The 72089-nt window shown below is 39.1% G+C and overlaps 4 protein-coding genes across 4 annotated transcripts; all 4 read left to right on the top strand.

Annotated features, from left to right (window-relative positions):
- Positions 1 to 24556: 24556 nt before the first annotated feature.
- LOC111949210 (alpha-tectorin-like) lies at positions 24557 to 31557 on the top strand. The gene is made up of 12 exons (XM_023965786.1): positions 24557 to 24636; positions 24927 to 25164; positions 25277 to 25512; positions 25615 to 25677; positions 27205 to 27404; positions 27483 to 27608; positions 27689 to 27873; positions 29914 to 30065; positions 30144 to 30389; positions 30471 to 30636; positions 30728 to 30814; positions 30918 to 31557. Exons 2-11 carry the CDS (start codon positions 24988 to 24990, stop codon positions 30812 to 30814), a joined length of 1638 nt encoding a protein of 545 aa, XP_023821554.1. The 5' UTR covers positions 24557 to 24636; positions 24927 to 24987; the 3' UTR covers positions 30918 to 31557.
- A 910-nt stretch (positions 31558 to 32467) lies between these two features.
- Positions 32468 to 46822, top strand: LOC111946343 (L-selectin-like). Its single transcript, XM_023948994.1, has 4 exons — positions 32468 to 32472; positions 42469 to 42689; positions 45806 to 45905; positions 46813 to 46822. Exons 1-4 carry the CDS (start codon positions 32468 to 32470, stop codon positions 46820 to 46822), a joined length of 336 nt encoding a protein of 111 aa, XP_023804762.1.
- A 133-nt stretch (positions 46823 to 46955) lies between these two features.
- On the top strand, positions 46956 to 51790 carry LOC110017059 (tenascin-R-like). The gene is made up of 5 exons (XM_020711551.2): positions 46956 to 47315; positions 48566 to 48823; positions 50971 to 50976; positions 51126 to 51205; positions 51297 to 51790. The coding sequence occupies exons 1-5, from the start codon at positions 47000 to 47002 to the stop codon at positions 51375 to 51377; spliced, it is 741 nt and encodes a 246-aa protein (XP_020567210.1). The 5' UTR covers positions 46956 to 46999; the 3' UTR covers positions 51378 to 51790.
- A 3239-nt stretch (positions 51791 to 55029) lies between these two features.
- LOC101162871 (secretory phospholipase A2 receptor) lies at positions 55030 to 71411 on the top strand. The gene is made up of 10 exons (XM_020711549.1): positions 55030 to 55069; positions 57828 to 57998; positions 62815 to 63039; positions 63541 to 63640; positions 64466 to 64698; positions 64833 to 65087; positions 67165 to 67422; positions 69026 to 69031; positions 69156 to 69235; positions 69375 to 71411. The coding sequence occupies exons 1-10, from the start codon at positions 55036 to 55038 to the stop codon at positions 69438 to 69440; spliced, it is 1428 nt and encodes a 475-aa protein (XP_020567208.1). The 5' UTR covers positions 55030 to 55035; the 3' UTR covers positions 69441 to 71411.
- The last annotated feature ends 678 nt before the right edge of the window (positions 71412 to 72089 follow it).

Raw genomic sequence — 72089 nt, 5'->3', positions numbered from 1 at the left:
TTCCCATGGAGGTCTTTCAGCCTGGTGTACAGCTCCTTTGGTGTTTCATCTGGCTTCACGTGGAGGGAGCGAAATCTCTGACGATAGGTTTCACAGTTTATGTCATATTTCTGGACAATAGCACACTTAACTTCGTCAAAATTCATTGAATCATCAACATCCATATGAGCACATGCGCTTCTGGCCTTGCCGGTCAGTAATGGGATGAGATGGAATGCCCACTCTGACTTTGACCATCTGCAAGCTGTTGCTATTCTCTCAAAAGTTATCAGGAAGTGCTCAATGTCATCATCTTCATTTAAAGGATGTAACTTTGGTTGTTGCTTAAAATTTGAATGAAGAGTAAACACATCACCTGAGCCAAGGTCCCTTTGCGGGGATGAAGCCTCTGAGTGAGAGCCACCAGAAGCATTAGTTGTTTGACATACTGGTGATGTAGTGGATTCTTGGTCTGCAGTGTGTGATTGGACCTCAGGTTGAAGAAGGCTGAACTGGTGTTGAAGAGCCTTAAACCTCTGATCTTGTCTGGCAACTTCTTTATCCCACATGGTTTGTTGTGCCCTTTGCTGTCCAATGAGGGTTTGCAGAATGCTTGCAAGGTCAGATAAGCTGGGCTCCTTACCTTCTTCAGCTGCAGTGCCACCTACAGCTCCACTCTCCTCAGCGTCAGAGTCCTTTTGTGCATCTTTGTCTGATGACAGGTTTGAAGCTTTGGCTCTGGCTCCTCGCATGATTTAAACTAATGTCCAATTGACTATCCCACTTCTGACACCAATTGTGAAGGTTCACAATTAGTCAATGGACAAAAAGAGGTGTTTTCTTGCAAGATCTTTTAATATATTTTTTTTTGTAGTTTTTTCTTTGTAAAGGAAGATAAAAAATGTACAAAAACAGTATAGTTTCAAAACTAAAGTAATTTGGGCCCAACTGAAAACATAACTAAAAAAAAACAAACCACGTGGGACTAAACTGAACAGGCCTGACCAGACTAAGCCATTACACTGACACACTGGGGAAGCTTTATAGACAGGGACAAACCATACTAGACACATGAGGGAGGGGAAACTAACTAATTAAACATTCAAACTAATTAATCTGATTACAAAACAGAGAAACAGAAGCCAAACAAAATTCATATGATACAAAAGTTTTCTTCAAACAGAAAGTGGACTAAATCATTTCATTTAAATAAGCAAAAATAAAGTCCATGAGGAGAGTTGGCAACCCCTGCAGTTCCCCAGAGGAATTTCCCAATCTCCTCTGCTCATTACTGTGGATGGCTCACCTGAGATGGAAACTCAGAAAACAAACAAAAGTGAATAAACTACTTTTTCTCACTTAAAACAAATTAATCAAATGTGTGCACCCATTGTTAATTTATTTTAAGTAAACAAAGTAAAAATGAATGTTTTGAATTTAAAGAAAAATAAAGAAATACTAACGCCTATGTGGTGCTTTGAGGTTGAACCACCACAAGCGGTCTCCCATACTCTCCTGGTCTGGCTGGTTGGGCTATAAGGATCTGGTTCCCCTTACGATCACATGGTTCACTTTGGCAGCGTGCATGTATCTACATCATCCCGTGCACGTGCAAACTGCCACACTGCTCCCTGTCTGCTTCATCCCTCCTCCTAACCCACGGTGGACAGATGTCTTCCGTTCATCTTAGTGTCACGTTTGGATGTAATATTTGTCTTTCTGCAGATCTTGTTTCACAGTTTAAAATAATAACCTATTCAAAGTAGCAACTCTGTGCTTGTATCCCTACTTTCTCCTTCCCCCTTTTTTGTATTTTTCTTCTACACCCACACACAACACACATTCCCCCTCTCTCTCCCCTTTAATAAAAATAATATGTATATATCCGTAAACAAAAAATATAACAAATAAATAAAAAATGATAAAAAAACAAATAAGGGGTTCGTACAAATGTACAATCTGGTTATCCGAACATTCACAACCTCTTTTTGTAACAATAAACCTGTCTAACACAAAAGGCCTTCAGCTCTCATCTGTTTGCTCAGTTGTTGGACAGAACAAGTAAAATAAATAAATAAATAAAAGTATGTGAAATTCCGGCAGTCATAAACTGCTATTGGGCAGTCTCCTGTATTTTGGGTCCTACACAAGTAGAATCTGACCTCATCAGACACACATCAAGACACTGAACTACTGACAGAGTTTGTGACGAACCCAGGAGTGGAGCCTCGCCAGTCACAGACCGCAACGATGACCAGTACATGAGGACTCAGATATCCCCCACGGCACACCCCCAACCTTCTGTTCATGGATCATAATGCTCCACTGCATCATGCCAGAGGTGTCACAACTGAAGTTCAGGACGTTGGAATGCCTCATACAGTATGGTATGGCCAGCATTTTCCAGTGACCTGAACCTCATAGAAAACATCTGGGACCAGGTGAACCAAAGACAACTGAAGACTGGATGATGGTATCCTACCCCCACGTAAACTGGCAGAACAGCATGTAGCACTTGTGGATGAATGGAACGAATTGCCTCACAACAACATCATGAGTCTGGACCATGAGACGTCATTGTCAGGCTGTCATTGCGACAAATGGTGGAAATACTTGCAATTGACATGATCAGTTTTTATTTTATTTATATAATGTTATCCCTAACTTATTGTGAGTAATGAGGAACATACTGGTGAGGTGAGCATAGGAATTAGAGCCAGATACAGAGAGCAATTATCGAGTGAAGAGCAGCTTAGCTCTGACAACAACAGCATCATTTCTGTCAGAATGACATGATCAGTGTGTTCAATAGGAACACATTTGTTTGACAGCAAAAAGAAAAAGAAAACTGCTTTGGGCAAGCATCAACATGTGAACATTATCTGCACCCATCAATCATATTCAGGCACCTGGGTGTGGATGGTGATTTAACCTTTGTGATTCCATTTCATTTTCCTTTTGCTTTAAGGGTTTAGGCACCATGCCAAACAGGAAAAAAAACCCTGTATGAAAAGGGTGCACTGACTTGGAAAACTTCTGTAATTTTTTAACTGGTGCTACCTTGTTCAAAATGTGAGCGACTGGGAGGGGTAACAAGAACAATAAGTTAGTTAAAATACATTAAAATATTAAGCTCCTGAAAGAAGTTAACAAATCAAAACCAATTCAGGCAACTCCAGCTAACAATAGAATAATGAAAACATTTCCTGTAGATTTTCATCAGGTTTGCACACACTGTACATGCTATTTATTTAAAATTATTCTATGGTTAAATATAAAGTGTGGATTTTAAACTGATTTCTTAAAAGTATTCATTATTTTTAGTCTCTGAAAAGAATCTGATGCAATTATTATTATTTTTTTTGTACTTTTCTTTTAGTGAGTTTTTGTGGTTGTTAATTGAAAAGTATCTTCCATGAACTGCTATCCTATTGTGGGGAGAGATTAGATGCTTGAGTGGAGCGATGTTGTCTGCGTCTACCGTGGCGGACACGTCAGAGGGTAAAAAACCAGACCAAGAGCGGTTTAAACGTCCTTTATGGAAAAGCTAAAAATGACGTTGCCATGATGGAAATCGCCTATTTCCTACTCATGACGTGTCTGGTGGAATAAACCCATTTGTCAGAGATTTAACGTCCATGACTGTGTTCTGAAACAACCAAAAACATGATTCTACTACTCATGGATGGGTGAGATGACCAGAGGTTTAAAAAAGCTTTTTCCTGTTCATCTCTGTAATAAACGGTAAGGCGCATGGTGATAAAACCTCCAACCTATTCTCTTTCAGTGTGTTTAAGTTCCCAAAGAGCTCTGCTGATGCCTCACAATAACATGCAGGAAAAAACAATCTATTCTCTTTAGAAATGCATTCATAGTTCACTCTCTGTAGCTGGATTTATTGGTATAGGTATTATTGGTATAGGTAATTTTATTGGTATTATCAATAAAAAAAAGTCAGATTAATCACACTAGGGTTTTGATTGGAGACCTGTTCCGATGGAAATCTTGTTGTTGTTTTTAACGTGTTCTCAATGCATTTTTCTCATAATGGAGGACATACAAACATACTTAATCTTAAGATTTTTAAATTGTTTTTCATCCAAATCATTGTTAATCAAAAGCAGTCGAAAGGCCATTAGAAAAAGCAAGTGTGATAGAGTTACTGGGGCAAGCTCCCTGCTCTGCTCCATTCTGATGTACATCTTGGTTTTTGCTGTGAGAGCTAGCTCGATTAGAAATATGTTTTTTGAGAGAATGTTGACGTGTTCAATACTTATTTTCCCCGCTGTAGCTACTCTTCGTGCAATTCTAAACCCACTTTATTCCTGTTGATTCCACCTACCCAGCTCCTAAAGGGCAAAGTGCACCAGACTATTGAAGGGCAACACAGTGACAAACAAATAAGCGCACTTAAGATAGCTACGATTTATTTTCTTGAGAATCTGCGCAGCAGCAATGCATCTCTGTTTTCCCACACTAGGAATTACACTGTAAAAAATCCCGAGTTGACTCAACTTAAAATAATTTGTAACCTGGCTGCCTTAAGATTTTGATTAAAGCTAGCAAATTATTTCAAGTAACTTCAACCTATCAATTTGTTTCCCAAACTTAAAAGATCAAGTTTATATCACTTGCTTTGTTTAATGAAATGTTTTTTACGTTAAATAAACAAATATTTTTATTACATCAACAAAATATAGTTATAACTACATATTTCACAGCTCATTGCCACATCAACAGTCTTTTCAGAGCTTTGTATACGTAACTCTGATCCATCATTTCACTGAACTAAATTCTTTTACTGTGAAGTACAGCAGAACTGTCACTCGCTTCACCTTCAGCATTTTGACTGAAGCTCTGCGCAGCACGTCTGCACGGCCTCACTTGTTCTTCTGAACCTGCCATGAAGCACCAAAATCTGCTTTTTTTACATGTTAGCTGGACACAACTTTCACAGAATACCAATTCCTAGTTAACACTAAGTTGTGTATGTATCACTGAGTGCAGTAACAACAACAACAACCATAAAGCTGAGAGTATAAATCTACCACAAGGTTTTCCTGAGATCTTATCGTCCTTTTGGGGTGGAACTGCTAAAAGAGGCTCGGTGTGGTGGGCTGTCGACCAGTGGTCAGGGGTTTTAGTGGAAAACAAAAGTAAGACGCTGAGCTACATGTTTGCTCATGAATGCTGTTCACTTCAAATATTCCTTCATGGGTCGCCACATTGAATCATCTTTCACTGATCAGCTTTTCACATTTGGTTTGGCAGATTGGAGATTTTTACGCCAGATGTCCTTCTTGACGCAAACCTATATTTTATCTGAACTGGGGACCGGTATTCAAGCAATCTACTCACCTGTAGAAAAGATCTGCAATGTATTTTGAACTGAACACCATGAGCGTAATGCAGAGTACGAATTTTAGGGCTGTCAACGATTAGTTGACGATTTTGAATGATGACTGATGAAGTCACAAAAATAAATTTAAAAAAAACAGCGTATATTAACCACAAGATTAAAGATGTAGCACAGACTTATGGACAGTCTGAAAATGTAACTGAAAATTAGGATAGTAGTAGTAGTAGTAGTAGTCTTTTTTATTTTGGACTAGTGAAACAAATGTAAAATAACAGAATAAGACAAGAACGAGACAAAACTTACAAAAACAAGAAAAAGACGAGTAAATTATACAAAACAAAACAAAATGATATAAACACCAGTCCAAAAGGGAGTGAGAAGAAGAAAAATCTTATAAACTCTCACCCCCCTTTACCCTAAGCCCTTACTTTCCCACCATCAGAGTCCAGTGCCCTACCCAAGTGTATATGTACATATATACATGTAATTTTCATTTCCAAACAACATACAAATGAATAACAAAACGTATTGTCAAAGTATGCAGATTTATAAATGCTGACATTCTGTATTTTTTTGTATTTGCACATATTTGTCCATGATCATCTTCCTGTATCTATATTTAAATTCTTTTATGTTTGGACATTGTTTCAAGCATTTACTGGTTCTGTTCCACAACTTCACTCCACAAATTGAAACACAGAATCTCTTTTTATTTGTACGTGCTTTATGTATGACAAATTTATCTTTTTCCCTAAAATTGTATTTTTCCTCTCTTGTGATAAATAACCTTTGGATATTTGTGGGTAATAAGTTGTTTTTGGCCTTGAATATTATTTGAGCGGTACAATACTCTACTAGATCGTAAAATTTGAGTAATTTTGATTCTATGAATAATTTATTTGTGTGCTCAAGGTAACTGACTTTGTGTATGATTCGTATTGCTCTCTTCTGAAGTATTGAAAGTGAATGTAACGTTGTTTTATAGTTGTTCCCCCAAACCTCTACACAATAAGAAAAATATGGTAAAACTAATGTACAGTATAACATGTGGAGGGATTTGTGGTCCAGAACCAGTTTAGCTTTATTTAAGACAGAAATACTTCTGGATAGTTTAGCTTGTATGTAGCTAATATGTGCTTTCCAAGTAAGTTTGTCATCAATTATGACCCCAAGAAATTTATTTTCATAAATTCTTTCAAGTTTCACCCCATTTATGTGCATGTCAATGTCAATATTTTTACCCTTATGGTGACCAAATAACATCATTTTTGTTTTACTTAAATTTAGTGAAAGCTTATTTACATCAAACCACAGCTTCAGTTTTTCCATCTCCTTCTTAACAATTTCAATGAGTTGCTGCAAATCATCCCCATCACAAAACACATTAGTATCATCAGCAAATAGAACTAGCCGTAATTTGTTAGAAACCTGAAATAAATCATTTATATATAAAATAAACAATATTGGTCCCAGAACCGACCCCTGAGGGACACCACAAACAATGTCCAAACATTGGGAACAAGCACCATCAACCTTTACAAACTGCTTTCTATTGCTCAAATAGCTTCTGATCCAGTCTAGCACTAACCCCCTAATGCCATACCGATCCAATTTATGAATTAATATACAGTGGTTAATTGTGTCGAAAGCTTTTTTTAAGTCAATAAATACCCCGATTACATGTTTTTTATTATCAATAGCATTTGTTATATTTTCTATTACATTCATCAGGGCCAGTGATGTTGATCGATTTGACCTGAACCCATACTGTCCTTCGTCCAGTATCTTGTGCTTTTCGATGAAAGAGTTTAATCGGGTTATGAACATTTTTTCCAAAATCTTTGATAACTGCGGTAACATAGAAACTGGCCTATAGTTTGTGAAGTGATGCTTGTTCCCGGTTTTGTACAATGGTATAACTTTTGCAATTTTCATTTGATTAGGAAATGAACCTGTTTGGAATGATAAATTGAAGATATATTCTAACGGTTTCAGAATTCCACTGATTACTGTTTTCACCAAGGCCATATCAATGCCATTAACATCAGTAGAGAGTTTACCCTTCATTCCTCTCACGGTCTTTAATATTTCATTTTCAGTTACTGGGTTAAGAAACATGCTACTGGGATTTCTGTCAAGTAACATTTGCACATCCTTTCCAAATGTTCCTGGATCCGGGATTTGCTTTTCTAACTCAGGTCCCACGTTTACAAAGAAATCATTAAATCTTTTAGCAATCTCTTCCCTTTGATCTATTTCTTCACTCTTACTAATAAAATACTTTGGATAGGAGTCTTCCTTGTTACCCTTTCTTAGAATAGTATTAAGTATGCCCCATGTTTTTTTGATATTACTTTTGTTTTCCTCTAAAAGTTTTCCATAATATTCCTTCTTGCATGTTCTTATGATCTGCGTTAGCTTATTTTTGTATTTTTTATATTTAATTTCGGCCTCTTTTGTTCTCTTTTTTAAGTAGTTTTTATAAAGAGTATTCTTTTTCTTACATGCATTCTGTAGTCCTTTTGTAATCCAAGGACAATGGAAATACTTAATTTTTTCCTTGAATTTTTTAACTGGACAATGTTTATCATACATCGAACCAAATATCCGCAAAAAATAATCATAAGCCTCATCAACAGTTTCTTTTTGATAAATCACATCCCAATTATGCTCAAGTAGCTCAGTTTTAAATGCATTGATGGAGGTTTCTGTTTTAATTCGTCTGTATCCCATTGAGAAATGCAACTTGTGGTTGACATAACTATTGTCATATACTGTGAAAACTGGAAGATGGTCACTGATTTCATTAATTAGCAACCCATTAACTGTTTTATTTTCAGTGTCATTGGAGAATATGTTATCAATTAATGTTGCACAACTTGCAGTTATCCTACTTGGTTTTGTAATTCTTGGAAATAAGCAAATGCTGTACATGGTGTTAATAAATTCTTCAACTGCTTTAATCTTATGAGGATTTAATAGGTCAATGTTAAAATCCCCACATACAAAAATTACTTTATTTTTATCCACAAACATTTTCTCCATCCAGCCTGTAAACATTTCCATATTTGAGCCTGGTGTTCTGTAAATACAACTAACAACTATATTTTTTTGATTTTCTTGAGAGATTTCGATTGTTAAACATTCAAGCATATTGTCAACAACAGCTGTCATGCTATTCACTACTCTGAAATGCAGAGTTTTATCCACATATAGAGCAACTCCTCCACCACCTTTGTTTAGTCTGTTACAGTATCTGAGTTCATAACCCTCCAAAATAAAGTTTTCAACTCCCTTCTCTGCATTGAACCACGTTTCTGAGATTGCTATCACACTAAAGCGTTGTGAAAAATTGCACAAGTATTCCTTAATGTTATCAAAATTTGCATACATGCTCCTGCTATTGAAATGAACAAGTGAAAACTTATCTTTACATTTAATGTTGACGTTATAATGCTCTTCAGTGTAATAACTGCAATTATCTGTGATGGCAGAGAAGAAATGGTTGATTGGGTCAATGTCATATTCCATGTCCTGTAAATTGTGATCAATGTAATCCAATGATTCCATCCTTAATTGGTCAGAATAAGAATTTATGTTTTGTGTTCCTGGTGTTGACGGTTGAGGTTGTATTGACATTTGATCTGAGGAAAAGTGTAGTGTAAGTGTATTACCTCAATTTCCAGAAGGCTCATAAATATCAGAAGATATTTAGTATTTGTCCAGATCCTTGATGTCCCTAATCAACACCACCTTAGCTTCCTCGGGGCTCCCGTTGAGCTTGATGAACACTTTACAGTTAGTTGTCCAGGTGCTTTGTATTTTTCCTCTTTTCTTTAGGTAACGTGCTTGTTTTGCTATATCAGCATTGTGTTTTGTAAGATGCTCGTTTATATAAACATCTGTTCCTCTCAGCTTTCTGCCCTGTTTCAGCAGAGCAGCCTTTTGCTTTCTATTGACAAACCTCATAACAATGGCTGGTTTATCCTTCACATTTTTCCTAGGCAAAGTATGGCAAGCCTCGATGCCGTCACAGTCCAGCTGGATTCCTTTTTCCCTTAGAAAACCCAAAACTTGTTGCTCCACAGAGCTGATGTCTTGTTCATCTGGCTCTCCGTCTCTGTTGGTGGTCACAGCTCTGGCGTATGATCTGGGTTTGACGCTCAGGCCTGTGATTACCACATCATTCATCCGTGTATACTGTTCAAGCTCCATCACCCTTCTTTCCAGAAAGGCAATCTTCTGGTCCTGCTCTTGCTTCTGGACCCGCCAAACCTTCACCTCCTCAATGAAGTCCAGAATGCCTTTTTGTTGTGACCTGACAGCAGAAATCTCTTCCGCAAGGAAATCTCTCAAAACTTTCATCTCCTCAGTGAAGTCCAGAATGCTCTTTTGTTGCATCTTGATAGCAGAAATTTCCTCTGCAAGGAAATCAAGCGATTTCTTGAGGTCACAGCCTTCTTCAGCTGCCTGGGGTTTTCTGGGACCCATTTGCGTCTGCCTGTGGCTGTCGCCACGCCGGACTAAGGTGGTCGCCGCGCCGGGCTGAGGTGGTCGCCGCGCCGGGCTGAGGTGAACGCCGCTCCGGGCTCAGGTGAACGCCGCGCCGGGTTGTGGTGAACGCCGCTCCGGCCTGTGGTGGATGCCGCGCCGGGCTGAGGTGAACGCCGCTCAGGGCTGAGGTGATCGCCGCGCCGGGCTGTGGTGGATGCCGCGCCGGGCTGAGGTGAACGCCGCTCAGGGCTGAGGTGATCGCCGCGCCGGGCTGAGGTGAACGCCGCTCCGGGCTCAGGTGAACGCCGCGCCGGGTTGTGGTGATCGCCGCTCCGGCCTGTGGTGGATGCCGCGCCGGGCTGAGGTGAACGCCGCTCCGGGCTCAGGTGATCGCCCCTCCGGGCTGAGGTGAACGCCGCTCCGGCCTGTGGTGGATGCCGCTCCGGGCTGAGGTGAACGCCGCTCCGGGCTGAGGTGAACGCCGCGCCGGGCTGAGGTGGTCGCCGCGCCGGGCTGAGGTGAACGCCGCTCCGGGCTCAGGTGAACGCCGCGCCGGGTTGTGGTGAACGCCGCTCCGGCCTGTGGTGGATGCCGCGCCGGGCTGAGGTGAACGCCGCTCAGGGCTGAGGTGATCGCCGCGCCGGGCTGAGGTGAACGCCGCTCCGGGCTCAGGTGAACGCCGCGCCGGGTTGTGGTGATCGCCGCTCCGGCCTGTGGTGGATGCCGCGCCGGGCTGAGGTGAACGCCGCTCCGGGCTCAGGTGATCGCCCCTCCGGGCTGAGGTGAACGCCGCTCCGGCCTGTGGTGGATGCCGCTCCGGGCTGAGGTGAACGCCGCTCCGGGCTGAGGTGAACGCCGCGCCGGGCTGAGGTGGTCGCCGCGCCGGGCTGAGGTGAACGCCGCTCCGGGCTCAGGTGAACGCCGCGCCGGGTTGTGGTGAACGCCGCTCCGGCCTGTGGTGGATGCCGCGCCGGGCTGAGGTGAACGCCGCTCAGGGCTGAGGTGATCGCCGCGCCGGGCTGAGGTGAACGCCACACCGGCCTGTGGTGGATGCCGCTCCGGGCTCAGGTGAACGCCCCTCCGGGCTGAGGTGAACGCCGCTCCGGCCTGTGGTGGATGCCGCTCCGGGCTCAGGTGAACGCCCCTCCGGGCTGAGGTGAACGCCGCTCCGGCCTGTGGTGGATGCCGCTCCGGGCTCAGGTGAACGCCCCTCCGGGCTGAGGTGAACGCCGCTCCGGCCTGTGGTGGATGCCGCGCCGGGCTGAGGTGATCGCCGCGCCGGGCTGAGGTGAACGCCGCTCCGGCCTGTGGTGGATGCCGCTCCGGGCTCAGGTGAACGCCCCTCCGGGCTGAGGTGAACGCCGCTCCGGCCTGTGGTGGATGCCGCTCCGGGCTCAGGTGAACGCCGCTCCGGCCTGTGGTGGATGCCGCTCCGGGCTCAGGTGAACGCCCCTCCGGGCTGAGGTGAACGCCGCTCCGGCCTGTGGTGGATGCCGCGCCGGGCTGAGGTGAACGCCGCTCCGGCCTGTGGTGGATGCCGCTCCGGGCTCAGGTGAACGCCCCTCCGGGCTGAGGTGAACGCCGCTCCGGCCTGTGGTGGATGCCGCTCCGGGCTCAGGTGAACGCCCCTCCGGGCTGAGGTGAACGCCGCTCCGGCCTGTGGTGGATGCCGCGCCGGGCTGAGGTGATCGCCGCGCCGGGCGAGGCGCAACAGGAGGAGCCGCCAGTTCTTCTTGCAGATGATTGCAGTCTGCACATGCGCAGTGGAGTGTGGGTAGGAAAATTTCACGGGTAGGATAGATTTGTAGAGCCCCGGCACAGGGAGACCCAGACTTGGGCCCCCCTGTGGCTACATAGTTATGCAATAGTGTGAAGGGTCTTGCCGAAGGACCCACACTGGATTAAGCCCATCATACCTCCTTGGAAACGAATTCTGGTTTCCCATGCAGCAATCACATGCAGTCAACTGAGCCATCCAGCCGCATTTTGGTAACCTTTAAAATCTATACAAGTTTCGCAAAATGAAATGTCACACAGAATAATTATTTTCTTATACCACAAATTATTTGTAATATTGAAGTAAACTTTTACATATTTCTTAAAGTTCAGATCACATAGAAAAAGCACTTATGTAATAATAATAATAATACTAATAATAATAATAGATTTTATTTAAAGCGCCTTTCATGAAACTCAAGGACACTGTACAGTGTAATAACAATATCTTTCATTTTTTGTGAATTGTATATATGCAATGTACACCAAATGCAGTTGTTGGGGTTACAAGCAGTTGACAGTATAATGTGGCAGCAGCACATGGAGCCATCACTGTAAACTTGCAATATTGTAAACACTCTGATAACATTTAATTACAAACAAGAAGACACAGAGGTGCTAAGAATGATTGTAGCAATCTGAATTAATCTTAAATCTGTTAACCCGTTGAGCATGTGCACAGAATATTAAGTTCTAAAAGCTGAAATATTTTATTTCCTGTTTGTTAGTAAAATTAGACAATCTTATTCATTTTTAATCATTAGTTAGAAGTAATGGGCAACTGCCCCTAAACCACATCCCAGATGAATAAATCAAAGGTTACTTATGAAGAGCAACTAATGAATCTAATGCCTTATTTATTATTTCCATTTTTGGAATTGGAATCTTTTAAAGAGGGAGTTTTCCACGGTAAAGTGTTCCAGTACTACTGCATTCCTGGACTGCTGGAAGAGGAGGAGTTTTTCTGATATATTGGAGGAGAAAAGACAAAGCATACAAGGACTAGCAAGCAGGAACGCAAATTCAAAAGAACTTGATGAAGATCATGATATCTAGTGAGATGTATTACTGGCAAATGGCTTATTGTCATGCGGTATGCACTGTTGCAAGAAAGGAACATTAATGACTTATGGTTTTCTTTTACAGGTTTAACTCATGGATTTTAAAGTGATCATCCTCATTTTTGCAGGTCAGTACCTTTAATAAGAATATCCAGGATTTTTTTTTGATTAACATTTTATTTAGTACATGCATTTGTATATACTTTATTAATAAACTGATTAAATATCCTGTTAGCCTTCATTTAAGTCCCACTCGATATATATATATATATATATATATATATATATATTAGTTTTAATTTTAAAATAGTTCCCAGTGGAATTTCATTTATGATTATGCAGTTTTGAGCCAAAACTCTAAAAATTGGAGCGCAAACGGGATACTTTGTCCCAACCATGACAACTGCTTTGTCAGAAACCCGAGCTTTCTCAAATCGTGGGTTTTCATCAGATCAATCATGGTTTGAAATATTCACAAACGCAGTTATAATCTTAAATTATTTTGTACATGTCCTCCGTTATGAGAAAAATGGTATAAGAACATGTTAAAAACACCAAAAACACGATTTTCATTGGAGTAGGTATTTAAAACCTTAGTCACATGCACCCGTACGGGATGTTGAGCCGTATGGGTGCTGCTGTGTTTTGGGGCCCTGAAGAGGTTGTGGAGAGGAACAGCAACACCTTAAGGGAAGTGCAGGTGTGCGTTGCATTGTATCTAGGGGATTGGATGACCAGCTCAAGAGATGTAAGGAAAATGGAACGTACCATTGTAATGCATTTGGTAACTGTATTGTGATGCTTCCACTAATGACATATGAGTGATGCCATTGTTCGATGTCCTTACACCACATTCTAGTCATCAGTAAGGGGCGACTTCTGGCCCCATGACCAAGCCCAAATACTGCGCATGCAGGCTGTGCAGGTGAAACATAGACATAGAATAAATTAAGCTTTTGTCTAATTTTATCATCTAATTATTGTCTAATCTAATCTTCTAACCTATTTCACCTTTACTAACCCTTGTGTATTATATAAGTGTTACTCACAGAATGCCCATTGAAAAATGTGCATAAACATTTTCCATCTATGGGATCATCAAATGGTCTACCACCTTGCTGTTTCATGCAGGCCACCTTTGTGCCCTGTACCGGTTTGCCCCTTTTTTACCTGCAGATGGCCTTTATTCACCTTTAAGGACATTTGGATTTAGGATGTTTGGTGTACAGCATTGTACCCTCTACAAATAATGACAAATCACATGCTGTTGTCTTTTCCAGCTCTATCTTATTATTTTTAAAGGACATTTTTCACAAATTTTACTACAATATCTTGACCTGAGAAAATTGTAACTGGTAGATTGAGTAGAGGTGTGTCTGTCTTTTTAGGTATTTTTTATAGATATTTAGTTTCTACTAAATTTGATTTCAAAAGTGATGCTAATTATGTTTTTTAAGTTAATCATTAAAGTTCTGAAAGCCACATTTTAAAGTGTTGATTTGTGACTATGCGGAAAAACCAGAAAATCCAACCCATCCCATTTTTGACATTCAAGAAACTTCATCAGACACGCTTGATTAAAGATGTGATGGCAGGACCTGAGACATTGAGCTAATGTCAAGACTGTGTACCTCAGCTTCCTCTGGCATTTTCAGTCCGTAGTGTAATGTAACCCAGCAGGAATAAATTGGAAAAAAATGAAAAATATTTTTCTATTTGCTTTTTTCAGGAGCACTTCTCAGTGTTTCGTTTGCACAGACTCGTCAGTTCTACTTTGTGAACACTCCTTTAAACTGGAGAGATGCTCAGAGTGTCTGCAGACAGAACTACACTGACCTGGCCACCATAGAGAATACAGCTGATGTTGATGCAGCTATTGTTGCATTATCAAGTTATACAGGTGAGTATTTCAAGTTGGACAGAATATCCAAGTTGGATTATTTTTAACCACTGTGTGGTTCAGTGTGTACAAACACTCCCAAAAGCCCCCGTGGAGCAGTGTATCTCAGCTTGAGCTTAAAGCAATACACCAATAGGTATAGCTGGTATGACAGCTAACAGGGAATGTGTGATGACCCTAGATGAGCTCAGATGTTATATTTCCTTATTTTCTAATAATATCCACATGCATAAATGCATTTTTCAAAAGTCAGCCTGATTATACTAGCCTAGGATTGTACTACTCCTGTCGTGGTTCAAGACATACAGTGGGGCAAAAAAAGTAATTAGTCAGCCACCAACTGTGCAGGTTGCCCCACTTAAAAAGATGAGTGAGGCTTGTAATTTTAATCAGAGCCATATCTCATCAAGACAGACAATATGAGAAAAAATAATACAGAAAAAAAAACATTGTCTGATTTTTAAAGGATGTATTTGTAAATTATGGTGGAAAATAAGTATTTGGTCAATTATAAGTTAAACTCTTTGTTGGCAATGACAACAGTCAAACACTTTCTGTACGTCTTCACAAGGTTTTCACAAACTGTTGCTGGTATTTTGGCTCATTCATCCTTGCAGATCTCTAGAGCAGTGATGTTTTGGGGCTGTCGCTGCACTTTCAACTCCCTCCCTCCCTGGGGTTCAGATCTGGGGACAAGCTAGGCCACTCCAGGATCTTGAAGTGCTTCTTACGAAGCATTCTTGAAAACACTGGAAACAAATTATTATTTCGTAAAATTCAGAGATTAACAGTAGTTTTTTTTTAAAGTTTAAATACTAAAAATAATTAAATTATACTGATGTGATTTAACATAGGGAAAAAAAGCAAATGGAGTGTTTGCAGGTCCTCACATTTGGAACTGACCTTTGCTTTTGGAACAGCTTTATCTAAATTTTTACATTATTTCACTGACTGAATTAATTCCTTATTTTAAAGGGAAAGCCTGGATTGGTCTTCATGATGACATGGTAAAAAGTTGGGGGTGGTCTTTGAGTGACAGCAGCTTTTATGGTGTTGGAGAGTCAACATATCGGAACTGGTACTCTGGCGAGCCCAACAATTACAATGGACGACAGTTATGTGGCCGCTTTTATGGTAACAACGGTTTATGGGATGACGATGATTGCTCTGTGGCACTGTCTTTTGTTTGCTATCGAGGTGAGTTACCTTTCAGATTTCTTTGACTTCAAATGTGCATTCTTCTAGACATGTTCCTGTTCATTTGAAAGGTTTATTTAGTCTCCCATTTCAAGAAGTTTGAGTTTCAGCTCCATTCATTGTAGGTTGTTCCTGAAGCTGAAGTTCAACAGCTTTACTTCAAAACTTTCATAGTTATCTGTCAGATTGTTAAAATGAAGGAAAACATTTCTTTGAAATCTACTAATTGATCTCAAGATCATTTATTCATTTCAAGTGTCTGCTGAGCTTATACTGAACTTGACAAACATAGAAGTGTTGACACTAGAAACTGTTATTGATCTTTAATTCTGCTGCACCAAAATCCAGCCGGTGTTCCTCTTTTTGCAAAAAACACCTCTGATTTATTAAGCATTGCATGTGACTCTTGTTTAAACTGAGAAAAATCTTCAATAACAACAATTTTAAACCAATAAGATGTTTCTTTTTTTAATGTGTGTTGTTCTTTTACGTATTTGCAGGCACGTTTTCTGGCACACCCAGTTACATTCTCATTACCACCCCATTGAACTGGCAAGACGCACAGGAATACTGTAGGCAGAATTATGTGGATTTAGCAAGGTACAGTCGCACTAATCTTTGCTTCACCTTAGATCTGCTTTCCAGACAAACCTCTCCTCTAAAGAAAAAAAAAAAACACATAAGTTGATGTAAACTTAGGATGCACTGACAGTTTTTCTTGGCCCCTATTTGTACACCTTTTTTTAATTGCATAAAAAACTAATATCACAATGTAATCCTACTGCAGTATTACTTTTAAAATTGTAACATAGTTACAGTAATTAATTCTAGTGTAGAAAATCTGCCAGGCAGGAGCTGTAAAGAAAGACACAAGAGTAAGTTCATTGATCCAGTGAAAGATGCTCAGTGATGTTAATGATAGGGTTGAATGGAGGTGGATAACCTGTTGTGATGACCTCTAAAGGCTGCAACCAAAAACTAGAAAGGAGTTAAACATTTATAGAGATGATTTTTGTCCTCATAATGAGAGGTCGCTAGAAGATACCAAAAAAGTAACATTGTACATCATTATAAAGAATTTGCCATTTAAGCTTTCTCATTTTTTTTCTGTAATGGAAATATTTTCTTTTTACAGCATACGGAATATTGCAGAAAATAACATAATTAAAGCTCAAGTAGGAGTTCGTACAGTCTGGATTGGCCTTTATCGCCAGAAAGTGTGGTCTGATGGGAGCCAATCTGTGTTTCAGTACAACATAGTCAGTCAACAAGGCTCTACTGGAGAAAAATGTGTTACTGTAGAGAAGCCGGGACAATGGTCAAATAATTACTGCTCTTCTCAATTTCCATTTATTTGTTACAAAACAGGTATGTATGTTCACTGCACTGATTATAATTCAGCATTTTACTGTCAGCTTAAAAAAGGAGACATGATGTTATTGATACTTATAATACAAACAAATATTCTATTTTGTGTTTCATTCTCAGTTCCTCTGAATGTGAATAATTTGACTTTATTGAGAAGAACAGAGACTACTGTCACTCTGCAGTGGAGTAAGGTCATCAATGCCAGCTATGTGCTCCAGTTTAATGGTACAGAGAGGATGATTGCAGCCCCTGATGGTGATGGACCAGTAACTTTCACAGTCTCATCTCTCAGTGCTGGAACAACATACACATTCAATCTTTACTCTGTTTATGGAAACAACAGAAGCACCGGAGTACAACTGACCGTAACAACTGGTAAAATGATCTTGATTTGTGATTATTTTTCTTAAAAGAATTCAGTTTTAATGTTTTTGAATGTTAGAGCAGCCACTTATTTGAGACAAGGGTGTGAGAAGTTGTGTTGTTGATTCCAGCACATGGCCAGAAACTGATAAAGCAGAAAAATCAAAACAAACAGTACTACTTTTAGGGTGCCTTCTTATTTCTGGCAGTGATGATAGTTATAATCCATAGTCAGGCTGTTATTCACCTAGTTATTCTAGGTTATTCTAGGGGACGAGGAGACATTAAAAAAGCAAAAATAGACAGTAATGATGATAAACCTCCAGCAACTTGTTTTTTGATTCTGCCCCCTTATCCCACCACTTCTGTAACCCTTGTGCTATCCTAAGCACTTTAACATTGGGAGTTGGGTCATCTAGACCCACTAGACAGTGCTCTGAACCTTTTTTCTTCAATGATTTGTGATCTTCACTGGTGTCCATGAATTACATGAAATCCTCTTCACCTTTATCCAACTTTGTCATGGTAGGGATATACGTCAATGTAAGGGTGGGGTCATAGGATAGCACAAGGGTTAATCATCCTCCAGCTTCCTTAACCCTCCCCTTTTTTCCTTCTCTTTTATCCTCTGTCTCCAATATCCCACTGTCGACATTTTTATCACGCCTGATCGTGATAAAAATGTGTCATGTAAACACGCGGTTCGGAATAGTCTGCCACAATCAGACACGTTTGGATCAAAATTTCTTTCCAATTGAGATAGGTAGGTTGTGCCGATTGTTGATCTGACCATGTTGCATGTAAACAGTTTTTTTCCGATTGTGGGTCAATACTGCTCTGGTTTTACGTCATGCACAGACAGTGTTTCGCTCCAGAGAAGTCTTTGGAACTCGAACAGGACTGACTGGCTGCTCCACAGACGCCTGGTGTGACACACGGTAGCTTCTGCACTCCGCCCTCGCCCAGCGGGCTTCTCTCCTCTCCCAAGGGAGAGGGCGCTGGGGAGGATTGCTTCGTTCCCCCCAATGACGTCCAGACCCTGTGCGGTCTGGGCAAAGCTGCTGGTGGACCGAGCGAACCGTGTCTCTGAGCAAAGCAGCCGGACTTATAGCTTTGTGTTTGAGGGGAAGGCAGGATGCTTTGTTACGTGTGGGAGGCTTCGGACTGCCATCCGTCCCGGCGCTCTAGGCGAAGGAGCTGCCGAATCAGGAGAACCGTGTCTCCCTGTAGAACTGAGTCCCCCAGCAAAGGAGCAGCTTTGGGGTGGTGTGTCAGCTTTTTAAAGCAGAAATGCCACTCAGTCCTTAGAAACTGTTCAAACAGTCACATGGATTAGTGTTTCCAGTCGTGTCCCCACAAAACAAAGGCTGCTGTTATTCCCACATATTTACGTGCAGCCAAAATGTTGATTGTAGCATTTCCCGCATGAATTTTATGTTCATCCAAGGCACAATGTTGTTGGGACGTGTTAGACTAGTCCTAACCATTCTTCCGGTTCCGTTCCCCCACAAAATAGCACTGACTACACGAATAAAAAATAAAATGATGAGCGAACAGGTGCTTCACAAGTCATAAAAGTAATAGAAGCATGTTTAGAAGATTATGTCGTATATTACAGAGCTGCCACATATCTTTGTATGTGCAGCTCGGCTTGTTTACAGCGGGGCTTATTTCCTATTCCCGTATTTTAGAGAGTTGTGCGCATGCCCAAAGGGTTTATTCCAACCGAAAGTGTGGCGCGTGTGAACGTTTGTTACAATCGGAAAAAGTTTTTCAGGGCCCAAGTACACAGTTGAATTTTAATAGCATCTCTGATCCAATCAAATCATTTTGCGAATCTAACCGCATCTAAGGTCAGCATTTAATGTAAATTCAAATTTATGCAATTCAATATTAACATTGTATTGTGTCTGGTATTGTTTTATCTGCAGCTCCCCATAATGCAGCAAATGTCACATCAACTGGACAAAATGAGACAAGCATCAATCTGCAGTGGGCTAAAGTAGACAACAATGTTAGCTTTGTTCTGCAGTTTGATGGCAGACAGGAAAATATTACTTCACCAGATGGAAATGGACCAATATCTTACACTGTGACCAACCTTCATCCTCAAACAAAATACACATTTACCCTCATCTCTGTGTTTGAGAACGTCACAAGCACTGGAGTCATCTTTTCTGCAGTAACTGGTAAGAAAAGACCCTCATGTAATTTATAAAGGCCATTTCAAACCAGTCAGCAATGAACCTTAATTCAAAAAGCACACAATTCAGCATTAACCTTGCCTTGTGCCTGGTGTTGTTTTGTCTTCAGTTCCCCAAAATGTAGAAAATGTCACATCAACTGGACAAAACGAGACAAGCATCAATCTGCAGTGGGCCAAAGTAGACAACAATGTTAGCTTTGTTCTTCAGTTTGATGGCAGACAGGAAAATATTACTTCACCAGTAGGAAATGGACCAATATCCTACACTGTGACCAACCTTCATCCTCAAACAAAATACACATTTACCCTCATCTCTGTGTTTGAGAACATCACAAGCACTGGAGTCATCTTTTCTGCAGTAACTGGTAAGATAAGACCCTCACGTAATTGATAAAAGCGATATCAAACCAATGTCGGCAATCAACGTCAATTCAAAAAGCCCACAATTTTGTATTAACCTCGCCTTGTGCCTGGTATTATTTCATCTTTAGCTCCCCAAAATGCAGAAAATTTCACATCAACTGGACAAAACGAGACAAGCATCAATCTGCAGCGGGCAAAAGTAGACAACAATATTAGCTTTGTTTTGCAGTTTGATGGGGGGCAATCATCAGTTATACATTCGTACAATAACTAATCAAGCTTTGGATAATTAGACATATTAATAAATATTGCTTGAAAGGGAGTGGAAGGAAGTGAACTTATATAATCCCACCCCGTTATACCGTTAACATTTTTCAACTAAGAATCTTTCAATATCAATAAAGCCCATGACTACGATGGAGTATTAGGGCCACCCAAAAAAAACAGATCTATACGTTTGTGTGACGGAAGCGTCACACAAACGTATAGATCTGGTCTTTGGTGGAGGAAGAAAGGATTCAAGCGGATAGCTGCAGGGAGACTGACGATGGCTTCATCGGGCTGCAGAGATCCTGCAAACCGACCATCAATAAATAAAACTTTAATGAATCGTAAATCAAACAAATGAGCTTCCACACATTTGGAACGTTATCAATAAACATTCAGCTCATCTGTTCAACAAAGTTTAGTCGGTCTGCTCTGCGGCTGCGCGGCTTTCACCTGCTGCTCTGCATGCTCACTTCCACTTTAATCTCGTAAATTTACTAGTTTTTTTTCTCCTAAATTTACGAGTTTTTATCTCCTAAATTTACGAGTTTTAATCTCCTAAATTTACGAGATTTTATATCCTAAATTTACGAGATAAAATTTCGTAATTTTACTTTTTTTTTTTTTTTGGTGGCCCTTAAACTCCGTCGTACATGACAAAGATGAATTACTTAAATTATTTTGTAAAAAATAACTTTTAGAAATCAACATGGCAATGAAGTATCCAAATATATGAAGATTATGTTACTTATAAAAGTCATTGATAATACTATATCAGTAAAAAAGACATAACACTGTTTCAGGAATATTCATAGCAAAATTTGGTCAAGTGTCAAAAGTTAAAAATATGTGCAAAATTATGCTACATTAGGAATAATCATGAATCAATTTATCGATTTTTTTTGGAGCAAGTGAAGTAATGTCATTAAAAGTCAATCAATTTAACCATTTTCAATAATTTATTAATCATTTGTTTTATTATTTTTTTGTATTTTTTTCTTCATTTTTTTTATGATAAAGTAATGCTGTGAAGTAAAATAAGAAGGGTCCATATTATGTCGAATGACCAAGGTTGGCATTTCTTCTGCTGATTAACAGCCGTTTTTCTTGGTTTAAACAGAGTTTATAGTTCTCTTCCATGTTATGTCTGCAGGCATTAAATAAAGGTCCATATCATTCTTCAGCTGATATCAGTGGCGCCCAAGAGTTGAGGTCAAGTTGTCTGCATGTCAGAGCTTGTCATGGTTTCACTTTGTTGTGTCTTGTTTTTCGTTTTAGGTCTTGTCTTGTTTGGTTCTGTTTCCTGTTTTATTTTGAAAAGTTTCCTGTCTTGTCTTGTTTCTTGAGTTTTACTTCCTTTGGTCCCCATCTGCCCTGATCGTGTTCACCTGTGTCTTGTCTGCCCTGTCTGTATTTAAGTCTTGTCTCTGCCTTCCTCCTGTGTTGGTCCATTACCCCTGTTATGGTGTTCATGCCTTGTTTCTTGTCCCTCGCCATGCCACAGTAAGTTTTAGTTTTGTTTTGTCTTCCTGCTCTGCAGCGCCTTTTGTTTGTTGGACATTAAACCCACTTGCCCTGAACCCGTTTGACTCCCGTCTCTGTGCCTGGGTCCTACCGGCTCTCGGGCCTACCCCTCCATCGTGACAGAGCTTAGCTCTTAATTAGGTCACTTCAGACTTTTGGAGAAAATAATGAATCTAGGCGTCATATTTCTTGAAATTATTTGGCTCTTTGATTTATTACTGCATGTTGTTTCAGACGTCCGTGATCAAACACATCTCAAAGTCCTTCATGGTGTTCACAACCAGAACCTTGGCCCGGTCCGGTGAACCGAGTGGTTTGACGTAAATCATGCAGCCTTTAACCCAAGTGTTCTCAATCTGCTTACGCTTCCTCAGGAGCCTGGCATATTTGGCGATTTCAGCATTCCTTCTGGTCAGATGGTCATTCAGATAAGCAGCTGATCCTTTCAGATTCCTCAGAGCTAGCTTGTATTTTTGATTCACAAACCTGATGAGGATCGCTGGTTTATCCGTCTCTTTTCTCCTGGGGAGCGGTTTGCATGTCTCGGTGTTTAGATACAGGGAAGTCCCTTTAGACGTGAGAAATGATTCCACTTGATGTTCCAGAGACTCTCCACCGCTCTCCGTTTCAGGACTGCTAGCGCTATTAGCATTAGCAATGCTAACTCCAGCTGCATTTAGCTTTGCCCGAGGTTTGATCGGTACTCCAGTGAGAATGACATTTTTCATCCTTACTTGTTGTTCCACATCGTCCATGTTTTTTCTCCAGAATGTCGACCCGATTTTCTCGTTGCTCGTTTTGAGCCCAGAATCTTCGGAAGTCTTCCAATTAGATCCAAGATCGGAGTTAGCTTAGCATTCACTTGTTCCATAAAGGGATACAAAGCAGCTTGGAGATCATCAAAAGACTTTTTAAGGTCCATGTTGACTTCTGAAAGTTATTTTCAGTTATTTTTTACATGATAATTAAGTAATTCATCTTTGTCATGTGATTTATTGATACTTTATGATTCTTAATTCTGTTAGATTAAAGCTAGGAACCAGATAATGATAAATCATGTAATAAAATGGTAACGGTATAACGGGGTGGGATTATATAAGTTCGCTTCCTTCCACTCCCTTTCAAGCAATATTTATTAATATGTCTAATTATCCTAAGTCTGATTCGTCATTGTATGAATGTATAGCTGATGATTGTATTGCTTTGCGTATTCTAATTTGATTGCTTGAAATATACCATATCAAATCAAAATTATGATTCCCCTCAACACAACGTAAGTTTTAAATGAATGAGTGTTTTTAAAGATAACATGTTAAATTACAGTTTATACGTTAAATTTATTTTAAAATATTCTGATTGCTTTAATGCAGAAGGAATTGCATCTTTTTTTCATCTAAACTTTTTTCATTTGATTTATTTTTGTTTCTTAAACTAATTTATGTTTTTGTTTTCTAGTTTGTTAGTGTTCTGTAAATGGAGATGTGGTTGAAAACGTGGCGACTGCTCAAAACGTTTTTCCAAGTATTTTCTGACACCAGTGGCAGCAGAATCTCAGGTTACTAAAGGACTCTTTTGTTTAGGTTGTATGTCTAATCAAACACTGATTCAATTCAATTCAATTTTATTTGTATAGCCCAAATTCACAACAAAGAGCCGTCTCAATGGGCTTCGTATCGGTAATTGAAAAAGTTAAACAAAAACTCAAAAGGATCATGAATACATAGAGTTCAATAGGAAAATACTAAATTGAACTAACAAACTGACTAAACCAAACTGGCATCCCTGCCCTTAGATTCACCCCTTCGCGGTATGGAAAAACTCATAAAAAGCCGGATTCCGGAAAAAAACGAAGAAACCTCAGGGGTGCCCACATGAAGGAAGGATCTTCCCCCAGGACGGACAGGCGATTTACCAGAACTCATACAGAAGAATTAACTTATCTAATTCTACAACTACATATTTAAAGTCCAGCAGACGAGCTTCATCCAGCCGCAGTAAGGGGGACGGCCGGGGGCATGGAGTTGAGCTGTAGACAGGATCCACAGCAAGGTGTAGGAGCACGGATGAGCCAACTGCAATCTGGAAAGAGGGACAGTACATGAATCGCACTGAACCAAACAGAGGCGTGAATAACTAAATGATGAATATTGATAAAGAATAGAGGAGAGGAGGGGAGAAGTACAGGAGAAAAGAGGACAGAACCCCAGTGCACCATAGTTACCCCAGCTTCAACTTCTAGCAGCCTTTTAAAAGAAATAGTTATTGTTATTAAGTTTAATTTAAAGATTTTAACATTAAGTTAAATAATCTCTGAAAACTAGCTAGTCTGACAATAAGCCTGTCCAAAGAGGAATGTTTTGTAATACTGTATGTAATACATATATTTAAAAATAAATATAAATAGAAATGTTGAAACTTTCTTACGTGAGCTGGGAGCTTATTCCATAAAACAGGGGCTTGGTGGCTAAACGCTCTACCTCCAACCGTACTTTTACTGATTCTAAGAACCACAAGCAGTCCTGCATTTTGCGAGCAAAATGTCCTGTTTGGGTGGTAAGGGACTAAGACGTCCTTAATGCAGGACGGGGCCATACCATGTAAGGCCTTATAGGTTAAGAGGAGGATGATACATTGATGATACAGCCCAGTCAATGTGTCTGAACTGGTGGATTTGTCTCCTTCTTTTCTCAGGCTTTGGGGTGATACCTGGAACTACAAGCCAAAGTCTTGACAACTGTACTCTGATATTCAGCAACACCAGTGTTAGCTCTACAAGCAGGTGTGACTCATCTAAGCAATGTGACGGCAACAAACCGTAATTACATTCTTGATTTTAATTATATATATCTCACATCAACTACTGAACAATTTGCTGGTGTGCACCTGTTCATTTGTATAAATGGGTATTAGATCTCATTAAAATTCATCAGAAAAATAAACATGAGACCAAATAAATGTTTGTCTTTGGCTTTGAGGAGCGCTTCAGAAAACAACACAGAGCCCTCTAGTGGCTGCAGGCCTCAGCTGTGGTTTACAATGATGGTTTTTTTTCCTCATAACCTCCATCAGCTGCTCGGTGAAAGGACTCTGCACAGTGACCGGTCCGACCGTCATTGACTTCAGAGGACAAATGAACTCAGTGTCAGACCGGTGTGAGTACACTCTGATGCAGGATCAGTCTACTGGATTCTCTCTGAAGGCCAACTTTATGGAACGGCGTCGCAGAGATGTGAGCTTTGTGGACAGTGTCACTCTGGACTTCAGTCAGGGTGATGACATTCAGCTGCTACAAGGACACAGAGTCCTGGTAAGCTGCCTAAAACCTCATGAGTTGATCTCCTCCACACCTCCTATGCTCTGAAGATGATTTAGGAGCTTTACTGACTGTTTCCTCCTTCAATCTGTCTGCTGTCCAACAGGTGGGAGGCTCACCTGTGATTCTCAGTGGTTCAGTCCAGACATTTAATGGTGTTGGTCTCTCCAAAGACCAGACTGGATTCACTGCCAATATTTCACTCAATGGCTCACCTGTGTCTCTGTTCTTTGATGGAACCACAGCTCAGATCTACATGGATGTACCTGTCAGTTACACTTTTACGGGTCTGTGTGCAGACTCTAGCAGTTCCTTATCTTCAAGGCTGTCCAGTGACTCCAGGTAACATCTGATCACAAAGTCAGAGTCTCACTGATTGCTGCTCTGCTGATGTTTGATGAAGAAATAGAACAGGCCAGACTGTGTGTTGTTTTTTATCTGCAGCTGTCAGCAACAGTATGTAGAGCCTGCTGACGACACCATCAATATCACTGCTGTGATTGAAAAGTAAGCACATTTTTTTTATTTGTGCTGCCAGTGCGTTTTTCTTGGCAGAACGGGGCCGTAAGAAGGGTTAGGATTAGGCTAATACATGCCAACAACAACATTTAACTCTGGATGTAGTTAAAAGATCGGTGTGGGCAACTGTTAGGCCCCTTTCTGAGTCTAGGGGTACCTAGGGGGCATAACATAACAGTAAATTGTATTTGCTACCGAATTTAAATTAACAAACAAACCAAACAAATGTCTCCATTAGGCCTGCACAATATACCGCAAATTTATCGATATCGCAATATCCAGCTCTGCAATATGCATATCGCAAAAGACGGCGAATATCGCAATAAATCGCAAACCCAAAATGTGTTAAAACAATCTTCTAGCAGTTTGAAGCATTTAACGAATCAAATAAATCCCTTTATGCTTTGACCAATCAGATGGACGACTTCCCATTGTTGACCAATCAGATGGAGGCCTATTATGTTAGATGTTTGTCCCCCATGTCGATGAGGGTCATTTGGAGTATATTTTTAAACTGTTGCAATGAAATGGGAATGATGTTTTTGTTTATTTTTCTATTTGTTTATTTACCGCAAATTTATCGTTATCGCAATATCGATCACTAATATCGCATATCGCAAGTTTTCCTCATATCGTGCAGCCCTAGTCTCCATACAAAATATAACACATTTATTTACAAATCAACAACATCAATAACTAAAAGTGAAGCAAAAAGGCTTCAGGGTGAACCAAGGCCAAAACAACAAACAAAACCCCACCTAACTGAAATCTTGTAATCTTACCTGTAAATGAAAGAAAAGGGAAATCAATGACAAACTAACCTCCCTGGACTAACAAAACAGGAGAAAACAAGTACTAAAGAAAATGGCAGTTCACCCCTACAGCTTCACTTAAACATAACTACAAACCAAAAGACTGAACAGAGTGGGCACAAAACCACAAAAAACTACAAAATACCAAAACACAATACTAAAGTGCCACACACAACTAAACAGGTGAAGCCCAAAACAAACTGGAGAAGAGGGCCAAGCTACAGTGGAGGCTTGTTGCTGCAGGGTCCCTTCTCACAGACTGGAGGTCCAAATGGTGCTTTTAAAGGTTGCCTCCATGGAGAGCAGCCAGACGGACTGCGGTCCAAAGCTTCCCCCAAAGCACACTGCCCTGCCTGCAAACACAAAGCGATGCTGCTCTCCTCAGATACATGTTACCACACCATCTACACATTACGTAAAGCCAGCGCTGTAGTTACCCACGATTGGAATAAACTGCTTATATCCACCATGATTGGATCAACAATCGGCATAACCCACCTATCTCGTTGCAAAGAAATTTTGATCTGAATGAGTCTGATCGGGGCAGAGTATTCTGAACGGTTTGCATGTTTGCATTTTTATTCTGATCAGGTGTTATTTCCTATTACTTTTCTCCATGTAAATGCAGCTAGTGATAAAGAAGTAATATAAATGATAATCTGTTTAATATCTTCCCTGTTCTTCTCTTTCCTGCATTGAACAGATGTAACATCCTGAAATCTGCACCATTCTCCTCCTGTAACATTCATGTTGATCCAGAGTCATACATAATTGCCTGCACTGAGACTTTGTGCAAATATCCTGCAGTGGACGGTCTCAGGTGTCAGTTCCTGGAGGCCTACGCCAAAGCCTGCCAGAACAGTCAAGCTACTGTGCAGAACTGGCGGACAGCAGCTAAGTGCCGTAAGAACGTTATAGAAATGATCTTTGTTTGTCAAAGCTCCTACATTCTCAGAGTAACACACTTGTTCTTCTCTACAGACCACCCTGAGCCCATCTGTCAGGACAAATGCACTGATCATGAGTTCTGTGGAGATATCCACGGAAACACTGACTGCCGCTGTAGAGCCATTTATGCCTCAGAGTACACTGAAAAGAACAGACTGGGTATGTCAGCTGTGAGACCTGATCATCAGAACTTAAAAAGGACTACATTTCATAGATTGACTCAATGTTCACATGTTCAGGAGGTCCAACTGTCTGCAAGGACAACACTGTCTCACTCACTCTGGTGGGTTGTCTACTGAAGGAAAACGGCATCGACTACACTCACCTACACCTCAATGACAAGAACTGCACAGGTGTGATGGACCCCGAGAGTCACATGCTGAAGTTCAACTTTAGCAGTGACAGTTGTGGAACAGAGATCATGGTGGGTTTCCTCCTCCAACTCTTTATTTTCCTGAAAAACATCTCCTCCTTCTCTCTGCTGAGATTCTCCTGCTGCTGTCTAGTTTAAGCCTTAATGGAAATAACTGGATAAAAAGAGAGAGAGAGAAAGAGAGAGAGAGACAGATATTGGTGACCAGCCTCCCCTCGGTTTGGGCAGAAAAAACGCTCCAAGTTGGCATTTATTTTCCACAAAGGTTCAAGGATCGTGAGCACTCTTCTTAAGGGGGCAAGACAAAAACAGTGCTTTTGATCCACTTGTGAAAGTTTCTATGGTTTCATGGAGCACGAAGCTGTCCCACACTAAGGCCGCATTTACACTGCATGGTTCAAGTGACCCAATTCCGATTTTTTTTCCTCTCATGTGGCACAGATCGGATATGACCGGTGAATGTGTAAGCAGGACACAAGCGCATGGATTCGGTTTTTCTCAGATCGGATACAGGCCTCATTTAAATGTGGAAATGTCACATGACTTATTAAGGTGCTTTTTGTGCGCTCATGTTGCTATCAGCGTGTTACCTTTCAGCCTCAGGCTTCAGACCGTAGTCGGGAACCGCTGTAATTTCCGGTCCAGGCCCAGTCGGGACGCAAACAATAACTAATCAAGCGGGACACCGTTGCTATGGAACAGGCAAGAAGCCGTTTATTTCTTTGCTTGTGTTGCGGAGTGTGGGCGTGTATGTGATGGGGACCACGCGTGCTGTGTGTGTGTGTAAGGAGAGGAGAGGGGACGAGAGCGCGGAGCGGGAGAGTGTCGGAGAACCGTAATAAAAAGAAGTTGTCTCCCCAAAAGATCTGTTTTGGAGTCTTTCTTAACTCGCTCTGGAGGCTGAGGGTTCCGAACGCCGGTCCTGGAGAAAATCTCCTGTGCGTTTCTGACCAGTAACCAGTCATTACATTACGTCTGCAAACATGCCCTCATTCAAAACTCAGAGAGAGCACATAAGCCGACCGAGCAGCCCCCCTTTTCCTCTCCCGTGCATCCCCTCAGGAGCGCCCAAGGCAACGCCTCCATCCGTCGCTGCGTTACCCGCAGTCACACAAAAGTCAGAAAGGGGTCCGCCGAAGGCAGAAATGCTGCTACGTAGTCCTCAGAACGTCTACGTTTGATAGCTTCAGCATTGTATAGTGTAAATGCAAAAATCGGATTCGGGTCACTTTTAAAAGATGATGTAAGCGGGTCGTCAAAAAAATCGGATGTAGTCAGAAAATCGGATATGGGCATAAAAACCTGCAGTGTAAATGCGGCCAAAATATCAAGGTCGTAGTCCGCTTGGTAAGAGCTTAAGGTGAAATTGTTGATGAGTATTTGTTCCTATGGGAATGCTGTGGTAACCTGGTTGTGATGAACACTTATACAACACATAAGGGTAAGTAACGGGAAAATAGGTGAAATGTATGTGTCGGAAAGACGATTCAATGTTCAAACCAAATCCTACGAACTGCAAAAAGAGCCCATTAGTTCTCCTCAAGTGCTAAGTGTGCCTCCCTCGCGCACAGCCTGACTGCTGGAAATGAGGAAATAAGACAATCAGAGGTTAGTTTGTGGGCCATACGAGCACTTGTACATCAAATGCACACCCTGTACATGAGCATTCCCTGTCAGTAGGGAGCCAGTACTCATACCTTACTAACAACTAAAGTGTAGCGTAAGGGCACCAGACAACAATATCACCCTAATGTCATACATGAGTGCAACTAGCATTATCCTTACAAATACTTAACTATACACGTTCACACACAACAAAGCTATGTTCTATTTTCATGGTGTCCCTTAAGGTGGCCACATGAGACTCAAGGGAACAGCAAGACAGTTGTGCCCTTTGAAGATGCAGCTCTTCCTCCCTATGACCCCCCATTGACCCGAATGTCTCCAAGACCCACATTATCTGTACAGGTCAACCTCTCAAAGGGGTGCATGTTGCAAAGGCTTTAGGAACTTCTGTTAATTTTCATTCATTTCATTTTCCGTCGACAAAAAAAAACATTTTGATTTACTTCTGAACATCTGATTCCTCAGACCAAAAACAGCCAGGTCATCTTCACAAATGCAGTTGTGACCCGGAACAGCTCCTCAGACCTCATCTCTCGTCAGGATAAAGTCTTCATTGAGTTCTCCTGCAGCCATCCTACACCTGAACTGCAGAATGTGGCCTTCAAGATTATAGATAAGTGAGTACTAAATTAGAATAAGGATGTGAAATTTATGAGCTGGATTATGAGTTAAAGAATCTTCTTTGTTCTTTTGAGTTCTGTGGAAGTTTTCCTCCCATCTGGAGAGTGGCACTACAGTTTGACCATGAAGGCTTACTCTGATGCCGCCCAAACCCAACTTTTGGGTTCAAACAGTGATGTCAGGCTGAACCAGAAGATCTGGATTGTGCTGGCGACCAACGGTCTGGATGAAGAGTTGTTTTCTGTGGTGACCGACTCCTGCTGGGCAACCAGTGTGAACTCACCCAGCAGCTCTCCCAGATATGACCTGATCACAGACGGGTGAGACGATCAGAACCTCCTGCTTCAAGGCAACCATCTAAAAATACTAACAATGGTTTGTTTTTTCTTGTTTGTTACCAGCTGTGCAAATCCAGCAGATAGAACAGTCCATGTGATGGGAAATGGACAAGGAACCTCCAACTCCTTCTCCTTTAACATGTTTGAGTTCTCTGGAAAGGAACCTTCAGAAGTCTACCTTCACTGCCAGCTGCAGCTGTGTGTCAAAAAGAACAACAGCTGTGAGCCGGTACGTCTCCATGGAAACTTTACTGAATAAACATGTTTATTGAGAACTATGAGGACAGAAAATGTTCTAACATCTGAACTTTGACTTCCAGGGTTGCTCTGGTCCATTTAGAAGACGTAGATCTCTCAGATACAGACGTGGAGCTCCAGCCTTGATCAGCATGGTCTGGACTCCTTAGGTAAGACTAGTGAACTTTGCCAGAAGCAGCAGGAAGGTCACATGATAAAAGTTTAGCTCTTTTTCTTGAAACATCTTTCATTAATTTTAAATTCTGTCTCCAGGTGGTTTCAACAGAAGCGTTGACCTTTCCTGACTTGATCCTGGTCGTGAACCCGAATGTGTGAAAGATTCTCAGTTCTTGAATGAAGTTTCTAATCAAAACTTAAACTGTTGATTTTAGGGTTGAATTCTGTAGAAAATACAAACCTTTATCCTAGATATCATTTTGATCATCTGATTGGTGCCTTAGTAATGACATGGGAAAGGGAAGTGTGTGAGTTTCCTTTAGCTTCTTTATAAAATAAAAAGGATGTACTTTAAGTCAATCTGAGGAACTCCCTGGATAATTACCATTAAATAATATAAGATTGTGTAAATTGCCTAGAAATAATTTTTAGGGTTTTGACCGGTTAGATTTTGATGGATGATAACTCGTTTATTGAAGAGAAGCTCAAAAAGTATTTCCAAAGAGTTCTTATTACACTGGTGTTAACTGTCTTTCTATTGGGTCGTGTACATGTATCCTCTAAACCACCTAATTCTGCTTCATTTGAACAGGTCCTTTTGATTGATTTCCTTTTACATTTTTTGTGAAAAATGTATGACAATAATGGCATATGTTTGTGTTTTTGTGGTTGTTTACAGTTTTTTAGCATCTTTAAGACCCCCCAAAAAAATTAATAAAACGTGTGGTTAAAGAAAAGCCTGAGTTTTCATCTCTGTGTTCTCACTACTACCAAAATTCTTGGTTTTGCGAAAGTTGTCTTTTATATTTATATAGTAAGGCATGCTAGAAAGATGTGTTTTTTGAACTGAGCAGTGATTGAATGCTGTAGCCATTCAACAGTGATGGTTCTAAATGGTGGCTAATCTTGAGTAATACCACAGTCCGGGTGAATACTCACTTCTGATTGGCTGCTGGGTGCAAGGTTATAATAGTTTCGGATTTTTTATTAGTTTTAGTTTTTATTTAGTTTTGAATTTTTGTTTTTAAATTTATTTAGTTTTAATTAGTTTTTAGAGGCTGCTTTACTAGTTTTTATTAGTTTTTATTTTTTGAAATTGCTTCGTTTTAGTTTAGTTTTTATTAGTTTTAGTGTTAGTTTTAGTTTTTTTTTTTTTTGTAAATTAGGATATTTGTCAGGTGCATGATTCAAAATCACCAGAATAAGTATTGTATGATAAAAACGCAATCAAAGATACATTTTGAAACACTTATTATTCAGAGGACACAAGGACAACCATCCTTAAATTAAAATACAACAGCCGATAACAGCATTAGGTTATCTGCTCTGGCTTCTTTTTCGGGGGAGGGCGGGCGACAGGGTAGCTTGTCTAGGTACTGTTGATTTGCGTTGTTGTGTGCGCTTTTTAAATGTACTTTTAGATTCGTAGGATTTTTCCCTTTGAGGAGCGTTCCACAAATTTTGTCTCCTGCTTCAACTACAAGGCACTTACTTTAGTTTTCGACGCTGTTATATTAGAAAAGTCCCAAATAGGACTCTCCCGCTTTCTCCCAACTTTTACTGCAGCCATCACGCTCATGTAAACGTCTATGACAACGCTAGCCGGCAGTGTCCGACAGACATCATGTGACGTCACAGACTACGTGATGCCGTAAGGTTCAGATTAAAGCCCTGCGCGGGACTATTTTCTTCATCCTGCGCCCGCTGAATTTCTGACCAATCCCGCCCGCTCCCGCAACGTATGCGTTACACTCCCGCCCACACCCGCAATATGTATGTCCACTCCCGCCCGCAACCGCAAAACTCATAGAATTTAGTCCCGCACAGTAATAGAGATGCATTGATTTTGTATTGTCTCCCGTCCCGCAGGAAAAAAACACGTATTTGTATTGATATTATTAAAGAGATTCATGTCCCTCCTCCAGCCTCATCTTTTCATGCATTCCTCTTGTGTAATTTGCAACTTAATTATTAAATATATTTTCACAAATCCCGTTCGGTTAAAAGTGTGCGTGTGTGCGCGCGCAGACAGACGGCCTGAAGCGCGCTCTTAGTAAGAGGCGGGGCGGGGCGCACCTCCAACAACAGGTTAGATGACAGAGGCCATTGGGCGTCTCTACCTGGTGCCTTCACGGAGCTTCAGTACATAAGAATCCAACAGCCGCTCAGCCTAACGTAGTCCGCTAATATATATTCATGAGATATTCATGGCAGCACTGATCCCGCGGTTTTTTTTTCTGCCGCCCGCTCCCGCCCGCAGCACAATTCAAACCACCAATCCCAATGCAGCCCTCTAGTTCAGATACACAGTAAAACTAGCAGGGTGAAGTAAATAGACTTTATTTCAACCCAAAAGACTTATGTATTAACAAAGACGAAAACGAAGTATTTTTTGGGGTTAATATTATTTAGTTTCAGTTAGTTTTATACACACAACAAACAGTTTTAGTTAGTTTTCGTTTTTTTAAAAACTCTCGTTTTTATTTTTATTTCAGTTAACGAAAATGTTTTTTCAGTTCTAGTTTTAGTTTTTTCGTTCGTTTTCGTTAACTATAATAACCTTGGCTGGGTGTGCAATAAAAAGTGATATTTTGTCTTTTTTTCCGGTTCAGCGTTACAGCACGGACGCGTGTGGCTCACGGCAACTAAACAACTATCTTTAAGTGACTTAAAGGTATATTTTATTCAAAAGAAAAAGAGCTGACCATGGCACCTAAGAAAAGCCATGACTTAAAATGACCTTGAAATGATTCTTGATGATATCCAAGCTGTGTTGTATCTTTTCATGGAGCAAGTGACCGCTAAGCTAGCTCCTCTCATGGAGCTAATGGAAAACTTCCAAAGACTCCAAGCTCAAAACGAGCAACGAGATAACCGGGTCGACATTATGGAGAAAAGACTGGACGATGTGGAACAACAAGCAAGATAAATAATGTCATTCTCACTGAATTACAGATCAAACCTCAGGCAAAGCTAAATGCAGCTGGAGTTAGCATTGCTAATACTAATAGCACTAGTATTTCTAGTAGTTCTTCTGAATCTGGGAGCGATGGAGAGACTCTAGAACACAAAGTGGAATCATTTCTCACGTCTAAAGGGATTTCCCTGGATCTACCCACCATCGAGACCTGCCACCAGGTCTCGATGGTGATGGTGGGAGACCTGCCACTGCCCAGGAGAAAGGAGACGGATAAACCAGCGATCCTCATCAGGTTTTGTAAATCAAAAACACAAGCTAGCTCTGATGAACCAAAGGAAGAATCTGAAGGGATCTACTGCTTATCTTAATGACCTTCTGACCAAAAGGAATGCTGAAATCGCCAAACATGCCAGGCTCCTCAGGAAGCGTAAGCAGATTGAGAATACTTGGGTTAAAGGCTGCAGGATTTACGTCAAACCACTCGGTCCACCGGACCGGTCCAAGGTTCTGGTTGTGAACACCATGAAGGACTTTGAGAAATGTTTGATCACGGACGTCTGAACCAACATGCAGTAATAAATCAAAGAGCCAAATAATTTCAAGAAATGATAGATTCATCACTTTCTCCTAAATCTGAAGTCACCCTGATTTTAAGCAGAGTTCTGACCTGCAGACAACTTGACCAGAATTTACAGCACAGCTGATATCAGCTGAAGAAGGAAAAGGACCTTAATCTAATGTCTGCACTCATAACGCTGAAGAGAACTATAAACTCTGTTTAAACCCAGAGAACATCTCTTAATCTGCAGAAGAAGGAATACCAACCTTGGATAATCGACAGATTATGGACCCTTTTTTACTGTTGATTTTAGGGATGGATTCTGTAGAAAAGACAAAACTTTATCCTAGATATCATTTTGATCATCTGATTGGTGCCTTAGTAATGACATGGGACAGGGAAGTGTGTGAGTTTCCTTTAGCTTCTCTAAAATATCAAAGGATGTACTTTAGGTCAATCTGAGGAACTCCCTGGAGAATGCAAGGTGGGAGGGGTCAGTATGGTCCAGTTCATATTTAAAGCATTGGTTTCAACATTAGCTCTGCCCTAACAGGTCCATTTGGTACAGTTCAGTCCGTCTTAGTATAATGGAAACGCTCAAAATACCAGACTGGAACGAACCGGACCACTTAGTGGAAAATAGGTTTTATACAGCTTATAAGTAGGCGTGAAATAGGTGACACACAGGTATGACGTACAATGTTTTTAAACCCCCCCCCCCAATCCTGCAGAAGTGGCCCTTTGGTACTGCTCACGTATGTATTACTGTTCACCATAAGCAGAGCTCTGATTTGTTGTAGAAAACAAATGAGCAAATATAATAAAGCTATTCTATTCTATTCTATTCTGGTCTTTTCCATAAGGAGTTTGTCTTTTCATTTCCTTTCAGATATCTCTCTTTTTTAAGTTGTCCTATTTTTCTTTTAAAGCATATTTCTGAAATAAAAATGATCATGTTCCATTTTATTTTTTTCTCTTCTATTCTGCAGAAATCCTCAGCTGTCACACAGATGCAGGATCAATAAAACTTTCATATTAATGAAATACTAATGGACCCCTGACTGTGTATTTTTAGTCTTAATTTTACAATTCCTCACAACAAAAGGAATGTTTGCAAAATAATGAATTAAATCCAAGCACCTGATGTAGTTAGAGGGCACAGACGTCCATTCCAGCTACTGCTAAGGCCTGCAGCCACTAGAGGGCGCTGTTTACCTAAAGGTAAACATTTGTTTAATTCGACATTTAAGAAGTGAGGTCATTATACTGGGTCCTAAAAACCTCAGAGATGCTGTGTCTGCTCAGATAGTCTCCCTGGATGGCATAAGTATAGCCCCCAATTCCACAGTTAGAAACCTTGGGGTTTTATTTGACCAGGATTTATCATTTAAGGCTCACACATCTCAGGAGTGTAGAACGGCCTTTTTTCACCTACGGGATTTTGCTAAGATCAGAAATATACATTCCAAGAGTGATGCTGAATAACTCATCCATGCATTTGCTACGTCTAGACTGGATTAGTGTAACTCTTTGTTAGCAGCGTGTCCTAAGAGTTCCTTAAGAAGTCTTCAGCTTATTCAGAATGCAGCAGCTAGATTGTTAGCAGGAACTAGCAGAAGAGATCACATCACTCCTGTGTTAGTTTCACTTCACTGGCTCCCAATTGAATCCAGAATCAAGTTCAAGATCCTCCTGTTAACCTATAAGGCCTCACATGGTATGGCCCTGTACTTTATCAAAGACCCCATTGTCCCTTACCACCCAAACAGAACACTTCGCTCACAAAAATGCAGGACTGCTTGTTGTTCCTAGAATCAGTAAAAGTACAGTTGGAGGTAGAGCGTTTAGCCACCAAGCCCCTGTCTTATGGAATAAACTCCCAGCTCATGGAAGAGAGGCCGACTCAGTTTCTACATTCAAAGTTAGACTGAAAACTGCTCCTGCCCCTACACCTGGCTGTGGAATTTGTCTACGGCTTGACTCCGCGCCCCTGACTGTCCCCCCAACTGCTGCTGGATGAAGCTCGTCTGCTGGACTTTAAATATGTAGTTGTAGAATTGGATAAGATAATTCTTCTGTAAGAGTTCTGGTAAACCGCCTGTCCGTCCTGGGGGAGGATCCCTCCTTCATGTGGGCACCCCTGAGGTTTCTTTGTTTTTTCCGGAATCCGTTTTTTTTAGGAGTTTTTCCTTACCGAGAAGGGGGTTCTAAGGGCAGGGATGTCCAGTTCAGCTTAGTCAGTTTAGTTAAAGTTATTTTTGTTGCACTGGTGATGATTGGTTTGGGGTTGTGAGAGCCTGTAAGCTAGCAGGAAGGCAAATAGATGATGGGAAAGGGGCACCAACAATCCTACCCACAACTCAGACGAGAAGTTCCAATGAAATACTGCAGAAACCTTCCTACTGAACACATGTATTAGGCTTTTGTATTTTATTTTTATTTGAATTAATTCTGTGTTAACGCATTAATGTTGGCAACCCTATTTTCTGCTATTTATCTACTCTTCATTCATTTCTAAACCCATTTTTATTCCTGGTCATGGTCTCCAGGATTCCACCTACCCAGCTCTTAAATGGCAAAGGGCACCGCAGACCATCACAGGGCAACACAGAGACAAACAAATAAGCGCACTCTCAATGACCCTATAGGGGCAATTTAAGATCACTAATTAACCTATCAATCATGTTTTTGGACTGTGAGAGAAAGCTGGTGAATATCCACGCATGCACCGTCGTGCAGCCCCATCTGTTCCTCAGCTTTCCTTTGAAGCGAGATTCCAATTATCTCTTGCGATATTTTAAATGGGCTCCTATTTGTCTTTAAATTATTATTATTATTAGACAAAAAAAAGGTTGTTTTCTTGGACATATTTTCGGTGGAGTGGCAGTATTGTATTAGAAATTTGCCTTGGAGTTGTGGGCGAAACCGTTGTTGGAGAGCAACCCAACCCCCAATACCCCTCCTCGTTGTTTAGAGCTTAGGATATTTTCTTTGTCACGATGTATATTTTTCCACACTCAACATTGTCGGATTTCCATAGAATATACCAAAATATTTCCTTAAGCTTGGTTAATAAATGAAAATGCGTTTTGTTTCCAACACAGCTAAATGTGACCAAACCTGTACTTCTAAAACAGTTTAAGGTGCCTAAATGGTGCTTGAACAGGTGCTTTCCAAACACATTAACTGTGATGAAGCAGTGTGACAGAATGAAGGAGAGGGCTTGAATTTATTTTCTTGAGAATCTGCACAGCAGCGATGCATATCCGTTTTCCCACACGAGGAAGTAACTATATATTTCACAGCTCATTGCCACATCAACAGTCTTTTCAAAGCTTTGTAAATGAAACTCTGAACCATCCGGTTGCTGAACTAGATACTTTTTCTGTGAAGTACAGCAGAATTGTCACTCGCTTTGCCTTCAGCAATTTGACTGAAGCACGTCTGCACGGCCTCACTCGTTTTTCTGAGCCTGCCATAAAGCAATAAATCTGCGTTTTTTACATGCTTCACACAACTTTCACAGAATACCAATTCCTAGTTCAAACTAAGTTGCTTATGTATCACTGAGTGCAGTAACAACAACAATCATAAAACTCAGAGTATAAATCTACAACAAGGTTTTCTTGAGATCATGTCTTTTTAGGGTTGAGCTGCTGAAAAAGGCTGTCAACCAGTGGTCGGGGGTTTTAGTGGAAAGCAAAAGAAAAATGCTGAGTTCGATTTTGCTTATAAATGTTGTTCACTTTTTGACATATTTCTTCAGGGGTCGCCACAGTGAATCAACTTTGACTGATCCGCACATTTGGTTTGGCAGAGGTTTTTACGCCCAGATGTCCTTCCTGACACAACCCTGTATTTTATCTGTGCTGGGGACCGGTGTTCTAACAATCTATCCTACCACATGACATTTTCCCACCTGTAGCAAAGATGTGTGACATCTTTTAAGCTGAACGCCATGAGCGTAGCGCAGAGTACGAATTTTAGGGCTGTCAACAATTAGTCGACGATGTCGAATAAAGACTGACAAAGTCGCAAAAAATGGCAAAATAAAAATAGCATGTAGTAACCACAAGATTAAAGTGGTAGCACAGATTTATGGGCGGTCTAAAAATGAAACAGAAAATTATGACAATTTCAGTCTGCACTACACTCTCTCAGTGGCAGCATGACCACATGGAAGGGCATCTCCGCAGTTACCACAAAAACATAGATTTATCTGTTAAACCAACAACTACACAAATTACTCTTCCATCTTCATTTTGAATTAAACTTCCAAGCCACTCAACTCGTGCAAATGCAAATACGCATGCGGTAGGAGTATTCATAGCCGCGGACATGCGACCTTATTCGGTGGTGGAAAACTCCGGTTTTAGGCATTTAATTAGCGTGCTAGAGCCACGCTACGAAATCTCAAGCAGAACGCATCTCACAGCTGCGGTGATTCCCTCCGTGTACAATAATGTAAAAGAGAAAGTTATTGAAGGTCTGAGCAGCGCACATTTAGTTGCCTTGACTACAGATTGCTGGACATCCAGAGCAACACAGAGCTTCATGACTGTCACAGTACATTACATTAATGATGACTGGGAAATTCAGAATACAGTCTATCAAACTCACACCATATATGAAGCACACACAAGCAAACATTTAGCAGAAGTACTGAGGGTAGTGGAATGGAAGTTGGACAGACAAAATTCAACCATCCCTGTGACAACTGATAATGCTAAGAACATTGTCAACGCCTCAAATGCAGCAGGATTGTCACCACACATTGGATGTTTAGCCCGCACTGTGAATCTAGCCTCCCAGAAGGGGTAGGGAGTAAACCAGATTTCCCATCTTTTGGGCACAGTCAGGAGGGTGGTCACTTTTTCCACAGAAGTACCACTGCAGCAGCCATCTTAAAGTCAAAACAAGACATGCTTCAGCTTCCTCCTCACAAGCAGGTTTAAGATATCATTACAAGGTGGAACTCCAGCTATGATATGATCACACGCTATTTAGAGCAACAAGCTGCTGTCTATTCTGCACTTGCAGAAAAAGACATAAGAAAAATACCAAAGACCTTATCGCCCTCTCCGATCAAGATGTGACTGTTCTGGAAGATGTATGTCAGGTACTGAAGCCCCTGAAAACAGTCACAACCTTGATGAGTTCCGAACAGCAGCCTACTGTGTCTATGATCATGCCCCTACAACACACCATCCTGACTGTAACACAGTGAAACAGATTCAACAATTGTAAAGGATGTTAAATCTGCTATTGCGGCAAACTTTGAAGAGAGGTATTCAGACCCAAGACTTCAACGGTTCCTGAATGAGAGCACTGCCTTGGATCCTAGGTTTAAGACTTTTCCCCACCTGGATGACAAATCTCAGAATGAGATCTTTAATTGTCTGGATGAGAAAGTTTTGCAAGAGCACCCCACACAGGTATGTGATGCATTTAATCTAATGTGATGAAATAACCATCTTATTCTGTAAAGTAGTTTTTTTCCCCTTCACATTCATAATATTTCAGGCATAGGACTAATCACAATATGCTTTCTGTTTCTTGTTGTCACACTTAAATATAATTTCTGACTGTTCCTTTCCATTTGTAACATTTAAGTGAACTTTTATATATTACATTAAAATTCAGACCACATAGAAAAGCACTTACGTAAATAACAGTATCTTGAATTTATTGTGGGTTGTATATATGCCAAGTACATATACCATATACAGTGGATGGGGTTACAAGCAGTTACAAGTATAATGTGATAGCACGTGCAGCCATCACTGTAAACTTGTGATAGTGTTAAATGAAAGAAACACTTTCTGATGCCATTTAATTACAAAAAGAAGACACAAAAGTATTAAGTATGACTATAGCAATCTAAACTAATCGTTTTTTTTCAAGTCTTAATCTTTTAACGTGTTGTGCATGTGCACAGGATATTAAGGTCTAAAAGCTGAAATATTTTATTTCCTGTTTCAAGTAAAATTAGATAACCCTGTTAGTTTTTTTGTCATTAGACAAAAGTTAGTGGCAACTGCCCCTTATCCAGATCCCAAAGGAATAAATCAAAGGTTATTTATGAAGAGCAACTAATGAAATTTTTAAATATCTAATGCCTTATGTATTATTTCCATCAAGGTGCTTTTAGAAGAGGCTGTTTTTCAGGGTAAAGTTTTCCAGTACCACTGCATTCTTGGACTGCAGGAAGGGGAGGAGTATTTCTAATGTGTTGGAGGAGGAAAGACAAAAAGAACAAGAAATAGCGAACAGGAACACAAATTCCGAAGAACTTGTTGAAAATCATGATATCTAGTGAGATGTGTTGACAGCAAACGGCTCATTGTTATGCAATATACGCTATTGCAAGAAAGGAACATTAATGATTTATGTTTTTCTTTTAAAGGTTTAACTCATGGATCATAGAGTGATCATCCTCATTTTTGCAGGTCAGTACTTTTTATATGAATACTCAGGATTTCTTTTTTATATCAAAAGAATTTCCTTTTAAGTTGCCGGGATCGGCTCCGGCAGCCCGTGACCCTGACGGGGATAAACGGAAGAAGATGAATGAATGACTAAATGTACATTTGCTTTGGTCTTTTGTGTCCTCAGTGTATACGTTATGGAGTGAAAGGAAGTACAAATACTAAATCTGTGGATCAGATTTGTGGTCACATACATTTGGTGACTCACCTTTTTCCAGTTTTTCTCATTTTTATCTCAGGCTTATGTTTATGTGGGAAACACTGCCCTCTTTAGGCTTTATTCACTGAACCAAAATCTGACAGATCAGTCACTTGTAACATTATGGTATGTTTTTATTTAAAATACTCTTTATAAAAAGAAATCAAAATGTCTTAATTTTACCATGTTACAGCAAACGTGCTTTGCTTAAGAAAACCTTATGAACCAGCTGAAGGTGGATTATTCAGATTTTTGTTTTTAGAGTAAGGATTCCTTATTTGTTTAAAGATATACACCACATAACACTGAAGAGCAGATATAAAGCAATGCGGATAAAAAGGGGTTCCGATTTAAATAAATTGTACTTGACTAAAGTGATTCCACAACCTGTAGGTTGAAGTTTCCACATCAGAAACTCTCAGTTTTGGCAAAGTATCATAAAACATTACCAACAATTAGTAATGTCTATAAAGGTATTTTTTTATATATTACATGTTCATTTACTGGTGAATTACAGTAAACTCTCACCTTAAGGCAAGTGAGAGAAAAATGCCACCAAGAAAGCTTTTTTTTGTATTTGTAAGGCTAATGTCAGTTGCAATAATGGCATATGCTTGATGCTGTTGTTCAATGTCCTTACACCACATTCTAGTCATCAGTAAGAAATACTGCACGCACAGGCTGTGCAGGTGATTCATGGAAATTGAATAAATTGTACTTTTATTGTCTAATTATTGTCCAATCTAACTAACAGGATGGTTTCAACGAGACAGCAAGGAACACACACACTAAAGAAATTTTTTCTTCTCACCTACTTCACCTTTACTTACCCTTATGTATTAGTTAAGTGTCACTCACAGAATGCTCATAGAAAATATTTGCATAGAACATTTTCCATTCATGGGATCATCAAAGATCTACCACCTCTCTGTTTCATACAGACCACCCGTGTTCCCCGTACAGGTTTTCCTTTTTATTTTTTTTTACCGCAGACGCCCTGTATCCACCTGTAAGGGCTGTTGTGACTCAGGGTTTTTGGTGTATTGTACCGACTCCTAATGATGACAAATTACTTGCTGTTGTCTTTTCCAGACCTATCTTATCATTTTTAAAAGGACATATTTCACAATTTTTACTACAATATCTTGGCCTGAGAAAACAGTAACTGGTAGAATGAGTGGAGGTGTGTCTGTCTTTTTAGGTTTTATAGATATTTAGAATCTACTAAATTTCAAAAGTGATATTAATGATGTTTTTTAAGTTAATGCTGAAAGTTCTGAAAGCCACATTTCAAAGTATTGATTTGTGACTATGCGGAAAAACCACAAAATCTAACCCAGCCCATTTTTGACATTCAAGAAACTTCATCATACATTCCCGATTGAAGATGTGTTGACAGGACCTGAGACAATCAGCTAATGTCAAGACTATGTACCTCAACTGCCTCTGGCATTTCCAGTCTGTACTGCAGTGTAACCCAGCAGGAAGAAATTGGAGAGAAATAAAAAAGGTTTTTTGTTTTTTTCTCCAGGAGCACTTCTCAGTGTTTCCTTTGCACAGACTCGTCAGTTCTACTTTGTGAACACTCCTTTAAACTGGAGAGATGCTCAGAGTGTCTGCAGACAGAACTACACTGACCTGGCCACCATAGAGAATACAGCCGATGTTGATGCAGCTATTGTTGCATTATCAAATTATACAGGTGAGTATTTCAAGTTGGACAGATAACCAGAGTGGACTTATTTTTAACCACTGACCTTTTAGTGTGTACAAACACTCTCACTTAACAAGATGAGAAAGCCTGTAATCTTCATATATCTAATCTATGACAGAAAATATAAGAAACAATTATCCAGAAAATCAAATTGTCTGATTTTTTAAATAATTTATTTGTAAATTATGGTGGAAATTAATTATTTGGTTAATAATAAGTTCAACTCAATAATTTCTTATGTTGTCTTTGTTGTCAATGACAGCAGTCAAGCATTTTCTGTGAGTCTTCACAAGGTTTTCATAAACGGTTGCTGGTGTTTTGGCCCATTCCTCCATGCAGATCTCCTCTAGAGCAGTGACGTTTTGGGGCTGAAGCTGGACTTTCAACTCCCTCCAAAGATTTTCCATGTCGTTAAGATCTGGAGACTAGCTAGGCCACTCCAGGACCTTGAAATGCTTCCTCTGAAGCCACTCCTTTATTACCTGGGCAACGTGTGTTTGGTATTGTCAAAGTTAAAGTACCATTATCTGTCACACACCTAAGTGTGTGAAATTTAATCTCCGCTTTTGACCCATCGCCTGACATACCCATGGCTGTATGTCATGCTGAAATACTCAGCCGTGTTCAATCGTCAATGCCCTTGCTGATGGAAAGACATTTTTACTCAAAGTCTGACGCTACATGGCTCCATTCATTCTTTTATTACAGGGATCAGTCGTCCTGGTGACATTGCTGAAAGCAGCCCCAAAGCATTATGTTTCCACCCCCATGCTTTACAGTAGGTATGGTGTCCTTTGGATGCTACTCTGCATTCTCTCTCCCCCAACACGACAAGTAGAGTTCTTCCCAAAAAGTTCTATTTTGGTTTCATCTGACCATAGGACATTCTCCCAGTACTCTTCTGGATCATCCAAATGCTCTCTAGGAAACCTTAGATGGGCCTGTACATGTGGTGGCTTTAGCAGGAGGACACATCTGGCACTGCAGGGTTTGAGTCCCTGGCGGCGTAGTGTGTTACTGATGGTAGCCTTTGTTACTTTCGTCCCAGATCTCTGCAGGTCATTCACTAGATCCCCCGTGGGGTTCTGAGATTTTTGCCCCACGGGGTGAGATCTTGTGGGGAGCCCCAGATGGAGGGAGATAATCAGTGGTGTTATATGTCGTCCATTTCTAAATAATTGCTCTCACAGTTGATTTCTTCACACCAAGCCCATTACAGATTCAGTCTTCCCACCGTGGTGCAGGCCAACAATTTGGTTTCTGGTGGCCTTAGACAACTCTTTGGTCTTGGCCATATTAGAGTTTGAAATGTGACTGTTTAAGGTTGTGGACAGGTGTCTTTTATATAGATACCAAGTTCAAATAGGTGCTATTAATACAGGTAACCAGTGGAGGACAGAGGATCCTCTTACAGAAGAAGTTACAGGTCTGTGAGAGACAGAAATCTTGCTTGTTTGTAGGTGAACAAATACTTGTTTTCCACCATAATTGGCAAATAAATTCTTTAAAATCAGACAATGTGATTTTCTGGATTTTTTTCTCATTTTGTCTCTCATAGTTGAGGTTTACCCATGATGGAAATTACAGGCCTTTTTTCATCTTTTTAAGTTGGATAACTTGCATAATTGGTTGCTGACTAAATACTTTTTTGCCCCACTGTATTTGTGCTTCCTTGTTATCAATCAGCTTTTTCTGCAGCATTTCTAAATACACTGGTAAAACTCTGCAAACAGTAGATTTCTAGTAGTTTTTTTCAGAAATCACACATTTGACGTTCATGAAAAATATGCAAATATGTCATATTTTGCTTTGCTATCCTTCCTGATCTTGTATGCGCTCCAGTGGATGCCTCCCAATGCCTCTCAATGTTGGTAGTTGTATCATGTCTGTTTTTTTTTTTTTTAACTCAGTTCTTTTTCTTCTAAAGCACCTTGCTCAAATTTTGCTTCAGTTTTTTTACATCAACATTAAAACATCATATGTGACCATTTTAACCAGGAAGAAAACAAAGTACAATAAACTTATGCTGCCCTAAAATATAAGAGCTGTCACTTTATTAAAATTACTGGGAACAAACTGAGCATTTTGTAAAACGCAGATAATTACACTTTTTTAAGTTTTATTTGAAATCTTTTTAAATACCAAAAATAGTTAAATGATAGTGATAATGATGTGATTTAACACAGGGAAAAAGCCAATGGAGTTTTTGCAGGTACTCGCAATTGTACTGACTTTTGCTTTTGGATCAAGTTTATCTAAATTTTTCCATTAGTTCAATGACAGAATGAATTCTTTTTTTTTAAAGGGAAAGCCTGGATTGGTCTTTACGATAACATGGTGAACAGTTGGAGGTGGTCTTTGAGTGACAGCAGCTTTTATGGAAATGGAGAGTCAACATTTAGGAACTGGAACTCTGGCCAACCTGACAATTACGATGGACAACAGTTGTGTGTTGATCTTAATTTTTTCAGCGGTCAATGGGATGACTATTATTGTAATGTGGCAGAGCCTTTCATTTGCTATAATGGTGAGTTATCTTTCAAATTTCATTAACTTCAAATGTGCATTCTCCTTGCCATATTCTTTTTCATTTGAACGGTTTATTAGTCTCCCATTTCAAGAAGTTTGAGTTTCAGCTCCATTCGTTGTACTTCAAGCTGAAGATCTCGATCAGGAGCTTTGCTTCAAAACATAACTTTTATAATTAAGCTGTCAGATTATTAAAAATGAAGTAAAATATTTATTTGATAGCAATAAATTGACCAGAATATCATGTAGTCATTTCAAATATCTGCAAAGCTTGTATATTGAAAATGTGTCCCTTTTGTCTCAAGTCTGTTTGGCAACTTAGAACCAATATTGTAAAAGTGTCCTATGTTGAATTGTTGACACTGGAAACTGTTATTTATCTTGAATTCTGCTGCACAAAAAGTGAACCAGCCAGTGTTTCTCAATCTTTAAAAATACCTTTGATTTATTAAGCATTGCATGCAACTCATGTATGAACTGAGAAAAATCTTCAATTACAAAAATTTTAAACCAAGAAGATATTTTATTTTTTGTTTTGTTTTTTGTAATTTGTGTTTTTTTTAATGTATTTGCAGGCACGGTTGCTGGCACACCCACTTACATTCTTATTAACACCCGATTGAACTGGACAGATGCACAGAAATACTGCAGACAGAATTATGTGGATTTAGCAAGGTACAGTTGCACTAATCTTTGCTTCACCTTGGATCTGCCGTCCAGACAAACCTCTTCTCTGAAGGAAAAAAAAGAAAAAATCACATTAGTTGATGTAAATTTAGGATGCACTAAGTTTTTCTTTGCCCCTATCTGTACACCTTTTCTATGTTTCATAGTTTCCTGAAGCTATTTCTCATTTTTGTAATGCCTGAACTGTACCTTGTGACTTCCAATTCCTAGTTTTCTAACAATAAATCTTTTACCTATAATCACAAAATAGTTGGATATATTTAGATGAACCCTTTAACACTGGAACTTTTGAGTTTTTCTAACTCTTCAACTGTTTATGCAATGAACATAATCTAGCATATTCTGAAGCTTCTGAAGTTTTATTACAGCTATCATAAAGCGATAACAGATTGAGCCACACTAAGCAAAAAACTGTTGAATTGTTCTTAAAAATCTATTTTGCAGTCATTGTCCCACAAAAGTGGTGGCTTATTTTGAAATTTAAATTAGAAAAGCAATGTTTTTTTATTGCATAAAACACCAATAACACGGTTGAAGCGTAATGCTGTGTTACTTTAAAAATTGTAGCACAGTTACAGTAATTTGTACGAATATAGAATAACTACAGAACAAGTTAAGAAGTTGAACATTTATAGAAGATATGATTTTTAGTTTTTTTTCCTAATAATGCGAGGTTGCTCCGAAGATACTAAAAAATAAACATTTTACAATATTAAGAAGAACTTACCATCTAAGCTTTTTCATTTTTTTTGCTCTAATATCAATATTTTCTTTTTACAGCATACGGAACATTGCAGAAAATAACATCATTAAAGCCCTATCAGGAAGTTATTGGACCTGGATTGGTCTGCATCGCCAGAAAGTGTGGTCTGATGGGAGCCAATCTGTGTTTCAGTACAACATAGTCAGTCAACCGAGCTCTACTGGAGAACAATGTGTTACTGTAGAGAAGTCGAGACAATGGTCAAATAATTACTGCTCTTCTCAATTTCCATTTATTTGTTACAAAACAGGTATGTATGTTCAAGTACTACACTTATTATAATTCTGTATTTTACTGTTGTCAGTTTAAAAAAGGAGACATGATGTTATTGATACCTAATAATAAAATCAAATATTCAATTCTTTGTGTTTCATTCTCAGCTCCTCTGAATGCGAAAACTTTTACTTTATTGAGAAGAACAGAGACTAATGTCACTCTGCAGTGGAGTAAGATCATCAATGCCAGCTATGTGCTCCAGTTTAATGGTACAGAGAGGATGATTGCAGCCCCTGATGGTGATGGACCAGTAACTTTCACAGTCTCATCTCTCAGTGCTGGAACAACATACACATTCAATCTTTACTCTGTTTATGGAAACACCAGAAGCACCGGAGTACAACTGACCGTTACAACTGGTAAAATGATCTTGATTTTTATTTATTTTCCCTAAAGGAATTCAGTTTAAATGTTAATAAAGGTTAGAGCAGCCACCTATTTGAGACAAAGGTGTGAGAAGTTGTGTTGTTGATTCCAGCACATGGCCAGAAACTGATAAAGCAGAAAAATCCAAACAAACAGTACCGGTAGGGTGCCTTCTTATCCTTGGTAGTGATAATAGTTTGAATCCATAGTTGGGCTGTTATGCACCTCTCATTCAGGGGATGAGAGCATAACGTTAAAAAAAGCAAAACCAGACAGTAATGATGATAAAACTCCAGCAACTTGTTTTTTAATTCTGCTCCCTCCTCCCACCATTTCCTTAAATCCTCCTCCAAATTCCTTAAACCTCCCCTTTTTTTCCTTTTGTTTTATCCTCCGTCTGCAATATTCCACTGTCTTCTCTCCTATTCTGGATGGTCCAACAAAAGAGATACACAAACATAATCAATATAAATAAAGTTAAGCTTTAAATACAAAAAGGGGTTAACACAAAGGATATTCTTTGTGTGTCAGAAGATTTATAACCCCCTACAGTAACAGTAAAATCTGTCCAACACTAGAGGCCTTTAGCTCTGAAATGTTTGCTAAGCTGCTGGACAGGAGAAGTTAGAAAAAAAAGGAAAACCCAAATCATCCATCCATCCATCTTCCTCCACTTATCCGGGACCGGGTCGCGGATAAGACTTAAAACCACCAAATAATATTTACTACAGTCCAACCCACCCCCTCTCCCATTGCCTGGGTTGGACTAAAAAGGTATTTAAAGTCGTCCACCAATCTTCCTCCAATCCAGAGCAGCCACCAGTCCTTCTCCCTTTAGTCCTGATCACCTGGGTAAACAAAAAGAACCTCAAAAACAGACAACTACCTCTCCATAATAACACAGATAAATGACAATACAACTCAACCCCAAAGAAAACATGTACACAAGTATGACAATAGGTCTAACAGGCCATGACAAACTCCCAAAGAAATTGGGACTAAACTCCTCCCTCTTTCAAATTTAGTGTCAATGGTTAGAATTACTGAGGGATTCCAGACTATGGGTTAACTGAGTTTCTTGCTCATCCAGTAAATGTGTAAATGCAGATAAATACATTTTAACTTAATTGTTTAAACTAAAGTCTTATTTACAACTTTATAATGTGTGTGTGTCTTTTTACTAAATAGATGTTCTTTGTTCTTATTTTTTACATCTTTAATATTTCCTTTGCTTCTTTTTTAGCTCCTCAAAATGCAGAAAACTTTAGAGCATCTGCACAGACTGAGACCAGCATTACTCTTGAATGGAGTAGAATGAACACAAATGTCAGCTTCATCCTGCAGTTTAATGGAACAGAGACAAACATCAGCGCAACAGAAGGAGGAGGACCTGTATCATACACGGTCACATCACTCACTGCTCGCACAGAATACACCTTTACTCTCTTCTGTGTGTTTGAAGGAATAAGAAGCAGTGGAGTGAGGGTTACTGCATTAACGGGTAAGACTCTGCGCTTGGTAAACTGGGAGCCGGTTTAGCTCGGGCTGGTTTGCGTCGCCTTCCGTCCGTGAAACCTGGGTTAAACTCCGGGCTGCTCCCTGTTCCCTTCTCTACCTCTGTGCCGGTTCCAAGCCCGGTTTGGGAAGGTTGCATCAGGAAGGGCATCCGGCGTAAAACATTGCCAAGTTTACCATGCGACTTGTTCGCTGTGGCGACCCCTGATGGGAGAAGCCGAAAGAGGAAGAAGACTCTGTGCTTGGTAAACTGTGCTTATGCTCAGGATGTTCTCATACTAGCCTGTTTTGTTTGAAGTTTTTTTGTTTTCATTTTAAATGATAATCAACATGAACCAAAAGGGACTAGGCTGAAGCCTTCTGTTCACACCAGACTTCATTTGCTTAGTCCAGGGGTCGGGAACCTATGGCTCGCGAGCCATATATGGCTCTTTTGATGGTCACATGTGGCTCGCAGACAAATCTTTAATTATACTTTTTTTTTTTCATTAGACCATTCCTTCTCGGGCGCGATGCGATGCCAGAGGCGCGCAGTAGTAGCAGTGCTTAGAGAGAGAAATCTGCGCCAGCGCTATCAGTTACTATTATCTATTATTTCACAGAGTTTGTACCAGCTGGAAACCTGTGAATTGACGTGCCTAAAACTGCGCGCTCCCGTCTCTGAGAAAGAGCGCGCAGATGCGGGGACGGGATGTGTGAGGGAGAAAGCAGAGGGTGGGGCTGAGGTGTTGTGGGGACCGGCAGCAGGTGAATCGCGCAGGGATTGTAAATAGGTAAAACCCACTGCCTGTCACTCACTGCAGCGTGTGAGTGTGTGTTTGACTCCCCGTCTGCATGTGAGCAGTCTTTGTCACATCTACAGAACATTCAGACCTACGATGACGTTTAAAGTCTCAACGCCTGCATGAAGCAGAAACTCACCACGGATCAACCAGACTAGACCATCAGCAAAACTACCACGAGAAATACTCATCATTTATTAGCAACAGCATAACAATGTTATTAAAAAGAATCCACAGACTTATTGTACTTTAAAAATGTTGAAATTAAATCAAATGCACACATTCAATTGTATATTTAGTTTTAAACAAATTGTCGCGGACTGAGTTGGATGACTGTTGGGCCGCGTTAAAAGTTCTGGAGTTCATTGAACGCGTCAAGCAGAGATCTGATTGGCTCTCAGTTCTGTCGCTCAGCCTGTTGTTAGGTAGTTTGGACCAATGGGGTTCAGCTATGGGCCGAATCAGGGAAATGGGAGGGCTGCAGCAGGAGCAGGGGAATGTAAAGTTGGGAGAAGCGCTCTCGTCTCGGCGGGAGAGATTCAGGAGTTGCTGAATTAATTGAACGGCGTTTGTTGCGGTCTGCAGTAATCGGAATAAAGAAATTTAAAAGAGGTTAAGTCTCCGTGCCTCAGTGTGGGGAAGGGACACTACATTATTGTATGGCTCTTTCAAAATTACATTTCAAAATATGTGGCATTTATGGCTCCCTTGGCCAAAAAGGTTCCCGACCCCTGGCTTAGTCAGTTTTTTTCGTTTCCTGAAAAAAGTGAGTCTTGATCAGGCATAAAAAAAAGGTTTTGGTACTTTGAAAGTGAACCTAGTTATAGTTCATTGTGCACATAAAATATCCGTGTGGACCAGATGGTCAAAGCAAACCATCTGTATTGTATTAAAAGGATGGTTCTCAGTTTCTAGTTTTCTTAGTGTAAAAGTTCATTTGTATGTAAATGTATCCATCCAGTTAATGCAGTTGAAATGCATGTTTTTTATTGGTAAGACATTTCAATCAGTACAAATCCTGATTTTATTAATCAACAATGTTTTACAATGAAATGTTTTACAATGCAATATAATTTTTGAGGATTCTTATGTTTCACTGGAATATTTATATTAATTTCTGATAAGAAACACTTACAACTATCTTAGAACAACAAACTCCAGCACTCTTCTATTCAACTGTAATTTTAGACATTAGCTCCATCGTTTTCAATGCTGCTACTTATCTGTCATTATGCATTTAATTATTTATTATAAAAGAAAACATGAAATATTTTTTTCCGTTAAAATTAACATGTAGTTATTTTTTTTTCACACGCAATCCTCCTGAAACGGCTATGATGTGGACTCTAAGGGCCCAGTAAGTCATTGTTTAAGATGACAACATAATTGCTATAAAATTTTGCTAAATTCAGTTTTGTGTTGAGCTTTTTTTCCTTTTCCAAAACACGTTCACTTATTATTGAAAAAAAAATGATATCAATGATTGTGTCACGTTTTCACCTATAGATACTTTGGTTCATTTGAACATGAGATTAAGCTCAGTGATTCAACAATCAGAGTCAGACCTAAATGAAGCTTTGGCTGAGGTAAGACTGGATTTGTTTATGATGTTCATTTATAAAAATCTTTAATATAGTTTATTTTTTTTTTAAATTATAACTTCTTTTATACTTTCAGTTCTTCAGACAAAACTGTTCCTTACAGCAGTTTTCCTTGAGGATTGTTCAAGTCGATGAGAGCATTGAAGGAAACACATGAACACAAGAAGACTCAATCTGCAGAGTTTTACTTGATGAATGTTGTAATTTCTCTACAACAAACATTTTTTTTAATAATCAGCACTGGTTGTGGGGATTGGGTTCATAGCTAATGGGGAAACTTTGGAGAAGTAAAAATAAATATTACATTTTCTTTGAAAACTTTTGAAGGTGTAGGGTTATTTATATATACATTTTTGAATAAGCAAATGGAAAATCAAACCAATAGGATACTCACTGAAAGTTATTCTTTATATGTTTCACCAGATTATTTTGTGGCCCATTTATGTTGATATTTAGAAATCTGCCCCAACTAAATTTGAAACTAAATAATCATAATATAAAGTATATTATTTAATAAATATAAAGAGGGAAGTGGGAGCAAACGAGTAACTCTTGCGTCATCCATTTTATGTATTTCGACTGTAACTGTATTACTCATAGTCATAAAATCCCAAATAAAAACTGATGGCCCATGTTTTTTACTGTTATTTTAAAGTGGTTAAATCACTTTTTTCCTTTATCAACTACTTTTGCATTTTTCCTATTTAGTTGTCCTTAGTTTAACCCATTTTTCAATCACTTAATTTAAGATTTTATTTTTCCACATATAATTTATGGTAATTTATTGGTTCAGCATTGTGTTTTAAAGCATTTAGCTGCAAAGAAAGGCGGGCATGTTTCTCATTTTTACAGTGCCTTGCATAAATATTAGGCCCCGTTGAACTTTTCAACCTTTTTACACATTTCAGGCTGCAAACATTAAGATATAAAACTGTAATTTTGTGTGAAGAATCAACAACAAGTGGGACACAATCACGAAGTGGAAAAAAATCTATTGGATATTTGAAACTTGTTTAACAAATAAAAAACTGAAAGATTGGGCAAGCAAAATTATTCAGCCCCTTTACCTTCAGTAAGGCAAACCCTTTCTAGATGTTCAGTGAGGATCTCTGAATGTTGGTCTATGATGATAAATAGAATCCACCTACGTGTAATCAAGTCTCCATGTGAATGGACCTGCTCTGTGATCGTCTCAGAGGTCCGTTTGAAGCGCAGAGATTATCACGAAGAACAAGGAACACACCAGGCAGGTACGTGATACCGTTGTGGAGAAGTTTAAAGCCGGATTTGGATACAAAAAGATTTCCCAAGCTATAAACATCCCAAGGAGCACTGCAAGCGATAATATTGAAATAGAAGGTGTTTGTCATCCTGTTGGTGTGCTCTCCTTCAGTGGCTGAGCCACAGACTACAGTAAGATACAACCAACAACAAATCACCGTACAAACTATCAAATCATGACGAACTAAAAACATCTCAGAACAAATGAATACTGAAAAACAACAGCAAATTACAGAACAAATGACAAAGTCCTGAAACACAAGAGCAAATCCAAGTGCAAATTACCAAATACTGAATCAAAAAAACAATCTCTGTACAAATTAACAAATCCAGACACGCAGCAAAGAAAAAATATACACGGCTTCTAACAGAAAAGGAACGTCCTGAATCCCGGATGTCACATAATATAAAACTATTTGTGTATGAATTTTTTACTTTATTTATTACAGTTTGTTATGTGGAGATTTTAAAAACATGAAACAGTCCAAAAACATCTTTTTTAACTTTATTATTACACTAAAAACTTAAAACAATTTTTAGCAAGGTAGCTATCCCTCCCTTTGGTGAGTGGAGTGCCCCTGTCCCAGGTGGAGGAGTTCAAGTATCTTGGAGTCTTGTTCACAAGTGAAGGAAGGGCGAAGCATTAAATTGACAGGCAGATTGGGGCAGGTCAGCTTTTGTGTGGTTGTGGTACTGGTCCGTTGTGGTGAAGAAAGAGCTGAGTCAGCGAAAAAAGCTCTCAAATTACATGACAATCCTCGTTCCAATACTCATCCATGGTCATGAGCTCTGCGTCATGACCGAAATACCTCAGTAGGTGGTTGGGTGCTTCCTTAGAAAGGTTACCGGTAACCTTTAGCTGAGATAGAGACTGAGTTCTTTAGAGAAGCTCAGTCACCCAAAGAGCGCTCGGAGTCGCAGCTGGTCTCTCCATTATGACTGATCCTTTTTTTTTTGTAGCTTTCCATTGAAAGCTAGATCCCATTGAATGTTTGATCCCTCGTGTAGAAATTACCACTTAAATCCTGAGAAAATGTTGTCTTTTCACAAATATAATGGGATAATAAAGGAAAGATTATGATTTTTGTGCAAAAGAACCAAACATAATGGAGAAAATATGAAGTGTCTGACCAGAGCACCTTATAAAATCGGATGTACCTAATAAAAGTTTAATCTCAAAGTTTAATCAATTTAGGTCATGAAAAAACAAAATAAAACTTTAAAAAAATGCTATATGTATGCACTACAAAAATGTATATATAGTTAAATCAATAGTAAAAGTTTGAGAATTAAACAAAAACTTTTGGTGGTAAAATGAAACATGTCTCATTTTGAAAAATAAATAAATAAATAAATAGTAAAAGAGAAACTGACATATAGGCAGCCTTAGTGCAGAAGTAATGCGATCAGCCTTCCCTGCCCAAGTGTCCACTCCATGGTGGAAATTCCAGGTGGTCTTGGTCACTTTTTGTTATTTTGCTATTATTGTCCTAACTTTGTAAGTAATATCAAACTAAAGACATTTTTGTTGTATTTTATTATTATTATGGGTGTGTATTGGCAAGAGTCTGGCGTTATAATCTGTATCGTCAGATACAAGTCACGATATGATATTTATCCAAATATTCAAACTTAGTTTTAGTATTAATACTCATTTCGAATAAATAAAATTGTAAAATGTATTTTATTCAATGACCATAACAAGTACTGCAACTTCACAGAGGCCCAAGCCTTTTTTCATACACTCAACATTGTTTGATTTCCATAGAAAGTAATTTTCTGTGTAAAAAAAAAAAAAAAAAAAGAAGAAACCAATACATTTTCACAATCATGGTTAAGAAATAAAAGTTCTGTTTGTTTCCAACACAGCTAAATGTGACAAAACCTGATTAGAATACTATAGATCAATTGGATAACCATGCTAGTTTTTCATCATTAGTTAAAAGTTTTGGGCAGCTGGCCCTTAACCACATCCCAGATGAACAAATCAAGGGTTACTTATGAAGAGCAACCAATCAAAGATCTAATGCCTTATTTCCATTTTTTTGTTTTGAAATCTTTTAACCCTTGTGCCATCTTAGATGACCCCACCCTTACATTGACGTGTTCTCCCTACCATGACAAAGGTGGATAAAGGTGGAAAGATTTCATGTAATCCATGGACACCAGTGAAGATCACAAATCATTGAAGAAAAAAGGTTCAGAGCACTGTCTAGTGGGTCTAGATGACCCAACTCCCAATGTTAAAGTTCCTAGGGTAGCACAAGGGTTACAGAGGGTGTTTTCCAGGGTAATGTTTTCCAGTAACACTGCATTCCTGGACTGCTGGAAGGGGAGGGGTTTTCTGCTATATTTGAGGAAGAAAGACAAAACAAACAAGGACTAGCAAGCAGGAACACAAATCCAGAAGAACTTGATGAAGAACACGATATCAAGTAAGATGTTTTAATGGCAAATGGCTCATTAGCATGCAGTATACACTATTGCAAGAAAAGAACATGAATGACTTATGGTTTTCTTTACAGGTTTATCTCATGGATCATCAAGTGATCATCCTCATTTTTGCAGGTCAGTACTTTTATATGAATACCCAGGATTTTTTGTTTTATTTAACATGCTTTATTTTAGTACCTGCATTTACTTTAGTTGACTTTGATCATTAGAGATGATGTTTAAACTGTAAACTTGTATCTTGCAAATGTCTTTAGTGGAAATAAACAACAAATTTAAACTCAATAGTCAATTCATAAGTTTTTAACTTTTTTTTTAGATTATAGTTTTTTAAATTGTAATATGAAAATTGGAGATCATAGTAGTAGATTTAGGGGCTGTCATCTGGACTTAGTTTTTAAAATAAGAAGACGTTTCACCTCTTATCCAAAAGTCTTGACAAGCCTTTTGGATAAGAAGTGAAATGTCTTCTAACTTTAAAAACCAAGCCAGTCAGTCTTTGAGTGACTGACTTTAAAGACTAAGTCCAAATGACAGCCTCTACTACTATGATGGAATCAACCTGGATGAATGAGAGTCTTCATAGATAATTGGAGATCACAATTTTCCGTAGTCCTTTATTTGGAATACTGTTCAAAATTCTTGAAACTGCTAGGAGAACACAATAATCTTAACTTTGTGAGAAGAAACACTTTGCTAAATACCGTTAAACATGCACAGCGACAAGTTTTGAAGATTTACTAAAGACAGTAAATAGAGGCTTTATTTATTTAAAATTAATCTGACAGATCCATCAGTCATAACATTATTTTTTTGTTTTTTGTATTTTATTCGCCTAAGAAAACTTTATGAACCAGCTAAAGGTGGATTATTTAGATTTTAGTTTTTAGAGTAAGTATTCATTTTTTGTTGAAATGTAAATCCTATACAACACTGAATTGCAGAATTAAAGCAATGCAGATACAAAGTGATTTTATAAATAGACCCTACTTGGCCAGAGTGATTCCACAGCATTAAGTTTCCACATTAGAAACTATCAGTTCTACTTTAATTCAGTGACTGGGCTGTGGCTGAGACACATCACATTACAGAACCTGATGTGAAGTGAAAAAACTCTGGAGAGGTTTTTTAATTGCAGAAGAAAAAGCATTCCTGTTTCTTAAAGGAAGTTAGGTTTGTTTGAGCAGCATATACAGTTTCACTTCAAAATGATAAATTTACTTTAAATTTAAAAAATATAATTTTATATATATATATATATATATATATATATATATATATATATATATATATATATATATATATATATATATATATATATATATATATATATATATATATATAAGTATTCATTTATTTTAGTTATTTTTGTTCAGTGGCTTACAAACAGCACTAAAAAGTAATGGTATGTATCGATTGTTACCAGTGTTGGGAACTCTTAGCAAAGTAATGACTTATGTTAACATATTATTTCTTTCAGTAGCAAAGTAGCGAAAGTCATTACCATCACATTTTTAGTATTTTTCATATATTACATGTCCATTTACTGGTGTATTACAACAAACTCTGACCTCTAGGAAAGTTAAAAAATGCCACAAATACAACTCTTTTTTTTCTGTTTGTGGTTGTGTAATTCCCTTTTTATAAAGTTCATATAGAGCCAAATAAGAGCCAGATAAATATATAAATAAACTGAATAACTATCCTCTAAGCCTTCATTAAAGTCCCACTCCAACTTTATAGTTTCTCTATTGTAAAAGTGTTCCCAGTTGTCTTTTATTATGATTATGCAATTTTTAGCTAACAATTGCTTTTTGCTTTAGAATTAGAGCTGGAAAGGCATTCTTTGGCCCTACCATGACAGTTGCTTCATTCTTTGTTAAATTAATGCTTAAAATTCTGAAAGTGTTGATTTGTGACTATGCGGGAAAAACCAGAAAGTCCAACCCAGCCCATTTTTTGACATTCAAGAAACTTCATTATACATTGACCGATTGAAGATGTGTTGACAGGACCTGAGATAAAGAGCTAATGTCTAGACCAGTGTTTCCCAACCCTGGTCCTCAGGGTACACTGTCCTGCATTTTTTCAATCCAACCCTGAACACACCTGCCTTTGATGACTGTCATTGTCAGGCTTCCACTGAGCTTGATGATGAGCTAAATCAGGAGTGCATAATCAGGGTAACATGGAAAACATGCAGGACAGTGTGCCCCAAGCACCAGGGTTGGGAAACACTGGTCTAGACTATGTACCTCAACTGCCTCTGAGATTTCCAGTCCGTGCTGCAATGTAACCCAGCAGGAAGAAAATCTCTTTTTTAAGTTATGAGGTTGACATTTTCTCAGATTTCTCTTTTTTAGTACCATTGATACAATAGAAAGCTACTAAAAATTAGATGACAAAAAGGATTAGCCATAATGGAGACACCATCTGCTAATGCACAGTCAAAATATGTTGTAAGCTATGGGCAGATATTTTAACCTACTTTTTTGTTGGTTAAGTTTATATCTGTGTGTTCTTCATTCTTGTGTGCTTTTACTTTTCCAAAAGTAAACATTATTATGGTCATAAGAACTCAATTTTTCCCATTGTGTCAGAATGACAATATTAATGTTCACTTTTAGGTCACAAGATGTTATGTCACGACTTTCAAAGAATTGTATAGAAACATGGGACTACAGTTGTACAATAATTAACTTAAAATACATTATAGTTGGAAGAAACTTGCACACTGGCTGTTGCATAAAAAGTTTGATAAAAACTATCCTGTCAACCCAGGACGTGATGAGTGGGTCTTAATAACATGAATTCCTTCATTGTCAGGTTACACATTGGGAAAAAATGAAATTAGTTTTTGTTTTGTTTTTTTCAGGAGCACTGCTCAGTGTTTCCTTTGCACAGACTCGTCAGTTCTACTTTGTGAACACCCCTTTAAACTGGAGAGATGCTCAGAGTGTCTGCAGACAGAACTACGCTGATCTGGCCACCATAGAGGATACAGCTGATGTTGATGCGGTTATTGTTGCATTATCAAGTTATACAGGTGAGTTTTTCAAGTTGGACAGATAATCCAAATTGGGTTATGTTTAGCCACTGAGTTTTTAGTGTGTACAAACAGTACCAAAAGCCCCTGTGGAGCAGTATATCTCAACTTGGGCATCAAGCAGTACACCAAGAAGTACAACTGGTGTGACTTCCACGACAACTAACAGGGAACATGACATGTATGGCGTTTCATGGCTGCCATAAATTGAATGAACGTAAAGACAACTAAACAGGTGTATTCAGGAACTGAATGAGCGAACTTTACAATTGGCAGACGCAATTCAATCTGAGCGACCCCGCATTTTACAACTGCACGCCTGCAATCCTGACTGAGCGGTGATCCTGCGCGCTCCCTGGGTTTGCACGCAGTGTTAAGGGGGCGTTTTTGTCACTTGAAAGCGGTAACTTCATAGCAGGGGGTGCCTAACAGGTGGTTCTTGAACTGAATGCAGCTCTCTGCCTTTTATCTTATTTTCTATATACTCTACTTTTACAACCATAAGGCAAACATAAAAGTGTTACATTTTCTCCAAAATGTACAGAGCGGCCCTAATTTTTTTGTTGTGTGACTTCGGTAAAGAGGACCTAGAAGTGAACAGCATGAGAATGCTAAAGAGGTGAGGACGAAGACACCCCCCCTCCATAGTACAAAGGTACAGATATGTGCATAATACAAAAAAACTTTGTTTTGGAAACCCTGGAAGTGCAAAAAGACTCGATTATGAAGCACAGTTTAAACTGCAAGCTATCAGCTACGTGGACAAACACAGGAACCGAGCAGCTGCCAGAGAATTCAAAATAATGAATCCATGGTTTGCAAGTTTGAAAGCTGGAAAACAAACAAACAAGACAAGAAGACGCATTAGCAGCTGATTTTCCACGGAAAAAAGGCGAAGTTGCCTGTTTTGGAAGATCGACTCCAGCGCAGCAACTTCCAACAGATGACAGTGAAAAGCTGTCCATCCTCCACTCCTTTTACTGGGAGGCGAGTGACGCGACACTTTTGGACTGTAGAACTCCTTGGTTTGATGTGTCTGCTTGCACTGTTCTTTGAGCTTTGGAGCCGCATGGTAACGAGACTCTGACGATGATGAAAGGGAAGCTGGCGTGTTTGATAGAAATTTATCTCTGCTGTTATTTTCAGATGCAGAAGATGAGGACTTTGATGGATTTTTGGATGCTGGTTGATGACTGGAAAAAAAAATAAAAGTGTGCCAATGTTTGTGATGATGCTGGCTGAAGTCCTGTCCGCTATTCTGACGGACTGAGGCCTGCCAGTCAAAAAGTCCAGGTGCCAGTCACAGATAATAGGGTGTATTCCAAGGGAGAACAGTTTGTGGGTGAGTTTTTAGGGAACGACTGTTTTGAATGAAGAACTGCAGTCGATAAAGAGCATCCTAATACAGGAGTCTTTATTTTCCAGGTGTGAGAGGGAGGTGTGCAGTGCTGTGGCAATGGCATCTGAGGTGGACCTGTTGGGCTGGTATGCATACTGCAGGGGGTCTGGTGTGTCTGGAATACTGCTCTGAATGTGGGTCAGTATCACTCTCTCAAAGCACTTCATAATGAATGGAGTGAGTGCTACTGGTCTGACTGGTAGTCATTCATGCAGGTGGGAGGGCTCTTCTTGGGGAGGGGAACAATTGTAGTGGTCTTGAAGCAGGAGGGTCTGACGGAAAGGTTGAAAAGCTCGTTAGCACATGCTCTGAGGGCTCGTCCAGGAATGTTGTCAGCCTGGGCTAATGAGACAACTGGTGGGGGTGAGGGGGGTGTCATGGTCTGAGAGTGTATTGGTCCCTCTGTGTGGGGGGTGGACGTCTCAAAGCGGGTGTAGAAAGCATTGAAGTCGTCGGGCAGGCTGTCTGCAGCAATGATGGTGCTGGTGCTGCTTCTGTTGTCTGATGTGCTGCAAACCCCTCCACATGCGGCCAGGGTCAGTAGTGGAATAGAGACCATCCAGCTTCTCTCTGTACTGCCTCTCTGCTGCTGTGATGGCCTTTTTCAGGCCATACTTCGCAGCTTTGTATTCAGACTCGAATGTCTGCACCCTTTACGTTGGTGTAAACATGATTCAAGACGTTCTTCTCAAGAGTGGGAATGTCTACATGCTGGTTATATCTGGGAAATAAGGTTTGAAGATTGCACTGAATAAAGTCGCCCGCAGCAATAAAACAGCATCAGGGTGAGCCGTCTCTAGTGCGGTGATGGTAAATGGACTAATACTTATATAGCGCTTTCTACCTTCTTACGAAGGCCCAAAGCGCTTTTACAGTCACAGTCCCATTCAGCCATGCACACACACATTCACACACTGATGGCGGCTCCGCTGCTGAACACTGGCGCCAACATCCCACCAGAGGCAATGTGGGGTTCATTGTTTTGCCCAAGGACACTTTGACACATGGGCGGTGCAAGGCAGGAATCGAACCTGCAATCTTACGATCATGGGTCTGCCGCCCAACTGCTGCACCACGGCCGCCCATGACGCCATGGAGCTGGCCGAGAGGCGCTGTAGAGTTAGCTCGCAGGGGAATATAGACAGCGGCTAAAAACACGGCTGTAAAGTCCCTTGGCAGATAATAGGAACGACACTTCAGCATCAGAAACAGGCGAACAGTGCTGGTGAACATTCCATACATCCCCACACCACGTGTTGTTGATAAACACACACACAAATTTCAGCCAATCAGATCAACCAGAAAGGTTACCGCCCACAAGTGACAAAAACACCCCCTTAACACTGCGCCCAAACCCAGCTAGTGCGCAGGATCATGGCTCATTGCAGTCGTGCAGTTTTAAAATGCCGGGTCGCTTGGTTACAATTGCGTCTGCGCGGTTATAATGTTTGCAAACTCAGTTCCTGAATACACCCGCTCAATTGTCTTTGCGCTCTTTCAATATATGGCAGCGATAAAACGCCATATAGATGTCCCTAGATGAGCACAGATGTTATATTTCAATATTTTAAATAATATCCACATGAATACATTCATTTTTCAAAAGTCAGCCTGAATATACTAGTCTATGATAGTACTATTTGTGATGTGGTTCTAGACATACAGTGAGGCAAAAATGTAATTATTTAAAAACAGGTATATCTCATCTATGACAAGCAAAATTCGAAAAAATAATCCAGAAAATAACATTGTCTGACTTTTAAAGAATTTATTCGTAAATTGTGGTGGAAAATAAGTATTTGGTCAATAATAAGTTCAACTCAATGATTTGTTATATAGTCTTTGTTGCCAATGACAGCAGTCAAACACTTTCTGTAAGTCTCCACAAGGTTTTCACAAACTAGTGCTGGTATTTTGGCCCGTTCCTCAATGCAGATCTCCTCTAGAGCAGTGATGTTTTTGGGCTGTCGCTGGACTTTCAGCTCCCTCCAAAGATTTTCCATGTTGTTAAGATCTGGAGACTAGCTAGGCCAGTCCAGGATCTTAAAATGCTTCTTTCGAAGCCACTCCTTTGTTACCCGGGCAACGTGTGTTTGGGATTGTTGTCATGCTGAAAGTGTCAAGGCAGGATCGTAGGGACCAATCAAAAAATGACAGACCTAGGAGTGCAACAACTTTATTGAGTGCTGGCTTTAGCAAGGAGACACGTCTGGAACTGCAGGGTTTGAGTCCCTGGCGGCGTGGTGTGTTACTGATGGTAGTCTTTGTGACTTTGGTCCCAGCTCTCTGCAGGTCATTCACTAGGCTTCCAAGTGTGGTTCTGGGATTTTTGCTCGCTGTTGTTGTGATCATTTTGACCCCATGAGGTGAGATCTTGTGGGGAGCCCCATATATCAAAGGTGTTATATGTCTTCCATTTCCTGATAATTGCTCCCACAGTTGATTTCTTCACACCAAGCCTATTGCAGATTCAGTCTTCCCAGTCTGGTGCAGGTAAACAATTTTGTTTCTGGTGTCCTTAGACAGCTCTTTGGTCTCGGCCATAGTGGAGTGTGACTGTTTGAGGTTGTGAACAGGTGTGTTTCATATAGATAACCATTTATAATATGTGCCATTTATACAAGTAAGAAGTGGAGGACAGAAATCATGCTTGATAGTAGGTAACCAAATACTTATTTTCCACCATAATTTGCAAATACATTCCTTAAAATCAAACAATGTGAATTTATGGATTTTTTTCTCATTTTGTGTGTCATAATTGAAGTATACCTATTATGAAAATTATAGGCCTCACTCATCTTTTTAAGTTGGATAACTTGCACAATTGGTGGCTGACTAAATCCTTTTTTGCCCCACTGTATTTGTGCTTCCTTTTTATCAATCAGCTTTTTCTGCAGCATTTCTGAATAAACAAATGCCACCTGGTAATACTCAGCAAACAGTAGTTTTATAGATTTCTTTTTAGAAATCACACATTGTCCCATATCTGTCATAAAAATGTACAACAATTACATATTTTACTTTGCAACCCTTCCTGGTTTTGTCCTCGCTCCAGTGGACGCCTGGTTTTGAATTACCAGTTCAGTCGAAAAGTTGATAGTATCTTGTTGTATTTTTAACTCCTTTTTTTATTTTAAAGCAACTTGTTTAACTTCTGGTTAAGTTTTTTTTTTTTTTTAATATCAGCATTAAAACATCATATCTGAACATTTTAAACAGAGGTAAGAAAAAAATAAAAAGTTTGCTGCCCTAAAATATAGGAGGTGTCACTTATAAGGTATTCTTGAAATCACTGGAAACAAATGAACATTTTGTAAAATGCAGAGAATGACAGTTTTTTTATTTTTTAACAAAAGGATCAGGTTTATCTAAATTTTTCCATTTTTTTCAATGGCTGAATGAATTCTTGTTTTAAAGGGAAAGCCTGGATTGGTCTTCACGATGACATGGTGAACAGTTGGAGGTGGTCTTTGAGTGACAGCAGCTTTTATGGTGATGGAGAGTTATCATTTAGGAATTGGTACCCTGGCGAGCCCAACAATCTGAATGGACAACAGTTGTGTGTCCGTTTTTATGGTTCCGTTAACGGTTTATGGGATGACGATGATTGCTCTGAGGCACTGCCTTTTGTTTGCTATCGAGGTGAGTTACCTTTCAGATTTTATTGACTTCAAATGTGCATTCTTCTAGACAAATTCTTTTTCATTAGAGCAGTTTATTAGTCTCCCATTTCAAGACTTTTGAGTTTCAGCTCCATTTGTTGTAACAACTTTGCTTCAAAACGTTTTTATTTATCTGTCAGAATGTTACAATGAAGGAAAACATTTCTTTGAAATCTCCCAATTGATCAGAATATCATTTAGTCATTTCAAGTGTCTGCTGAGCTTGTATTGAACTTGATGCCTGTTTATGTAAAGTATTCTTGGCAACATAAAACTGTTGACACTAGAAACTGTTATTGATCTTGAATTCTGCTGCACCAAAATCCAGCCGGTGTTCCTCTTTCTGCAATAAACACCTCTGATTTATTAAGCATTGCATGTGACTCTTGTCTAAACTGAGAAAAATCTTCAATTACAACAATTTTAAACCAAGAAGATGTTTCTTTTTTTTAATGTGTGTTGTTCTTTTATGTATTTGCAGGCATGGTTTCTGGCACCCCCGGTTACATTCTCATTAACACCCCATTGAACTGGACAGACGCACAGAAATACTGCAGGCAGAATTATTTGGATTTAGCAAGGTACAGTTGTACTAATCTTTCCTTCACTTTGCACCTGCTTTCCAGACAAACCTCTCCTCTAAAGAAAAAAAAAATCACATTAGTTGATGTAAATTTAGGATGAACTGATAGATTTTCTTGGCCCCTATTTTCTCACCTTTTCTCTGTTGCAGTTTCTGACTCTTGAAGCTATTTCTCATTACTGCTATGCCTAAACTGTACCTTGTGACTTCCAAATACTAGTTTTGTAACAAGAAATCTTTTGCCTATAATCAAGAAATAGTTTGGATATATTTAGATAAACCCATCTAACACTAAAACTTTAGCTCCAGTGTTGACATTCTTTGAGTTGTTCTAACTCTTCAACCATTTATGAAATTAACATAATTCCAGTCGATTCTGAAGCTTCTGAAGTTTTATTGCAGCCATCATAAAGTAATAAAGGATTGAGCCACACAAAGCAAAAAAACTGTTTAAGTGTTGTAAAATTCTATTTTGCATTCATTGTCCCAAAAAAGTCTTGACTTACTTTGAAATTTAAATCTGCTAAGTAATTAGCATCAAAATTTATAATTTGATGTGCAAAGCAATGTTTTTATTTCATAAAAAGAATATATCAAATAAATCCCACTGCAGTATTTATAACTTTTAAAATAGTATCTACAACCAAAAAATAGAAAGGAGTTGAACATTTATAGAGATGATTTTTAATTCTTTGTCCTAATAATGGGAGGATGCATAAAAGATGCTAAAAATGAACCATTTTACAACATTAAGAAGAATTTACTATTTAAGCTTTCTCATTTTTTATGTTGTTGCTGTGATGTAAATATTTTCTTTTTACAGCATACGGAGTATTGCAGAGAATAACATAATTGAAGCCGTATCAGGAAGTGAATGGGTCTGGATTGGTCTGTATCGCCAGAAAGTGTGGTCTGATGGAAGCCAATCGGTGTTTCAGTACAACATAGTCGTTAAACAAGGCTCTACTGGAGATCAATGTGTTACTGTAGAGAAGCCGGGACAATGGTCAAATTATGACTGCTCTTCTCAATTTTCATTTATTTGTCACAAATCAGGTATGTATGTTGAAGTGCTGCACTAATTAAATTTAGGAATTTTACTGTTGTCAGTAAAAAAGATAACACCTTGAGTGATGCTAAAATGAAATATTCTATTTACTGGTAACTGTTTTTTTCTGTTTCATTCTCAGTTCCTCTGAATGTGAATAATTTGACTTTATTGAGAAGAACAGAGACTAATGTCACTCTGCAGTGGAGTAAGATCATCAATGCCAGCTATGTGCTCCAGTTTAATGGTAGAGAGAGGATGATTTCAGCCCCTGATGGTGATGGACCAGTAACTTTCACAGTCTCATCTCTCAGTGCTGGAACAACATACACATTCAATCTTTACTCTGTTTATGGAAACACCAGAAGCACCGGAGTACAACTGACCGTAACAACTGGTAAAATGATCTAGATTTTTATTTATTTTCCCTAAAGGAATTCAGTTTGAATGTTATTGAATGTTAGAGCAGCCACTTATTTCAGACTAAGGTGTGAGAAGTTGTGTTGTTGATCCCAGCACATGGCCAGAAACTGATAAAGCAGAAAAACCAAAACAAACAGTATTACTGGTAGGGTGCCTTCTTATCCCTGGTAGTGATTAAACAAAAACAAAACCAGACAGTAATGATGATAAACCTCCAGCAACTTTTTTTTGATTCTGTTCCATCCTCCCCCCACTTCCGTAACCCTCCCCCTTTTTTTCCTTTTTCTTTTATCCTCCGTCTCTAACATCTCACTGTCTTCTCTCCTTTTATTCTGTCTGGTCCATAAAAAAAAAAGGTACACGAACATAATCAATATAAAAAAAGTTAAGCTTCAAATAAAAAAAGGGTTTACAAAAATAATATACTTTGTGTGTCAGAACATTCAAAACCCCCCAGTGCAGTGCTTCTCAGTTATTTTTTGCAGAGCCCCCCCTAAGTAAAAAGAAAAGGTTTCGTGCTCCCCAACTTGCCACGGTGACTAAATAAGATCATTATCTATAAAATAGTGTAACTAAACCTAAAATTGAATCTTTTAATATAAACAAAATAAAAAACACAAATCCACTTTCAACAAATATTAAATTAATTTGGCCACACAGAAACGTTGTTCTGGTCTAAATAAATAAAAATAGATAAAAACATTGTGCTGACTTTTTTTTCTAAATCACATTAATGAATAAAAACAGACAGGTATAGTAACCCAGAATAAATGACGACTTGTCGTATTTCAGGCAGATACTCGCTGCAGTGTTTTACAGGTAACAACCCTAGGGCGGTTCAGTCAATTAACTCACCTGCTCAGCTTCCTATTTAAGCCCAGGTGCGCAGCTGTTCATTCTCTTTCTTACCTTCAGCGCTCATTTTTCGCCCCTCCCTTCGCTTCCACCTGTGGGCTCCGTAAAGGGGGGTTTTGTTACCCAAAAGTTTTATGGAAATTTCTCATGGAATTGAACAGAGCCTTATGCCAAATGAAAAGATGTGAATGCCAATTTATATAATGTGGAAAATTAAGTATGTCAAATAAATATTTGTTACTGCAAGAGTTGTCTGACTGAAATGAAGGTAAACCTTCAATAATGTTTAATATTTTGCTCTCCATAAAAAATATTTGCTCTCCAAATTACACAGACATGAACATGCTGATGCTGCAGAACAAAACAAACAAGGCTTGGAAAATTTGATAATAAGAAATAAATCGAATCATTCTATATTCTTTGCTCTTTTTTATATTTTCTTAAAGCTGGACTCCTGGCATCATTTTCAGCAATAAGTTCATTTCTGCTTGGTGTGTGAGGTCCTGTGTGTGTCTTCATGAAACGTATCAGAGGGATTTGATTTTTTATGAATTTGTTATCTGTTACTGCGAATATCATTTTTAGGTCTTATAAAACATTGACGTGACTGTTTTTATGTGTCGACAGGTTTTAGAATCAAAACCGCAAAAAATAAAAGCGCAACTAAAAATGACGATTTCAAAATAAAACTGCAACTCAAAAAGACGATTTCAAAATAAAACTGCCATTCAAATTGACGAATTCAGAATAGCGAGAAAACAAATCGGCAAGTCAGAAATGTAATTGTGCTTTGGGTTATAGCTTTTGGTTGCAAATTATAGGTAATAGTCCTCTATTTGTGCATTTTGATTAGTAGATTTGGTTGTTTGGATGCACGGTTTTACGTTTTTGATGCACAATACTTTAGGCGCTGAATTGACACCATGCATCCCACGTTAAATTTGCGCCCCGGGTAATTGCATGTATTGCCTGTACCTAAAACCGATACTACTGCGCTCAAACTATTAAAATCAGCTGATAAAATATGATTCAATGCTTCTCAACAAGTATTCATAACAAAACCCAATTACTTTTAAATGATTTTATGTGGTTTCCTTCAGTTTGACTGTAACGTTAGCGGATATCCTAATATAAATAAGTAGTATTTTTCTTGCTTATCTTTTACATCTTTAATATTTCCTTTGCTTCTTTTGTAGCTCCTCAAAATGCAGAAAACTTTCGAGCATCTGCACAGACTGAGACCAGCATTACTCTTGAATGGAGTAGAATGAACACAAATGTCAGCTTCATCCTGCAGTTTAATGGAACAGAGACAAACATCAGCGCACCAGAAGGAGGAGGACCTGTATCATACACGGTCACATCACTCACTGCTCGGACAGAATACACCTTTACTCTCTTCTGTGTGTTTGAAGGAATAAGAAGCAGTGGAGTGACAGTTACTGCATTCACGGGTAAGAATCTGTGCTTGGTAAATTGTGCCTATGCTCAGGATGTTGTCACACTAGCCTGTTTTCCGTACCCACTGTATGTTGTTTTTGTCCATCACAAACTTTCCAAATGTTCTTTTAACTCAGTGCTTCTCAATTGTTTTTTGCAAGGCCCCCCCTAGGAAAAAGAAAATGTTTCGTTTCCCCCCTAACCCCCCCACACCCACACACTCGCCTCGTGTCTTTTATCAATAAAAAAAGAAAAAAAGCATTCCACTTTCAACAAATATTAAATTTATTTAGCCACACAGAAACCCTGTTCTATTCTAAAGCAGAAGAAAAGCTTAAAACAAAAAAAATCTGTCAGTCGTTATTCAAACTAAAAACATTTTGACCAACTAACCCATTTGAAGCTGAGAAAAAAATTTCAATTAATAACTAATATTGAATGTAAATTTATCTGAAACTTTAACACAGCAGCACCAATACATTTAACATTTTTATTCTGAAGATAAAAATATTGTTCTGATTTTTTTTCTAAATGATGGATTGTTTATTTATGATGTCATAAAGTGCAGCTGTTTTCCTGCATTACCTGCTGTCTTTATGTCAAATACTGACACCAACTAAACAACAGGCAGACAAAGAAGACATTGATGGAAAACAAAGACACGTCATCAAAATGTCTACAATAGTTCATAAAGAATGACATTATTAGCATGTGCTGAGTCATTTAATGGCACGCGATGATCCTGATCTGGGCAGCTCACCGCGTGTGTGTTCCAACTCTCAGGCGGAGCCCACCATATAAAGGTAATATTGTTCCAAAAAGAACGCACTTCTACATTTGATGTGAGAACTTGTCATTCTCTCACACATGTGAGCTGCGTGTGACAGGAGACGGGAACAGCAGCAGGGACGGCAGTTCACGGTTTCAGGCTTTTATAAACTCTGTGATAAAAGAGATGATAAGAAGCTAACAGTGACACAGGTTTTTTTTCCAAGCACTAAGCTGCTGTCACCATTGACCCCCGTTAAATTTGGGCACTTGTGCCAAAAACCGCTACTACTGCGCGCCCCCCCTGCTTCCCCCTACTATTTGAGAAGCACTGTTTTAACTCAAAGACTTCTGTCATGTCTATTTTACTAAAGCTACAGTAACAGGTGCCAAAATGCCACCGTGCAGCGACCTAAATGCCATTTCTTTTAGCAAATTCAACAGTGAATTTGCTAAAAGACCATGTTGTGGCTCTTGTTTCAGACCATGTTGTGGCTCTTGTTTCAGTGAGCTGCTGTTGTCATTTTACAACAGCCACCGAGGTTTTCAGTGAAAGTTCAAATTCAACAATGACCGGAAGATTTAACGACATTGGTCAGCCATCGCTCTTGCATATTTGGAGGTTGTGTGGTGGCAGTCCGGTGGCAGTAATGTTCCATATGATTTTTCATGTGTCTCTATCCTCATGGATGCAAGCGCCTTTCTGAGCCTGCTTTTTTTTAAAACTATTTTTGCGAGGCAGCCATGTACATTTTGTGTGACACCGGTAAACTTTTAACATGTTTTCCTTTTTTTTACTTCTTTTTATTTCCACACTCAACTCTACAAAAACACCCTCAACATCCAAAGTACATAGTAAGTCAAGCCTTTTTTCGGAATGTTTTTTTTTGTGTCTTTTCATGTGTCTCTTGTTGGAATAATTTGTTTGGTATTTTTTTAAACTTTTGACCTACAAAGACCTTTTATGTGTGTTAATCAGACTACGTCATTGGACTGGACATGGGATTTAAGTCTTTTGGTGCGATGACTGAAGCTGAAGTGCAGAGAGCCATTGAAGAGGTAACAGTTCTATTTACATAAAACTGCCAATAACAGATAGTAATATGTATTAATGTCTCATATTTGATATTATTCACTGTTAGTATTCAAATTATGTGTTTCTGTGTTGTTTTTCTGTGTTGTTTTTCTGTGTGTGTAGTTTCTGCAGACATATGGACTTTCACCAAACGTGTTGTCTATAAAAGTTAAACCTGTGCAACCGTAAGACAACAGAAGGAGGATTTTCCTTCAAGACAACAGAACCTGGAGTGTGTTTCGTGTTTGGATCAACATTATTTTATACTTTTCTTATTAAAGTCTATAGCCTCCTTATACTATAGTTATAGCTTCTTTGTGACTTTACTATGTTATTAATTAATTTTTAAAATTTTTGTTTAAAAAAAACCTTTTATGTAAATTTATACAGAGGAATAACTATGCCACTATCATTGAGTTTTTCCCAAGGACAGCATTTTAATCCTTTCCTGATTTTCCAGTTGATCAAAAATAAACTAATATGCTTTATAAAAGGTTTATGAGGTCTTGTTTGAAGTTTATTTTGTTCTTCAAATGCCACAATTTGCAACTTTTAAATGATAATCAACATGAACCAAAAGGGACTGGGCTGACTCATTCGCTTTATTAAATGTTTTTGTTTCCACAGAAAAGTGAGTCTTGATCAGTCATAAAAAAAAAAGTTTTGGTACAGAAACAGAAACAGCATTCTGCAAACAACCATGCTTAATATAAGCATTATGTGACTTGCACTTTTTGTGAATGGTGTTGATGACAGTCATCCCAATGATTAAGTAGTTTATGACACAGACTGAGAGATCATTTAAAGCTCTGGAGACTTTTCCAGGTGTTTTGACTTAATTAGCTGTAAGAGTTTTCAACATGTTATATTTTCACAATATTCTAATTTCTGTGACACAAATGTGTTTTTTTGTTACCTGTAAGCCATGATTATCAAAGTTATAGGAACATTTTTTAATCAGTTGCATCTAGTGATAAACAATACCACACTTTTAAGATCCAATACAGTCTGATTATTTTTTGCATGAAATATTTGATACTGATTACTGGCATTTTTTATTGGAGATTTTTTTTAAGGTTGTCATAAGTTATCCGAAAAATTACCACCAGAGACAGACCAGATAACTTTTTTGTGCAAGGTTCAAAATACAAAACAAAAATTAAGATAAATATGAATAAATAAAAATGTATTAAAAAAAGAACAAAAAAGTGCACATTGAGAAAGTCTGATTGGTATTTTCGAAGAGCAACACTAATATTTTTTAGGTTGGAGATAATTTAGCTGTTGGCTAACCATCTTTGCTGCTTTAGAAAACAGCCTTTCTGATGGAACAGATGTAACACCAGTTCAGAGATATTTTTTAGCTCTTTACTCAATAGTGAAAATGCCCTTTTATTTTCTTTCTTCAAAGACTCCTCATTCCCTGGGATCAGTTTTTCTTTCATGTATTTCAATTTATGCATCTGTGTTTGCTGTACGACTGCTCTGAGAACCTAAAACCTGAGTGTCAAACTCATTCCACAATCCTCCCTGGGAAACTGAACATGGTGGCATAACTAGTGGCTCTTCTGGTCACATGACGGCTGGAACAGTTCAATACGCTGTGAGCAGGGAGGAGTTTCAACACAAAATACTGGAGTAACTCACCTGCTAATCAAAAATACATATAAATGATGCATGCACTTTTATTTTTTCTTGTTTATTAATTAGCAATCAATATTTTAGTATAGTACTCAATACTAAAATTGGTGATGTATGGTAATAAATACTTGGATAACTTGGCATTGATCATCCCATCACTAGATGGATCCTCTCCCTCTGGCCCGGCTGCAGTTCAGCTGCTGCAGCTCTAGATGGGGACCTGTATTGCCACCTTGCTGTGGTGACGCTGGGTCCCTGCATGCGTTGATGCATTGGTGGGCTAAGCACCTATCCCCAAAGGAAAAAGTATGGAGAGATGTTTCTGCCACCATGTTGCACACAAAACTGTCTAAGCTGTAAATGAAAATATTAAATAATTGCTATCAAAAGATTTATTTCAATGTTCTCCATGTTTAATTTATTGAGCTTATTTTCTTGTTTGATTTTTATTTTGGTGTACACCACTTGTGTTACGTTACGAAAAGTGCTATATAAATAAAGATATTTGATTTGATTTGATTTAAGCGTTTGAAATGTTTGTTTTTATGTGTAATAATTTTCTGTGAGATTGTGACGAAGTAGCGTCACAGGTTGCAGGACAGCGCCTGAACATGAGCCTTAATTGTTTGTTTTTTTCTTTTCTCCCAGCCCAGTAACAGTTTATAGTTTTGTGGGACACAAATCATTCACATTTCATTTTGTGTTTAATTCTAAGGGTGCACACTTGGTTTTAAACAGAATCTCACTCACATCAAAGTTTTCCTCCACCAACAGCCAAACCAGAGCAATGGACACACCAGCATTTATAGCCACAGGAAATAGGAATTGATGTCACATGTCAGGGATTTTTTTTTTTTTTTTTTGCTTTGTTCCCCTTTCTTTGATTTTTTTTTTCAAACCTATTTCTGTATTTCAATTGTTGTTCTTTCTTTTCTGTTAAATATCTGTAAATTGGGATTATGTTGATAATTCTTCCAGTAATTTGTTTTAGGGAATTGTTTGGACAATTGGCCGGTGGGAGGGGCTAAGCCTTTCTAAGGGGTGAACTTTTCCCAGTTGGAGAGAACAGTCTTGGTTGCAGTGGTGGCAACGGGCTCTTCTGAGATCAGCTGAATTTATTGCTGTGGCATATTGACTAGTTATTGTTCATCACACTAAAGTCTGATTTTATTGTAAGGCCGTGAATGTTACACTGTT

The sequence above is a fragment of the Oryzias latipes genome, chromosome 18 (genome assembly GCF_002234675.1).
Source record: "Oryzias latipes chromosome 18, ASM223467v1".
In the NCBI taxonomy this organism is placed as follows: Eukaryota; Metazoa; Chordata; class Actinopteri; order Beloniformes; family Adrianichthyidae; genus Oryzias; species Oryzias latipes.
The sequence above is the reverse complement of the archived record's forward strand: the minus strand, read 5'-3'. Positions and strand labels throughout refer to the sequence as shown.

Excerpts from the sequence above, each read along its gene's own strand:
- LOC111949210 (XM_023965786.1), top strand. The coding sequence starts at position 24,988 with ATGAACTCAGTGTCAGACCGGTGTGAGTACACTCTGATGCAGGATCAG. Across the intron at positions 25,165-25,276 it reads TACAAGGACACAGAGTCCTG|GTGGGAGGCTCACCTGTGAT; the intron begins GTAAGCTGCCTA and ends GCTGTCCAACAG. Across the intron at positions 27,405-27,482 it reads GCGGACAGCAGCTAAGTGCC|ACCACCCTGAGCCCATCTGT; the intron begins GTAAGAACGTTA and ends TCTTCTCTACAG.
- LOC111946343 (XM_023948994.1), top strand. Across the intron at positions 42,690-45,805 it reads TGCATTATCAAATTATACAG|GCACGGTTGCTGGCACACCC; the intron begins GTGAGTATTTCA and ends ATGTATTTGCAG.
- LOC110017059 (XM_020711551.2), top strand. The coding sequence starts at position 47,000 with ATGATGTTATTGATACCTAATAATAAAATCAAATATTCAATTCTTTGT. Across the intron at positions 47,316-48,565 it reads ACAACTGACCGTTACAACTG|CTCCTCAAAATGCAGAAAAC; the intron begins GTAAAATGATCT and ends CTTCTTTTTTAG. Across the intron at positions 51,206-51,296 it reads TAAATGAAGCTTTGGCTGAG|TTCTTCAGACAAAACTGTTC; the intron begins GTAAGACTGGAT and ends TTATACTTTCAG.
- LOC101162871 (XM_020711549.1), top strand. The coding sequence starts at position 55,036 with ATGGATCATCAAGTGATCATCCTCATTTTTGCAG. Across the intron at positions 55,070-57,827 it reads GATCATCCTCATTTTTGCAG|GAGCACTGCTCAGTGTTTCC; the intron begins GTCAGTACTTTT and ends TGTTTTTTTCAG. Across the intron at positions 69,236-69,374 it reads TGCAGAGAGCCATTGAAGAG|TTTCTGCAGACATATGGACT; the intron begins GTAACAGTTCTA and ends CTGTGTGTGTAG.